The following is a 68,324-nucleotide window of genomic DNA, read 5'->3' as shown; positions in this document are numbered from 1 at the left end:
TATTAAGATGAGAGAGAGAAAGAAAGAGAGTGTGTGTTTGATTCTCTATCTAGATATTCTGCCCAGCTAACATAATTCCGATCATATTATTGTACCTGGTTAAACATAATTCCGATCATATTATTGGTACCTGGTTCAACATAATTCCAATCAGATTACTGTACCTGGCTAAGATAATTCTGATCAGATTACTTATGTGCTTCAGTAATTGTGAGGCTAGGGGCAGAGCGCAAGTTGATACTCAAAGTAGCAATTAATGAAGGCATGATGGTTGTTAAGGAAGATACATTCTGGTCTGAGTTGGATAATTTTGAGTGTTTGCTATCAATATGGCATTCCTTCATTTAAAGATTTAAAATTAGAAAATATATATATTTTAAAAGTGTTCAAATTCCATGTCATTTTAAAAAAACTTTCACTGCCACATTGCATTTGTTATTAGCCTTACCCTCACCAAGAAATCCAAAGAAATGACTGCTGCATTACTCAAAATGGCCATCTGGCCTATCTACATAGATCAAAAGTGAAAGTAAAATTTCAACACATTTGTTAATTACATCTACTTCTCCAACTGGGACTGTAGCATTCATTGATGCAAGCATGTTATTTGGACCCATCTGTAACACAGCTAATGGGCCAATAAAAATTTGAATTGTCACTCAGCTGGGCAAGAGGAAACCAATGAAAATTACTTTGCTGCTTACTAAAAGTCTCAGGGGTCTACATTATTACCTCCCTGTGTTTTTTCTAATAAAGAAAATTTGAATTTCTATGATGTTGATAAAAATCTAAGCACAATGCAATACAGGTTTTGTCACATTTTCAATAGTTTTATTTATCTAGCAATATTAACAAAAATAATAGTAATTGATTAAAGATGAACAGTCACTTGTTATGCTACAGCTCAGGCCTCTAAATAACTTCTATTTAATACACAGAACACTCCTCCAGTATCTAGAATTCCTAGCACCAATTAGCTTTTTTATTTCACCTACGCAGTAAAAGCAAGTTTTAAAGTAGATGTTTTCCACTTACTGAGAGCAGCCATCGACTGCTGTGGAGAGATTAGCAGCCGTTTGTTACTGGATCCTGTTGTCACACGGCTTTTATTATTCTGAAATGGCAAGAAATCTGGGGAGCCTTTGGGTTTTAAGTTAATTTTTTTTGTTTCATAATTTTATCTGCATAATAATAATGTCTCCACCTGCAAAAGAGCTAAAAAAATGCAAGAAAATTAGAAGCAGTGAGCCCTTTATTTGATATGATGTAGAAAATGAAGTGCATGTGAAGTTTTTCCAGAAATAATATTGATGGTGTGCTTCTGCATGATCTAGGAGCACAACACCAAGCTTTGGTGATCATTGTAATTCCAATCACCACAGATGGTGATGAGTATTCGTTCTTTCTTTAGTGATCTCATAATTTTTCAAACTTTATTAGTCAGTCTCCCATGACATTATACACAGCGAATGAAGATGAACTGTAGTCCTCAAGTGAAGTGGACTTAGAGAGAGGGAAGGATGAGGGAGAGGGAAGAGGATGGAAAGGAGGGAAAAGAAAGGAAGGGGAAGAGCGAAGCGAGATATGGAGGGAGAAGAAGTTTGGGGAGAGAAGACGGAGGGACAGAGAGGAAGGAAAGAAGAGAAGGGAAGGGGAGAGAGGGGAGAGGAGCAAGCAAGAGGGGACAGAGAGGCAGGGAGGCAGAGAGAGGGTGTAAGTGAAGGGGAGGTGAGGTAGAGAGGGAGTTAGAAGAGAGGGAGAAAGAGCAAGAGTTTTAAAAAAAGTGGGGGACAAAGGAAAAATGGCCCCAGGAGTACAAAAAAAACAGGGGGGTGGCGACAGAGATGCAGACCAGGGCCACCACCTGAAAAGACAATTAGTGAGGGTGGGAAGTTCAGACAGGCAGGTGTTTTAAGATGCTGGAAGCCTCAAGCAGCCAAAAAAGTTACAGGTGCACACAGAGGCCCAGGCTCCTGTACTGAGGCAGCAGATGGTGGGAGTGGGAATGATTGACTCCAGGCCAGATATGGAGAAGAATGGCTCTGCAGGATCATCACAGAGAAACAATGGAACTTAATTTGAGGGCACAATGTGACTTGTTGAGGAAAAAATAATAAAAGTTAAGTCAATTTATAAAGTAAAATGTAAGATTAAAGCTTAAAAACTAAAGGACTTACCTGCAACAGTAGGAATCCATCATGGTGGTGGTTTAGAGCTGAAAAGCTGACTCTACTACTCCACAAAATTATCCAGTAACTAGAGCAAGCAAATGCAGGCAGACTCAAACCAAGCTTTTTAATGGAGAATAATCAGCTATGCTGTGTCATAACCTTAGCAACACTTTATATCAAACCAATATCACAGCATTGCTTACAGGCGTGACAGGTTGCATGGAATGTTGCAACCCACTCAACAATTTTAATATATAATAGATTATAACTTTTGGTTTGTCTTCATTTTTTGTTACTTTCCCTGTCTATAGGTTCACTTGTACTGTGCACTTTTCTCTACCTGAGCCTGCTGTTAGGAATAGAAAAAAGCCTCCAGATGACTTACTCTTGGATGTTTGGTCCATCCTGTGGATAATTGGCCAAGAATGAGTGCATGCTCAAAGCCGTGCTTTATTATTCGACAAGTTCAGATGTCCCTATTTGAAAAAACATTGACAAAAGACAGTGGGAAAGGAACAGAAGAAACATCAAATAAAAATATAAAGTTTAATAAGTGTTGAATTATGGCAGTAAATGAATGTGTTCATGTAGATTTGAAACATCAACTTTCTGACAGCGGTGGATAACTTTATTTGCATTTCTGTGTTTAGATGTGATTTTGGCTACAGGTTTACAACCAACTTTTTAAACACATCTTCCTACTTCCAAAATTGACAGTGAGACCAGGAAGGCCGGAAAAGACATGCATTTAAAATTTTACAAAAGTAGGGATAAAGGTTAGAGTAGATAGAATAGAGTTCAAAATCGACATATAAAAGAGTAAACTTATAATGTTCTTAAAAATAGACAACTGCAAGCATAAAAATGTTCATGTGAATAGCTCCCTTCATGTTGGAAAGATGTCCCAGTGTGCTTTATAGATAGGATTAATATGAATGGACACCAAGTGGGAAGAACAGTAGCTGGAATGGATTTAAGGAATAGAACCAAAAAAAAGAGTTGAAAAGCCTTCAGAATGGAGGGAGGAGGCAAGGAAAAGGAATGGGGGGAGTATCAGAGGACAGGGACAAAATGGCTAAGAGATCGCCGACTAATGGTGGAGCAAAAAAGATGGGAGAACGAAGAGCACACCAGTGTCAGAGGAACTAAGGATACACGAAATCTCATGGCATCAGGTCAAAGATGGGCGAGGAAACCTCCTGCTGATTATCACCTACTGCCCTCCCTCAGCTGATGAATCAGTCCTCCTTCATGTTGAGCACCACTTGGAGGAAGCACTGAGGGTAGCAAGGGCACCGAATGTACTCTGGGTGAGGGGCTTCAATGTCCATTACCAAGAGTGGCTCGGTAGCACCACTACTGACCGAGCTGGCCGAGTCCTGAAGGACATAGCTGCCAGACGGGGCCTGCAGCAGGTGGTGAGCGAACCAACACGAGGAAAAAACTGACTTGACCTCGTCCTCACCAATCTACCTGTCGCAGATGCGTCTGTCCATGACAGTATTGGTAGGAGTGATCACGGCATAGTCCTTGTGGAGATGAAGTCCCATCTTCACACTGAGGACACCATCCAACGTGTTGTGTGGCACTACCACCGTGCTAAGTGGAATAGATTCAGAACAGATCTAGCAGCTCAAAACTGGGCATTCATGAGGTGCTATGGACCATCAGCAGCAGCAAAATTGTATTCCAGCACAATCTGTAACCTCATGGCCCGGCATATTCCTCACTCTACCATTACCAACAAGCTAGGGGTTCAACCCTGGTTCAATGAGGCGTGTAGAAGAGCTTGCCAGTAGCAGCACCAGGCGTACCTAAAATTGAGGTGCCAATCTGGTGAAGCTACAACACAGGACTACATGCATGCTTAACAGCAGAAACAACATGCTATAGATAGAGCTAAGTGATTCCACAACCAACGGATCAGAGCAAAGCTCTGCAGTCCTGCCACATCCAGTCGTGAATGGCGGTGGACAATTAAACAACTAACGGGAGGAGGAGGCTCTGTGAACATCCCCAGCCTCAATGATGGCAGAGCTCAGCACGTGAGTGCAAAAGACAAGGCTGAAGCATTTGCAACCTTCTTCAGCCAAAAGTGCCGAATGGATGATCCATCTCAGCCTCCTCCTGATATCCCCACCATCACAGAAGCCAGTCTTCAGCCAATTCGATTCATTCCACGTGATATCAAGAAACGTGATATCAAGAAACAGCTGATTGCACGGGATACAGCAAAGGCTATGGGCCCCGACAACATCCCAACTGCAGTGCTGAAGACTTGTGCTCCAGAACTAGCTGCACCCCAGCTAAAAAAAAAGCAGGAACATACGGCTGAAGAAGGACACTGCGATAAGGTGGGCTAAACCATGAAGGTTCAGAATAAGGATCCTGAAATTGATTCTTGGGGCATAAGCAATCAACATGGCCTGGCAAGGACCAGGGTAATAGAAGTGCCCGAAGTTACGTGGGCATTTTCAGCACTGGTATTTTGGAGAAGTTGCAGCCTGTGAAAGGAGAGCGGTTGTAAAGTCGAAATAATAAAGGCATGAATAAGAGTCTCCATGGCAATAAGTTGCAAAGATTGGCAGTGTTATCAAAGAGGAAGAAGGTAGTCCTGGTGCCAGAATGATGTGATGAAGAAAATTCAGCACAGTATCGAGGAGTGCAATGAGGTTCTGCACCACTGGACTTAAGCTAAGATGAAAGTCAAGGAGGATGATGGTATTGGATACAGAGGCATGAGACAATCCAGGCTGACACTCCAGTGCAGTATTGAGGGAGAGCTGCACTGTCGGAGGTGCTGTCTTTCAGATGAGACATTAAAGGAGACCCCTTCTGCCTTCTCAGGTGGAAGTAAAAGATCCCATGCCAATATATTGAAGAAGAGCTGGGGAGTTCTTCCCGGTGTCCTGGCCAATATTTATCTCTCAGCCAACATCCACTAATACTGATTATTGGGTCATTATTACATTGCTGTTTCTGGGACCTTGTGCATAAGTTGGCTGCAGGGTTTCCTACATTATAATAGTGACTACACCTCAAAAGTACTTCATTGGCTGTAAAGCGCTTTGGGATGTCCTGAGATTGTGAAAGATGCTATATAAATGCAAGTCTTTCTTTATAAGGGCCAAAAAGATAGGTTTGATTTTTCAAATGTTAAGCTGGAGGAAACTTTGACTCATCCAAGACTTAAAGTTGGGCAGGTAATTGGAAAACTGAGCAACTGCCTTGAAAACAAAAGAGATGGAAAGATAAATCTGAGTGTCATCAGCATATATGTCAAGCCTGATCCATGAGAGTAGCCTCAATAAGGGGGCTAAGATTGTGTTTAGTAAGGCCTCCATAATGAGATTGTGGATGATAAGAGACTCATTAACCAATAAGCAGTTATTTTAGAGAGCAATGTGAAGGGAAAGTGTCATTTGAGGTTTGTCCAAGGGGCTACAGCATTAAAATGAGGGAAAGAGCAATAGGAAGATTAGATAAATTTGCCCCAGAGGAATGCAGCAGATGAAGGCTATGTCAAGTGAAGAACAGGGTAATTAGGTTAGTTGCCTGGGAAAATCAACAATGTGGCCATCGCAGAAGATGCCTAACTGAAACAAAGGGTGGCTGTGGTCTCAAGGAACAAGAAGAACCTGGAAAGACTGAGAAAAAGAGATCAATGGGTAAGAAAGAGTATATGGGGCTGAGATGAGGTTTAGGGAGAAAGGGAGATGGAGACAAGATAGAGGAAGGTAGGAGCAAAACACAGCAGGATAGAGAAAGGGAAATAAGAGGTAAGGAAGCTTGGGTTTGGGATAGCAGCCATTTTGTGCACACAAGTGGAACAGGAAAAACATATTCGAGATAGAACATGGTACAGCAACGATTAATAAAAATAATGAAGAATAAGGTATAAGGTGAGAATAGAATGAGATAGTTGAATGGAGATTAGAAAAAAAAGTAATTGGGAGGGAAAAAAAATAATGCCAGCCTTTCTGGCAAGACAAAAAGGGTTGTCAAAGATAGAGGGTATCTAGTTGGGTAGGAGTCTAGAAAATCCCAATAGGGTGGAAATCAAGAAGAGTGCCAGTAAAGGATCAAAAACTGGAGATGCCAGGAAAGTCGGAAATATCAAAAGATGGCTGGTGGACGAAGGACAGAAAGCAAGTATAGATTCAGTGTTCACAAGTTAAGTAAATTAGAGGATGAAGGCAGCTTGGTGAATGAAGATCAGGGTGGTTGGAAATGGAAGAGATATTCAGGTTGAGCCTATGGTTACAGTGTCCTTGAGTACTTCAGAATGATCAATTGTAACACTTCCAGCAGTGAACTGATATTCCCACAGTGATTCAGTGCTACTTTGTGATGGACAGTGGAGTGAACCAAGAAAAGTATAAACATTTTACTCCCACATGAATACATTAAAAAAAATAACAACATTTAAAATTATTACCCCTACATCAAGATACAGTCTATAACAAAAATATATAAATATCATCCCCCAAGCAAAAATATATAAATATTACCTCCTACACAAAGATGCAAGGAGTCAATATAAAGAATATTTTGTCTACACAAATATATAAAGAGCCAATTACACCTTAAATATTATCCCAACAAATAAAATTATGTGAAAAGGGTAATTATAGCATTCCATTTTTTTGTAAACGGGAGATTTAGTGGCTGAATGGCCCACAGACCAATGGGATAGAGAATGTCATGTGACAGAGCCAGCCCTAAAGCCCTAAATTAGTGGGTTGTGGGAGCGGCTCAAAATGGTCCCCCGAGAACAGGCTTTAAATCAGGCAAAGGTGGGCAGGAGGTGCTGAGGAGCAGCTAAGAATGGGTCCTGAGAATCGCCTCTAGGAAGAGAAAGCAGACCAGAATGGGTATAGTTTCTTTGGAGTTCCAAGATCACTCACCTTTTTTAATATATTACTGGTCAATCTCCTGTGGCGTTAACGTGGGAGCTCAAGGCCAAGTGCAGTATTTCGATGAAGCATAGTTAGCGGGCAGTGAGGGAAAGGAGAGGAGGAGGAGGGGAGAGAGGTTGATAAAGGGGAGGATGGGAAAAAGACAGGGATGGTGGAAAGTGGGTCATAGGGAGAGGAGAGTGGGAGGGGCAGGGAGAGAGAGGAGGCAGCCAGAAAACATATTTAGCCGGGTGAGAGGTGGATATTGGGGAAGATCTAGTCATGTTGGAAATGATGCTGCTCAGTGTGGTGTAGGGGAAAGACTGGTCTGTTGACTTGTATCCAAATGACCAAAGTGTGCTGAGGAGGAGGGGAGGCGAAGAAAGGTATGGAAAGGCCTGGTCTAGATTTGTAAAATTATGTTCGTGGTGGGGGTTGGGAGGGGCACAGTTAACAAAATTGGTCATTTGGATAGGGAGTGATCATCAGTGGGAGGTTTCCCTAGAACTGCTGCTGAATGGTTCAAATGACCAGAATGATGCCCGTTACCATCCCTACCTCAGCTCAACTGCTGCTGAAACCCTCATCCGTGCCTTTGTTACCTCTAGACTCAACTAGTCCAACACTCTCCTGGCCAGTCTCCCAACTTGCACCCCCCATAAACTTAAGCTGATCCAAAACTCTGCTGCCTGTACCCTAACTCTCAAGTCCAGTTCACCCATCATCCCAGTGCTCACATTGGCTCCTGGTCTGGCAAAGTCTTGATTTTAAAATTCTCATCCTTGTTTTCAAAGAAGTTCTGATGAAGGGTCATCAACCTGAAACTCTGTTTCTTTCTCCACAGATGCTGCCTGACTTGCTGAGTATTTCCTGCATTTTCTGTTTTTATTTCAGATTTCCAGCATCCACAGTATTTTGCTTTTGTTTGTTACATGACGTTCACGTTGCTACCTACAGCACAGCAAAGCACTATTAGAAGTTTTAACATATAATAGATTGATTATACATCTGTCCTTAAACTTCGTACTTAAAGCATCTCTACGAAAATGAAATTAATGGGGATGAATTTCTGTGGAGGTTTCTCCTGCTTCTTGTTTTTGGTTTGATGTGACAGTCCAATGATACTTCTCCCCACTGCTGTGTAGTTCAAAACGCTCTCTTCAAATTGATAGTGTGGTGGTTTGCACAGTTTAAAATTTCACTTGCTCACCATTATGCTTTACTGAGATGCTGGTGACAACACAGTTACTAGAACATTGCACTTGGCTTTAGCCCTGGTAGGACTTGCACTGCACTACACATTACAGAAGGCGCTGCAAGGCAACCCACTAACCTCAGAGGGAGCATGCGCGCGGCCCGGCCCGCCCTCCAATACAAAATGGCGGAATTGCACGATAACTAAAGTCGCGCGAGGGGGATTCACGGAAGGAGCGCGGACCAATAGTCTACAATATTTATTTTAAAAATATAGGAAAATAAAAATTATTATTTTTAAAGACCTTACCCGGGCAAAGCGACCAACTTATCGATAAACACAGAATCACCTATCACAGGTGAGCAAAGCTTTCCTATCTTATTCTGTCCTCGCAGGAAGAATTCCCAGATTCAAATGATAACCGTTGGTTTGCGCCGCTCCAAAACAAAAGCCTGAAATGTGCGGTGATGTTGGTTGAAATATGATGTTTACGGACAGAGCACGTTTATATTTCACAACTGCCTTTTTTGAAATAATACAGATCGCGCCGGGGAGGGGGGGGGGTGATATTTTAAAATAAAACGGTGAAAGGCATTTCATTTAAAAACTCGTAGGCCTTGACTCGGAAGAACTGACCGCGCGTTCTGCCCTCGAACCAAGATCTATCCCCCTCACCCCACTCCGCTTGAGCCTTTTCTTTTCTCTTGACAGCTGCCAGGGATGTAAAACCGAGTGAGATAGTGAACGGTGTAAAAACAGCGCGCTTAATGAAATTAATAACAGGTTTTTTTTAAAAAAACGCATTCATTTTGTGGCAAGAACAAGTCAACCTAACTTGATGGTCCTGGTCCCGCCTCCATTATGGTCGTCACTTGCACCGACTCGGCTTGTGAATGGTTAATTCGCTTGTCAATCAAAGCCAGCTGCCGGCGGTAGGTTAGGTTGCGGTCCTCTTTGCCCACACGCGTGCTGCCCCGGTGGGATAGACGGTTTCTCGGGAGACGTTACTACGATGAAGAAAAGCCACCATTGTTGAAATGCATTGAGCCGAAAATCCTTCTTGGCAGCACAATCTTTTGTTTTAAAAGACGTTGTCTAAGTTTAAATTCCTCCAGCCTGTGAAGGAAGTGATATCCTCCCCGAAGGTATGCTATCGTGAACTAACCAGGTTATCAGTGGTGGAGGAGGGGCAAATATGCTGATCTTGATGATCAATGAAGCAGTTTTTTTTGGTGGGGGGGGTGGTTCTACATGCTCAGGTGTGTATGTCGGTGAGTTTACAGTAGACCCCAAGAGTTTCTAAGGAGTGCTCCATGATGATGTATTCTTTAAAATAAAGATCTTCCTGATGCCCGTGAGTTTATCGATTAGTTGAATCATACAGACCAGGAAGTTTGCAGGTTTGATCTCTGATCTGTGCTGAATTCGTTTATCTCGGCTGGGATGTCATATTACGTACGGGCAATTAGGAACGGCCTCAGCGAATCGGGTTTAGGATTGGCCATGGCTTTCACTCCTTGTCGCTGTCCAGTGACCCCTGTTGGAAGTGTGAGATATTCAGTAAGGAAAAGATGGAGTTAGTGGTTGAGTAGCTTGCTGGTACGTTCTTGCGGCTCATATGTACAATGCTTACATTTATATAGTTTTTATTCAGACTATATTTGGTGCCCTGACAAATTAATGCATGAGCAGGAAAGGCGTGTTTTGCGGCTGATTGTAGTTTGTTTTTTAATTGTCCAACTACTGAGTAACATAAGCAATATCGCTCTAATCGGTTTTCCCCTTTTTAAAATTCGCATTTTAATGTGAACTCACTTATGTGTTTACAGTGCCTCTGCTAGACAATCAGTTGGAGGGATGCTTCTATTGTGCAGAAAAGAGCATTGGGGCCTCGTGACTTGAGTTACTGCCCTATGTTGCAAATATTTAAAGCAAGTCGAGTGCTTTATATTGCATTTTGAAGAATATAATATATAGTATTTGTTCACGCGTTTAAAATTAAATGCTCCGTAAACTTTTCTCTAATAGAAGTTGAAGTTTGTGATGCAACGTAGGGCTAGTATTTAAGATGGAATAAACTTATGCCAGTTGGATTGACATGCATGGTAACTAAACCACGTGTAATAGCCAGGACAAGACAGCTCAGATTGTATTGCAAGACAGTAACTAATTGAAAGTACCAGATAGGGTTAAGCTATGTAAGTAAAGCTTGTGTGGTTCATCAACAATCTCTGATTCTCTGATAAGTTATTGCCTTGGAGCATACTTAGCCAGTACTGTTCTTTACTTAGTGTAGTAACTTATGGTTTCTAAACTAAATGTACAGAGGTGTGTTAAATATAGATGTATTATATCTTTTGAATTATTGTAGGAAAATGTGTGTGGGTATGCAGCGATTAATGGATGTCAAGTGATTATGAGGCAACAATCTCTCAAGTGCATGGGTGATGTCATAAACTACAAGAGCAAAGCTTGAGTGGTTTTATAATTGTTACCTGAACCCAGGTTCAACTGATATTAACCTTTCCTGCTTGGTTACCTTCTGATCACCCTCCAAGCTAGTCCAAAGTACCAACTGCCATATAAATGAGAAGCATTTAGGCAGCTCCGGTAATGCATTCTGTTGGAGAGGCTCTGGGTGTAAAATGAGAACCAAACCAATGGGATTGGGGCCCCATTTGAGAGGAGGTAATCTACCAAAACAAAGATTATCTACTAAGAGATGGGAGTTCTTTTAAACTTGATTTTCAGAAATTAAATTAATACTTGTGTCTGTGCATCAGAAGAAAATAACTTATGTCTGAAGGGCCCATCTTGGATAAGGGGAATTACCAAGGTAAGTAATATTCCTTCTTCCTTTGTCCTTTAGATTGGGTCCTCCACATTCTTAGTTCATTTTCTTACGATGACTTGTGTTAGCTTTAAACCTTCCTGTATGAAATGTAGTGGGCTCTGCTTCAAATAAGGAGTTCATATGCTAAGTAATTTCTCTTTATTGGTTCACATTAGCTTGTGGAATACAGATGGTACTTTATGATTCCCCAGTAAATAACCTTTTATGAGGGAACTGGTTGGCACAATGGTTTAAACACTGCTATTTTCTATTCAGGACAAGAGTTAAAATACAGCAAGATTGAGGGGATGAAAATCTCCATTTGTGCAAGGGACTTGTGTGAAATGTGTTTGGGCAATCTCTTCTGTTTTTTTCTTTGGCCAATTTCCTCCCCTTACTGAAAGTGTTGACTTCCTGTTGGGGGATGGTGTCACAAATGCTTAAATACCTCGTTCAAGTGATCGTCATTATTAATGTGTGAGCAGGAGATTTAACTATGGCAAAGTCTAATTCTGTTTAACTGTTACTTCCTCTATCATACAACTTTGCTCAGTTGATAGCACTCTCAATTCACAGTCCAAAGGCTTTAATTTAAAGCCCCACTATGAATTTGAGTTTAAAATGTAGGCTAGCATTTCACTAATACGGAAGGAGTATTGCTTTGTTGGAAATGCTTTCTTTCAGATGTTCTATCGAACTTGGTCCTATTTGCCTGCTCGGACGAATGTAAAAGATCCCTTGGTACTATTAGAAGAGCAGTGTGTTCTCCCAATATCTTGGTCAACATTCCTCCCTCAACCAACACCATCACAAACAGATTATCTGGTCGTTCTTTTAGTCTTGTGTGAGACCTTACTACTTGCAAATTGGCTGCTGTGTTTGCTTACATAACCATGACTGCAATTCAAAAGTAATTTATAGGTTGTATAACGCTTTAGTGCAGAGATGTGTTGCAGTTTTATTTCCCCCTTCCCCCAACTCAACTACTGAACACCCACCTCTAGCCACCCCTCCTTTGCCCTCCGCAAACTCCAATTTGCCCTCCGCAAACTCCAATTTGCCCTCCGCAAACTCCAATTTGCCCTCCGCAAACTCCAATTTGCCCTTCGCTCCGCTGCTGTTGTCCTGTCCCGCATTTATGCTCATTCTTCCATCACTGCTATCTTCAATGGCTCTCTGTCACACAACTTATCAAATTTTAAATCTTTGTCATTGTCTATAAATCCCTCCATCTCTCCCTAGATCACTTCACCTCTTGCTCTCTTTCCACCTTTATAAAAATCTTGTTAAAACCCGTCTCTTCTGCCTTAGGACGCCCCAAAGCTGTTTACAGCCAATGAGTTCATTTTTGACGTGTTGTCCTGTTATTTTGTAGGCGAACATAGCAGCCAATTTGCATACAGCAAGGTTGCACAAACAGAAAATGAGATGATCTGTCTTGGTGATGTTGCTTGAGGAATAAATATTGGCCAGGACACCAGGAAAACTCCCCTGTTCGAATACTGCCAGCAGATCTTTTACACTCACCTGAGAGGAAAGACGGGGCATCAACTTGACATCTCATCTAAAAGACCCCACCTGTATCAATGCAGCACTTCCTCAGTACTCCACTCAAGGGTTAGTAGATTATATTCTCAAATCCTGGAATGCGATCTAAACCTACAACCTTCTGACATTAAATTGAAGTTAACCTCTAACAACATTACAGTTGATAGGAATTATGTTTTAATTGACAGAGTTTTGGGCTTTTCTCAATTTTTGCCCTTAAAGTACAATGAATAACTTCATGATATTTTGTTTATAGTTTGATTTTAGGCCAGTCATCTAGTTATAGCAAAAGAATAATCTTTCCTATTTTGTTTCAGTAACAACATAATGGCGAAGAGAACTGCGGACAAGGAGCTGACTGACCGAAATTGGGATCAGGAAGAAGAATCTGAAGAGGTGTGCATACTGTTTCTATTAGTGATGAATGTTGTCAACTTGCCGTATTAAAGTGTAAAGTTCTTTTGGGGTGTGGGGGGATAAGCAGCAGTTCTCCGCATACCATAACACGTTAAATGACAAGGGGGTGGGAAGGAGAGGATAAAGTGAATATGAGTATCTGCCAAATTTGATGGTACTGCATTGACAACTGATAAGGAGGTGAAGCAAAGTTCGGAAAAAGTTTAAGATGGTTTTGTATCTACTGATTGCAGATTGTATGTCTATCCAATTTGATTGATTTAGGGAAAACATTAACTGTCAGAATGCTGCTATTTCCACTTGCTATCATAGAAAAATAATCTGTGATGAATGGTAGACATATGTAGAGTTGTAGAAAGAAGTGCACTGGGACTTTTTAATCCTGCGAAGAATACTAAACAATACATTCTTCATACTCTGCACTCCAATGCTGCAACAAATCCATCTTTTGCTCAGGTATGTGTCGTATGAATCTTTTTCTTCCCCAGCTGTTGGGGTAGAGCAGTCAAAGACCTATTTAATTGTGTGCTGCAATAACTCTTGAAATCTGAATAGTAACACAGGACCATATTTGTGAGGGACACAGTCTGGCTTCAAGAAAACTTGTGAAGAGATTTTTAAAATAGTGCTGCAGCAATTTCATTGAGGATGTAGTGCACAGTATAGTGAGAGATTTTAAAAATAATGCACAAGGAATTGAGTGGATTTGGACAAGCATACCACAAATTAAATGAAATGTTGCTGTTTGTTATTTGGTGTGTGTTGTGGAGGGGGCATCACAGAAATGGCACTGCTTGAGCAGCAGATTACGTGTATAATGGAATAAAGTCAATTAAAGTTCTGTGACCTTGAGGAACGTCTACTATTGTTGCTCTTCCCACATTTTTCTACAGTTGTCATGACTTGTTAATCTGAAATATAAATCAGATGTGCCACGACCTGGACTGTATACCTTAATTGGATAGTTAATACTGTGATTTGACTATGAGCAAACATTAAAGCTTAAAAAAGCTGTCCTTGTAGCATAGGTTGTTTGCGTATAGGTAAGCTGAGCACATTGCCGCTTACCTAGGCAATGCTTACCAGTGCAACATAATAAGCTTACAACTGGGTCATGCTACTTCATCTAATTTGGGGATAGGAAGATGAAAATTGGTTTGATTCTAGTAAAGTTTCCTTGATTTTTATGAAGAATGTTGAGGTGGAGGTGAAGATTTCAAGTTCTGAGCAGAGACCAACATCATCCTGAAAGGGCAGGAGACCAATCATGTCATTGCAATGTGCCTCCCAGGACCTGACTTGAGAGCAGCACAAGTTGAGAGCTAGGAGCATGTCAGCTATAAGTAATACATTGATTGGTGAGACCATGACAGTTGAGGGTATTTTACATAAGCTTGCATGTTTTTTTAAAGTTTAAAGTCATACAGCACTTTCACCAAAGAGGGAAGGGTCCATGTTTCAATAATGTTAAAGGGTTTGATCATGTTAGCTGGTAATTATTTTTTTTTAAATTAACTTCTTAGAAGATTGTAATAGATGGTCACATCGATTTGTTTGTTGTAGAGGCATTTCAGAACATGACCTTTTCAACTATGTGTTAACCAGGTATTAATTATAGTAACATAGTAACAAAAGTTGCACTTTAACAGCTGGTTAACTTGGAAAGTCTGTCATACTGACCTCTTGTGGCCCACCACTACCTTTTTTTATTCTCTCTTCTCACTAGCTTTCTCCTCTTGAGATCATTGACTATTTGCCGGTGTGCGGTTCTTCAGGCTGGTTGCTCTCAGGCTAACAATTCTTCATGTGTGAACCTTGAGTGTCAGAGGCTGTTTGATCACGGGGACAGCAACTTTTGATTTTGTCCTTGTCCAACATAAGATTAGATAACAACTTCCATTTATATACCTCCTTTCATGATCTCAGGGTATCCCAAAGCGCTTTACAGCCAATTAAGTCCTTTTTGAAGTGTGGTCACTGTTGTAATGTAGGAAACACGGTAGCTAATTTGTGCACAGCAAAGTTCTACAAACAGCAATGTGAGAATGACCAGATCATCTATTTTCTTTGTGTTGGTTGAGGGATTAACTTTGACCAGTATGCCGGGGAGAACTCCCCAGCTCTTCATCTTCAAAATAATGCCATGGGATCTTTTATGTCCACCTGAGGGTCAGATGGGGCCTCGGTTTAACGTCTCATCCAAAAGACGCACCTCTGACAATGCAGCACTCCCTCAGTACTGCACTGGAGTGTCAACCTAGATGTTGTGCTCAAGTCTCTGGAGTGGGATTTGAACCCACAACCTTCTGACTCAGAATAGCCAGTGCTACGACTGAGCCACACTTGACATCTCCACACATGCATTTCCAGCAAGAGTTGTTGGATAGTGAGCAGGAACTCTAGCCAACTTCCCCTTCGCCAAGAGGGTGCTAAGCCCATTTTCAGCACCCATATCACTTTCTGATCTATGATAAACTTATTCAGTACAGATTGTGAATTAAATGTGGCAAGTTCCTGGTTTGTGGGGTTCAGTTACTGACTGGTTAAACTTGTTGAGCTAGAGGTGAAACTCAGTTATCCTTTTTATTGTAGCTTGACAAGCTATTTCAGCCCTGTAAGTTGGTAACTCACGCTCTACTCAGTGGACCAAAATGTTCAGACTCCAATAAGTTCTTGAGGTTACTGATCTGAAAAAATGGATTAATTTCAAATCCAAGTAATCATCCCTTTTCTCCTCCATTTTTCTCCCCTCTGTCAAAAATTGCAATCCCATCAAGATTGGGTGTTAAATTTAAATTTAATATCTCAAGTTGTATTGTTTTTTTGAAAAAGTTCTGCTGTAACTACATTATGCCACTCACTACCAAAGTAGTAACACCCTCAAATGAATTATAAACATTTGGGGTTTGTTTAATCTGGTTAGAAACTCACTTCTAGATAGCTATAAACTGCAATTTTCCAATGCTGGCAGATCTCTCTTCAGTGTGATATGCTGTTATGTAAAAACTGAAGGAAGAACTTGTATTTATATAGCACCGTATCGTACCCTCCAACCATCTCGAGGAATTGCTTTTGAAGTGCAGTCACTGTTGCGCACAAATGCGGCAGCCAAGTAGGATGGTAAATGAAATGAAATCCCAGCTTTGGCGCTGTTAGTTGAGGAAGGCATGTTGGCAAAGGCACGGGGTGAATTTCCTGTTCTTGTTTGAATAGTCATGGGGCTCTTTTATGTCTACTGGAACCCACAACCTTCTGACTCCCAAGGTGAGAATGCAACTGAGCCACACTTGATACTTTACTATGAAAAACAGGATGTGAATTGTTGGTTGACATATCTTTTACCACTGATGTACTTTTGCTTTCTAGGCAGGAACCTTCTCAGTTGCAAGTGAAGATGTGTTGAAAAACAGAGCTATCAAAAAAGCAAAACGCAGAAACATCCTCACTGAGGCAAGTCATATAATATGACTTTTTAAAATTACATTTGCTAGTGTATTATGTGGAGCTTTGTGCCTCCAGACATTTATTTAACATCCTGTAATTCATTGTTCCAATCCATTCAGGATTTCCTGACCTTAAAGAGAATTAAGTTGTTATCCCAAGATGTAAAGTAATAGGACATTGGGAGTAAAGTACTTGATTCCACCTCTAGCTTCCAAAAGCCAATGTACATTGATGTAGTTTCTGTAATAATGGCTTTCAAAAGCATCAGTACCATGTTTCTTTTAGTTCTCCCCATTTCCCCCCCCCCACCTTAATCTGCTTCATTGATGTCTGTCTATTGCCCTGAAAACGGCTAATATGGCCTGATTTGTCCATCTATATTAAAAATGTTATACCATGTTACCTTCTAATATCATGTTAGTTTGTCTGATCTGTGGAAATGGGACTTGCTCAATTTCTCTCTGAATCCTGGATAGCAGGGAAACCTAGCTGAGAGTGTTTCAATGACAATTACTCAAGTTTACTGTTGGAATATTTTTGAGGGCAGTGTATTTCCATTGGATGACTATCTAAAACATATCTTTAGCAAAAGGAGGAACGGTTACATTTGTAACTAACTTCAGTTTTTACACCTTTTGTTGAACTATTCAAGTAATGAATATTTTGTATTGGTTTAACACCGTCTTTTGAAGTTAACAATTTTTTGACATCCCACTTTATGAATGTAAGTCCACGTGTAAGCCATTATCTGCTCATCTTTAGGCAATATTTGTTTAGTTCAATTCGCCTCTTATCCCCACCCTGTTACTGTATATTTTGACAAAAACATTTCGAACCCTCAATTACCTGTTCTGCCCAGAAATCTGTTACTTCGGTTTATTTAGGCATTGTATAGATTTCAGTACTGTATCATTAGACGCAGGTTAACAAAACATCATCAGATTTGTTGTGAAGGTCGCGGAGGAGGCTGCAAGGATAAGGGGGCACTTATCTTCTCACACCTGTCTTACGTTACTGATCTGAGGGGTGTCCAGGTGGAATGTGCAAGACTGTTTTTTGGAGTGCCCATAATCTGGGCGACCAACTGGCCAAATCACGGGGGGATAAAAGTTGGGAAGACTAAAGGACACCCTCCTGCCTCATATTGCAGGCGTGGGCCATGCCCTGCCAATTGGGGCAAGCCTTGGGAATCTTGGAGCTCCCTGGCATTGTGCCCCCCCCCCTTCAAGACCTTTGCATCCCTTTGCATTTCCTGGTGCTAATTCTGGGAAAATAAGCCCCATTATGGCTTCCCAGTCAGCAAGCATGTTCTGTGCATTTGAGATAGTATAGATGCTGGAAGCTGTTGCTCAGCAATAGGAACATAATTTTCTGCATCCAAGCATCAAATGCCAAGAGAATGGTAACCTAGTTGGAAGACGAGCTATCTGTTAATAAAAAGCAACATTTTAATCTTAGTTAGTCAGAGGATGTATTTGTCAGCCATTGAAAGCTTTTATTCTGCAGTATTTCTTTACGTCAACTGTTTGCAGCACAGAAAATTGATTGTTCAGTGCAGTATGCATTATAACTCTTTTGATGGTGATCATTGAAAAGTTTGTTTTAAAGCCCATGGACAATAAACCCTGGAGAGGTAGTGTTGCTTAATAGTTTTTTGCAGAACCTGTAGGGGTGATTTGAACTTTGAAACATTGTGATGTTCATTTTATTTAACAAATAAACATGAAATTGTGGCAGTTGCCTCAGGGAAGAAATATTACATATCTTGCACAGCAGTACATGCACAATTTAATCCATCCATCATAATTGTCCTCGAAGGTTTGCACAAATAACAACATCAAAATGTACCTTGCCATGCTGTGAAGCTTGGGATGTTTTATGATATTCATGGGGAACTAGTTTCCAATTTGTTCTGAACCTACTTCATGTTGGCACTTGCCCTTAAAAATAATGATCTTGCATGCTGGGCTGAAGCTTGACATTAGTATTGTTATGGTTTGAGCAGTACAGCCTGTTCTTGCTGGAAAACAATTGCATTCTATCTTGGGTAATATTTTCCTCTGCCCTGAATCTATTGTGTAGGGACAGAATAACTATTTTTAAATGGTAATTTTTAAGACTTATGGGACATTTATATGCAACGGTAGTAATTTGTTGGAGATATTGAAATGTGGATTGATTAAATGCTGAAAGCATTCTCTAACTATGCCCACCTACATTTTGAGCTGCATCTAGCACTGAGTACTGAACAACCATTCAAAGTATACAAACTGAGTTATAATGTAATATTTTGACAACTGCTCTTGCATGGAATACCTCTCTGCTTGGCCTGCAACTGTCTAACTTTTGTAGGTCACAGATGTAGCAATTTTACCCAGATATTTTTAGATGCCTCTAATATTTATGCAAGTCAGCTCTCATTCTTTGCACAACCAATGCCATCGAGCATTAACTCTGTCTCTGACACATTGTGGCAACTTTCCCTCTGCCTTATTCTTGTAACTTTTTTGTTTCGGCAGACTTGATGCTTCTGATTTCCACATTCATTTCCTTATTGATGTGATATGTTAACATGCCCATGCCTTTTTTTGACCACCGTTACCTCCATTTTATTCTAACTTTTTTTTGAATATCCAACATTTCTTTTTTTTCCCCCTCTTCTACATCTCCTAACTTTACAGTTTGGAGAAAAGTTTTATGCATAGAGTGCACTTCCTATGCTTAGAAGCAGGTTATGTGCTATTTCTTTCGCATGTAGTTATTAGGTTTAAGCTGGTGAAGCTTAAATTTTCCATATAATTACATTATATTTATCTTTCAGCCCACCCAGTTTCTCTGAGATTTGTATCTCCAAGGCAGTCGGTGGTGTGCTCGTAGCACCAAATTGCCCACAGCCAACTTCATTTTGATCTCTTAGACCAAATTTCTTGTGTGCTTTTTAAAATATTAATAACTTGAAACTTCAAAAGTGCTTCAAAAAACTTGTCTGTTCCATCTCACAGCAGGAACCTGATATTTATATCTGTGAGGTGTAGGATTCCCTGTAGAAGTTCCCCATGCAATTGAAAATGCAGCTGCCTCATCCCAACCTGCCACTGGGTGTTGACCTATTCCAGACACACAGGATCCCTGCTACTCATGCCCCCCATCCCTCAGTTCAAGCCCCCTCCTCCAATCCAATACTTTACTGACCTGCAAACCACTCTGTCCCTGCACTGCTAAAAGTTGGTTCCTGCTATTCGGCCATCGCTCAATGGTACTATTCTCGCTTCTAAGTCAGAAGGTCGTGGGGCCCCCGAAGACTCGACCACATAATCTAGGCTGATGCTTCAGTGCAATATGGAGGGAAAGTTACACCATCGGAGGTGCTATCTTTTGGGTGAGACTTTAAGCTGAGGTCCATCTGCCCCATCAGGTGGACATAAAAGATCCCATCATGCTATTCGCAGAACAGCAGAGGAATTCTAGTAGTATCCTGGTACCATTTGTCTCTCAACCAACATAATTAAAAACATTATCTGGTCATTTATCTCACTGCTGTTTGTGGGACATTGCTGTGTGCAAATTGGTTGCTGTGTTTGCCTACATTACAGTAGTGACTGCACTTCAAAAATACTTCATTGGCTGTAAAGCACTTTGTGATGTCATAAGCTTATGAAAGACACTGTATAAATACAAATTCTTTCTTCAGTGCATTGATGGTACAGTTTCTCTCATCAAATTAATATGGCACCTTAAAATGGGATTATTGCTTCTAGGAAATGTGAACGCAAAGTTCCGCACAGTGGCCACAATATGTAGAGAATATTTTGTGTATGAAAATTCCAACATGTACCCAATTTATACATATCAGAAAATGAGATTTATTGTTTACCAGTTTCATATATACCCAAAACTCTTTGGACACTTCACTACATAACCCAGCCTGAAAGATATTGATTATTGATCTGTCAACAGCAGACCCACAATACAACATTGAATGAAGTACAATTTAATTTATTTACTCGAGGCATTAAAGCCTAAGTCAGACACAAATGCATTATTAACATTACTTCATTTGACTAGATCTATGATAATATGAATAGCACCATCACAAGGTTTGGTGATGGTGATCACCATAAAAGTAAACTAATGCTAACTTTCAATCAACCGCATCTAAACACAATTTTAATGTTCTGTACCCCGTTGTCTCAGTATTGGTTAGGTTCCATTTAAGTTTATAGTACAGATTTAGCAAGGTTGGGCTAAATCTATTTTCAAAGTATCATTGTTAGGCTACCTGTGTTATGGCTGTTCTTAAAAGCTTACAGCCGCTTTTCCTGAGTAGCATGCTGACTGTGGTATCTAGCAATTCTACCTTCCTCTTATGATGCCCTAGTTTCACCTCCGGTGTACATCATTTTACATTCTCTGCTTCTATTCTGCTCTAAACTAGCTTCATGTTTCTTTAGCTATTCTGTCCCTCTCCACCTCTCTGTGGCAACCCCCTCCCCCTCTCTGGCCCTCGACCCTCCCTCCCATGGGCTTCAGTTTTGCTGACAAGCCTATTATATGGCAATTTATCAAACGTCTTTTGAAAGTCCATATACACGTCAACCGTATTGCCCTCATCAACCCTCTCTGTTACCGCATCAAAAAAACTCAATCAAGGAGGAGAGAGGCAGATAGGTTTAGGGAGAGAATTTCAGAGCTTATGGCCTAGATGACTGAAGGCACTGTCGCCAGTGGTAGGGCAAAGGCAGTGGGGGGGCGCACAAGAGGCCAGAGTTGGAGGAGGGTTGTAGGACTGGAGGAGCTTAGAATTCGGGAAAGGCGAGGCTACGGAGGCTTTGAGCACAAGGATGAGAATTTTAACATTGAGGTGTTGGTGGACCGGGAGCCAATGTAGGTCAGTGAGCATAGGGGTGATGGGTGAATGGGATTTTGTTTTGGATGAACTCAAGTTTATGGAGGTAACAAAAGCATGAATTTCAGCAGCAGGTGACGGGCTGAGGCAAGGGCGGAGACAGTCAATATCACAGAGGTGGAATTGGGTGGTCTTTGTGATGGAGAGGATATGGGGTCATAAGCTCATTTCAAGGTCAAATAGGACACAGGTTGTGAACAGTCTGGTTTAGCTTGAGACAGTGGCCAGGGAGGGGGATGGAATCAGTGGCTAGGGAATGGAGTTTGTGGCAGTGACCGAAGGCGATAGCTTTAGTCTTCCCAATGTTTATTTGGAGCAAGTTTTGGCTCATCTGGGACTGGATGTCAGACAAGCAGTTTGACAATACAGAGGCAGTGGAGGGGTTGAGTGAGGTGGTGGTGAGGTACAACTGGGTGTCGTCAGCGTACGTGGAGAACCTGATGTGTTTTCAGATGATGTCGCCAAGCCTTCCATCCACTCGCCCCACTTACTGTATCCCTGCCCCACTCTCTATCCCTACCCCCCAAGATGTGCTGAGAGACCAGAGGCCCTCTTGCCCTCACATAGTTTCCTTCCTTCCTAATTGTTTCCTTAAAAGAGGCTTTGTTTGCTTTTAAAATTCAACTTGTGTATTCTAGCCAAAAAAAAGAGAAATCAAATTAAATATCACATCCAAGCCCAGGCTTTTGGAAAAGGCAGAGACCGTCGAGTAAAAACTTTAATGACGGTATTAGAAGACACAAAGGAGAATTAATCGATAAATTTCAATCATGTTAATGTGACATAATGTATCTTAAAATTTTGTTTAAATCCTTATTTTGAACATTACCCCAGATATACGGGTAAAAATTGACTGTTTTAAAAAAAACCAAAGCATTTTGATTGATTTGTGAAAACCCGATGGCCAGATTGCACAGTGATGAGCGAAACCTATTATAAATGTGGACATAGGAATTTATAATTGGTTGGAGAGGGAAGCTGACTCAAACATGACAACAGAAAAGTTACGTAAATCGGAAGTGTGCACAGATATAAATTTTTAAATAAAATATTGATTATTATAGATATTATAGGTAACTGATTTAATAATGTAATATCAATTTCTTGTAAGGCAGGTTTTCAGAAAAACATAATAGGTTAAATAAGATTTCTGTAGTTCAGAAGTATCTTCTAAGTTCGGATACAGTAGTGATAATGGGGGCTTCAACTATACTAAATTAGACGAGGATAGTAATAGTGTAAAGGGCAAAGAGGGGGAGGAACTTCTGAAGTGCGTTCAGGAGAACTTTCTTGATCAGTATGTTTCCAGCCTAACAAGGAAGGAGGCATTGCTGGATCTGGTTCTGGGGAATGAGGTAGGTCAAGCGGAGCAAGTGTCAGTGGGGGATCACTTAGGGAACAATGATCATAATATCATACGGTTTAGATTAGTTATGGAAAAGGACAAGGAGCAATCTAGAGTAAAAATACTTGATTGGAGGAGAGCCAATTTCAGTGGGTTGAGAGCGGATCTGGCCCGGATAAATTGGAATCAAAGATTGGCAGGCAAAACTAATCGAACAATGGGCAGCCTTTAAAGAGGAGATGGCTTGGGTACAGTTTAGGTAAATTCCCACAAGGGGGAAAGGGATGGCAATCAAAGCCAGAGCTCCCTGGATGACGAAAGAGATAGAGAGTAAGATGAAGCAGAAAAAGGGGGCGTATGACAGATATCAGGTTGATAATATAAGTGAGAACCAGGTTGAATATGGAAAGTTCAGAGGAGAGGTGTAAAAGGAAATAAGAGGGGCAAAGAGAGTGTATGAGACTAGGCTGGCGGCTAACCTAAAAGGAATGCAAAAGTCTTCTATAGGCATATAAACAGTAAACGGGTAGTAAGAGGAGGGGTGGGACCGATTAGAGACTAAAAGGGGGACCTGCACATGGAGGCAGAGGGCATGGCTGAGGTACTAAATGAGTACTTTGCACCTGTCTTTACCAAGGAAGAAGATGCTGCCAAAATCACAGTAAATGAGGAAGCATTTGAGATAATGGATGGGCTAAAAATTGATGGAGGAGGTACTAGAAAGGCTGGCTGTACTTAAAATAGATATGATGTGGAGATGGCGGTGATGGACTGGGATGGACAAATGTAAGGAGTCGCACAACACCAGGTTATAGTCCAACAGCTTTATTTGAAATCACAAGCTTTCGGAGCTTTGCTCCTTCGTCAGGTGACTTCATTTGATGAAGGAGCAAAGCTCCGAAAGCTTGTGATTTCAAATAAAGCTGTTGGACTATAACCTGGTGTTGTGCGACTCCTTACATTTAAAATAGATAAATTGCCTGTTCCGGATGGGATGCATTCTAGGTTGCTGAAAGAAGTAAGGGTGGAAATTGCAGAGGTACTGGTCATAATCTTCCAATCCTCCTTTAGATATGGAGGTGGTGCCAGAGGACTGGAGAATTGCAAATGTTACACCCTTGTTTAAAAAAGGGTGTAAGAATAAACCCGGCAACTACAGGCCAGTCAGTTTAACCTCGGTGGGGATGCTTTTAGAAAAGATAATCGGGTCAAAATTAATAGTCACTTGGACAAGGGTGGATTAACAAAGGAAAGCCAACACAGATTTATTAAAGGCAAATAGTTTTCAACTAACTTGGTTGAGTTTTTTGATGAAGTAACCGAGATGGCGGTTGAAGGCAATATGGTTGATGGACCTTCAAAAGGCATTTGATAAAGAGCCACATAATAGGCTTGTCAGCAAAATTGAAGCCCGTGGAATAAAAGGGGCAGTGGCAGCACGGATGCAAAATTGGCTGTGACAGGAAACAGAGTGTAGTGGTGTTTTTCGGACTGGAGGAATGTATACAGTGGTGTTCACCAGGGGTCGGTACTGCTCATTTTTAATGTATTGTAATGACTTGGACTTGTGTGTACATGGCACAATTTCAAAATTTGTAGATGATGCAAAACCTGGAAACGTAGTGAACAGCAAGGAGTATAGTAATAGACTTCAAATATAGACTTCAAGAAGGTATATACAGGCTGGTGGAATGGGCACACGGACATATGGCAGATGAAATTTAACAGAGGTATGAAGTGATACATTTTGGCAGGAAGAACGAGGAGAGGCAATATAAAATAAATGGTACAATTTTAAGTGGAGTGCTGGAACAGAGAGACCTGGGGGTGTATGTGCACAAATCTTTGAAGGTGGCAGGACCGGTTGGGAAACTGTTTTAAAAAAGCATACGGGATCCTGGGCTTTATAAATAGAGGCATAGAGTACAAAAGCAAGGAGCTTATATTGAACCATTATAAAATACTGGTTCGGTCACAACTGAAGTATTGTGTCCAATTCTGGGCACTGCACTTTAGGAACTTTACGAACGATGTGACGGCCTTAGAGGGGGTGCAGAAAAGATGAATTAGAATGGTTCCAGCGACGAGGGACTTCAGTTACGTGGATAGACTGGAGAAGCAGGGGTTGTTCTCCCTTAGTATTGGAGACACTAACAGCAAAGATATTCATTTGAATGGTATTGCACCTATTACAAATTTTTTCTTGCACTGCTATGCAAATGTGATACTTGTAATTTGTGTTTCTATTTAATTATATGTAAAATATTTTGGACTTCAAACCTGATTTTAAATTGAATATCAAATATTCTAAATTGAGTATCGTTGCGTAGCATAAGACTACATGTAATTCAGTAAACCGATTGTAGCAGGTGGGGTAATTAATTTTCAGATCAGTCTACCTTGCCAGGGCTGATTACTATAAAAATGTAGCTTCCACATCATCAATCAGTTGGTCCCTTTATAGGAACTGCTATGGAACCCTTGATAGTGAAAACTGTTGCTTAAAACCCCAAACTTGTTTAAAATTAAATTTGAAAGCAATAGTGACTGTAAATGTAAAAGGTAAGGAGAGAAGTTAGATTTTGTATGTGCAGATATTGTACATGAAACTTAGGAGTTCATTATCATATGACAGTCTAGCGAGATCGAGGACTTTGAAGTGCACAAAGGTTTTCAGCTTTTGCTGGCAAAACGATTAGTGAGAGGCCACTATAAGATAATACTCTTGAACCCCTTAACTCCTTTCTTCTCTCCCCATCCTCTGATATTTTGAGCCTCATCAATTTTGTTTGCTAGGTACGGGATGAACTTGTGTCTCATTCTGAAATATGAGGTATATTCCTCCACAGCTTAGCAATGTGAACGCTGCAGGCAATCAGGATCTGAGATTGTGGATCAAAAGATCCAGAAGAAATCATGTTTGGACAATGAAGCCTGGAAGGAATCTGAAATCCCAAATCACACTGCGCACATATTACACAAACTTGACCATTATTGGAAGTCGTTTATTGGGTTACTTCTTCGTATTCATATTGAACATTTTTGTCTTTTTTTAAAAAATGGCAACAGCAAAGAATCTTTGACTTCGAGCAAATTTCTGCTGTTACGATTCAAAGAAATGTTTCCCAGTTTTCTCTATTAGCCTTTACTGTCTTGATTTATCTTCTGTACCTTAATATTATTGCCATTAACTTTTCATGTGTGACTGTTTAATAATGCAACAGAAATTTGAATGATATTTTCATTCAGTATCTGGGCTCTTAACAAAGATAACAGAACCCAATGGTTCAACAAGTTTATCCAGTGAGTAGCCAAACCATACAGATGCAGAAAGTTCCAGTTTTGATCCTGGGCCTGTGTTGAGTTAGCTGATACTGCCTGGAGCAATAGTAGGAGAGCTACAACTATCTTTAATATGCTGCATTTGGGGGTGGGGGATGGATGGAATCGGCCAATTTTCCCCAGTGATGATTGTTATCCAGTGTCCCTAGAGATGTGACTGTTGCCCATGGAATCAAAACCTAGCAAGGTATCAACACATCAAGCAGATGAATGGAGAAAATTGGCAAAATGGCAAAAAAGAGCCACTTGCACAAAATTGCTGGTGTGATTATGATAAGAATTGGTGTGATTGTTTTTCCACAAGTCTATGTTTTTTGGTAGACATAAAAATTGGCTTGTGATTTTTTTTTTTAAAATTACGGTTTTCTGATCAGTTTTAGGAATTTTCCCAGTTCTTCATATTACCCTCCAGAATGTTTACTTCCTTGCAAATGAGGCTCTTGACATCCATGACCTCATCTTGGATGAGTTCATTGACATCCTAGGCCTGAAAGAACTTAGTTTGTTGGTGGTGACTTTTTCTGACCCCTGTCTTTCCCCACTCCCTGCCCCACCCCCCACACGTTCATTCAAAGGACCGTACAGAGCAATACATTCCACCACGTCCCCTGCACAAACTGCTGTGGCAGTAACGTAGTTCTTGTGGGTCTCAATTTTGCCTTTCCCCATGTTTTTATGGCAGTTTTCCTCATTCGAGCACCTTGCCCTCTTCATCTGTCCTACCTTCCCTTTAATGTCCCCTTTATCTATAACTCTTCAAAGGCCTGTCAAGATTTCCTCACTGAGACCACCTCCCTTCGCCTTTGCACGAAGAAACTACTCATCCTCAGTGGTTTTAACCTTTGCCCTCGTCCTCCCTCAGCCTCACCTCTACACGTCAACTCCCATAATCACTCCCTTGACGGCCATCTTGCCATTTTCAAAGATAGATTATTGATGACACTATCACTGATCACTTTTCTACTCTCCCTCACCATTCATTTCTTCCTGTCCACCACTTGTCCTTGCCTACCTTAAACTCAATGCCCTTGCTTTCTGCCCATGGGGGAAAAAACTCAACTCCAATTTCCTTTCCTGTTGGCACTCTACCCACCACGACACTGCCGCTGCTGTTGACCTGGTCAGTAGCTTCTTGATTCTGTCTTTGATGCTTTCAACCCACAGTTGCTCAAGATCTAGTTTCTTGCCATTCGCACAGTACAGTTCCTACAACCACCTTCAGCTTTGCAACCTAGCTCGTGCCCTTTGGTCCTCCAACTGACCTCCTTTGTGTGGCTCCACTGCACTAATTGTGGCAGAACCTCCAGTCATAATTATTCTCTGGAAAACTCTCTCCAAACTACCCCACTTCTCCTCCTGCCTTTAAAAGTCTCCCGAAAATCTTACTTTTTGAGCATGCTTTGGTTACCTTCTAACTTTTCCACTGCTGCTTGGCATCTGCTTCTCCTCTGAGCACCTTGAGACACTTTCTACATCAAAGTACTATACACATGAAAGTTTTGTTGGTTGACATTAGAGCATCTGTTTTACAATAACTTGAATGCAGGTGTGTGATGCCAAAAAACTGGCTTGCTAAAATTTTGTACAATTTTATTACATGAATAAAATTGAATTTTTTTTGCAACTGTAATTAGCTCAAGGAAACTAATTTTGAACCTGGGATGGGAACTCACCATAATTAACATAAGCAAATTAACAGTAATGATGCAGTGGCACTAAAGAGTGACAAATCCCCAGGACCAGATGGTTTCATCCCAGGGTTTTAAAGGAAGTAGATGCGAACATTGCAGACGCCCTAACTATAATCTTCCAAAGTTCTCTTGGTTCAGAAACCGTTCCTTTAGATTGGAAAATTGCACATGTCACTCTGCTATTTAAGAAAGGTGAAAGAGGGCTACCAGGGAATTATAGACCAGTTAGCCTAACATCTGTTGCTGGGAAATTACTAGAGTCTATAATTAAGGATAGAGTGACTGAACTCCTTGAAAATTTTCAGCTGACCAGAGAGAGCCAGTATGGATTTGTGAAGGGTAGGTCATACCTGATGAACCTGATTGAATTTTTTGAAAAGGTGACTAAAGTAATGGACAGGGGACTGTATATGGATGTAGTTTATGTGGACTTCCAGAAAGCATTCGATGAAGTCCCTCATAAGTGACTGTTAGCTAAAGTTGAAGCTCATGGATTTGAGGGCAAATTATTGACCTGGTTAGGAAATTGGTTGAGTGGCAGGTGACAGAGTAGGGATAGTGGGCAAGTACACAAATTAGCAGGATGTGACTAGTGGTGCCCTACAGGGATCTGTGTTGGGGCCTCAACTATTCACTATTATTAATGACTTGGATGACTAGATAGACAGCCACTTATCCAAATTTACCGATGACTCAAAGATCAGCAGCATTGTGAGCAGTGTCGATGGAAGCATAAATTACAGAGATGTTAATAGATTAAGTGAACAGGCAAAATGTGGTAAATGGATTTCAGTGTAGGCAAATGTGAGGTCATCCACTTTGGACCTAAACAGGATAGATCAGAGTACTTTCTAAATGGTGAAAAGCTCAAAACAGTGGAGGTCCAAAGAGACTTAGGGACATCGATCATTAAAATGTCATGGACAAGTACAGAAAATAATCAAAAGGGCTAATGGAATGCTGGCCTTTATATCTAGAGGACTACAATACAAGGGGGTAGAAGTTATGCCACAAATATTCAAAGCCCTGGTTTGACTGCATCTGGAGTACTGTGTTCAGTTCTGGGCACCACATCTTAGGAAGGATATTGGCCTTGGAGGGAATCCAGCATAGATTTACTAGAATGATATCTGGACTCTGAGTTAAATTACGAGGAGAGATTACACAAACCAGGGTTGTATTCCCTGAAATTTAGAAGATAAAGGGGTGATTTAATGTAAGTTTTCAAGATATTAAGAGGAACTGATAGTTTCTCTCCATCTAACCCATTTCCGCTGCTTGGGGAATCTAGGACGAGGGGACATAGCCTAAAAATTAGCGCCATGACTTTCAGGAGAGAAGTTAGAAAACACTTCTACGTGCAGAGGATGGTAGAAGTTTGGAATTCTCTTCCGCAAACGGCAGTTGATGCTAGTTAATTTTGAATCTGAGATTGATAATACCTTTTGTTAACAAAAATCTAAGGGATGTGGGGCTAAGGCGGATATATGGAGTTAGGTCACAGATCAGCCATGATCTCATTGAATGGCGGAACAGACTTGAGGGGCTAAATGGCCTACTCCTGTTCCTATGTTCCTAAAAGTGGTATCATGGTTCATTACCGTATTTTTGATGTTGACTTTAATAGCAGTCGGTAGCTTTTTAAGCCATTTTTTGCACATAAAATATGGAATATTTGGGACTTCAGTAAAAGCTATTGGTGAATCTTGTTTCCTTTTTTTTAAAAGCATGCTAACCATTTTGCTTTTAAAATGCGCTAGTCTGATGGTGGCGGAATTTTCAAAGGATTCTCTGGCCTTACTTCATCAACTGGAAATACCGGGTTTGGAGGATTTGGAAACGGTTCTGGATTCAAGCCTTTGCAGGGATTATCCAATGGAAGTAATGCATCATCCTCTTCTTCGACGCCTGCGCTTAGTTGCACTACTGATGTAAATAATACAGTGGGTAAGTAGAGTCAAATACCTTGACTGCTGAGTCCTGAATTTTTATGAAAATATATTCCAGATGTGCAGTGTTTCCCTTCCTCCCCCCTCCCTCCATGTAGAGATCTTTAGTTAGACTCTTCACTTAAGACTGGGCAATGTTGAAACATTGAGCAATATATGGTGTTTAAGTCTTGCATTGGTGAATTTTTATACTTTGAAATCTTAGCCATTGCATTTTGAGCAACTTGCTTCTTGACTATAATTTCTATGATAAATATATACATAGAAGTTACAATATGGAAACAGGCCATTTGGCCGAATCAATCTGTGTTGCTGCGTACCCTCCATGCGAGCAAAATTGTTCAAATCGCACTCACCCACCGTGTTGCCGTATCCATTCAACCCCTTTTCCTTCATCCACCTATCCAATCTAATCTTGAATGTTGACCTAGTTTCTGCCATCCTCACAACCCTCTGTGTAAAGAAGTTTCTCTGTTCTAAATCTCTTAAATGTAATGTATCTATGTCCCCTCATTCTAGACCCTTTAGCTACTGGAAACAGTCTGCTTCCATCTACTGTGTCTCATCCTTTCATAATTTTAAACACTTCTATCATATCACCCTGTAATCTGTGTTCTAGCAGAAGACCCGATTTTTAAGGTTTTCTTCACATTTGTATTTCCTCATAACAGACATCCTAGTGAATCTGTGTTGTACCTTTTCCAAAGCCTCAATCTCCTTCCTGTAGCCTGGAGCTCAATACTGCACACAGTACTCTGAGGTCTTATTCAGGTTTTATTTGGCTCATCATTACCTCTTGGCTTTTATGTTCTATACCTCTTGAGATAAAACCTAGAATTCTGTTAGTTTTTTTTACAGTCGTACCAACCTGAGGTGCAACCTTTAATGTTATGTGAACTTCCAAGTCCCTCTGCTCTTCGACAGCACTGAACCTACTTCCATTCAGAATATATTTACTGCTTTTTTTACTGAAATGCATCACCTCACTTACTGACATTGAATTCCATCTGCCACTTTTTAGCCCATTTCCCCCATTTTATCAATATCTCTTTTCTGTTTCTTTTGTTTTTTTTTTAATTAACTCCACCTCCTATTTTGGTATCATATGCAAACTTTGACACCACTCCCTCTTGGCCTATATCCAAATCATTGATATATATGCAGTGAACAGAAGTAGCCTCAGAACCAAAAAGTACTCCCTTTGGGCTTGGCTTCCCTTTAAATGATTAAATTCTTTGTATATCAGCATTAGAGGCATTTCTTTGCTTGTGTGCAGTGAGACAATGAATGTTGATTTACGCTGAAATTGGCTTCTTAAAATAGCTTAACAGCTGCTAGAATTTTTCATTGTTGAATATCATATATTTTGAAGGGTGGGGAATCCAAAAATATTGAATAGATCTGGTATTTGTAAGGAATGTTGCACTAGTTTATACTTATGTATTGTGCTACTGTATATTTTACACATAAAAGGCTCTGCATTTTAAAATAGATGCAATGTGCCGTCTATATTTTGAGATGGGCTCCTACTTTCAGAGGAAGCCCTGATCTCTGAAGACTGTCGAGAGCTCAGAACAATTTAATAGGTTTTCTTCTTTTATTGAATCTAATTAAATATTTAACTTGTTCCATTTCATAGGTTCTTTTCTGTCTAATGGTCCTCCATCAAATCCATTGGCGAAAGGTGAAATAGGTACAAAAACAAATGGTCTTAATCAAATTAACTCTCGGAGTAAAGTGGGCTGCAATGAGTACAACAAACAGCTAGCAGCACTGAATTGTTCGGTCCGAGACTGGATCACCAAACATGTCAATGAGAACCCGCTCTGTGATTTGACCCCAATCTTCAGGGACTACGAGAAGCATTTGACAAGCATTGAGCAGAAGTATGGTGGCAGCTCTGACAGTGGCTCAGAGAGTGACACAAGCAGCAAGAGGCCAGAAATGCAATCTGCTAGCACATTTGGTGTTTCCAAAACACCACAGGGGACAGCCCCATCATCTTTATTCTCATCTGTCAAAAGCAAGGATATTATTCCACTCACTTCAGAAAAAAAGCCTGAGACTACATTAGGAAATAGTGGGAACATCAGCTTCCTCTTTGGGAAAAAAGTGGAAACCTCTCCTTTAGCTGGCTTTTCTTTCAGTGGTGGTACTTCAGGCTCATTATTTGGAAAAGATCTGAACCAAGAGAAGACTGCTGCTCCAACTTTTTCCTTCACAGCATCTGTAGGAAAACCAGAAGAAATAAAAGGCAGTGAGCATAAAGGTATGGATGCTGTATAACTACTTTAAATAAACATGGTTTATTAAGTACAAATTCAAAGGTCTTAAAGCTGAGGTATTACGGTACATTGGAACCACTGCTGTCAGCCATAATGGAGGGGACTCTCTCCTCCCCTGTTCTCCCATGGATAATGGAAATTGATAGATTTAGAATTTCCAAAATTTGATCTTACCTGTATGTTACATGAATACAGTGAGCATAGGAATGAAAACAAGTACAGTATTGAATTTAATCTTCCTGGGCTATGAGAGTTATTTGTGTCGGACAGGAGATTAGTGTTAACAGGCTGTGCATTGGGTGAACATATTGTGTATAAGAATTTGCAGGAATGGGTGCCCTCAAAAATAGGAGGGGGTCATCTTATACTAAGTCGCTCTTTATGTGCAACTTTATACATTATTTAATACTGCTGCTCAAAATCAGTTTAGTCTTGACCCAGCTTTATATACAAGTTTTTATGATTACAATCTGAGCTGGTTGGCAAATGAATTCAAATAGCAGGCCATCATCAACTATAGCTATAGTATCAAAGTGAGAGCAGCAGAAGTGGAACTTTCAGAAAATAACATTTTGGGATACAGTATATGAGTAATTTGAGGCATGACTTGTGGTAAGTGTAACATGCTTGGAAGGAAAAGGGTGACTTTGGACCTATGGTTCCCAAAACCCTCCACCACTGAAGTTTTCCTCATGTAATTTCTGAGTCTATTGTAGACTAATTGATAGAGATTGATTGCTATGATTAGTCAACAACTTCATTATCATTGTATCACGTGACTACCAGGATGGTAGAAGGCGAACTGGGTGGACTTTGGATCTTTTTTTGTCTGGCAATTCCTACGGAAGACATGTTGGCTTCTACTTCTGAGCTGTCTATAGACCATTTTGAGTTCTGTTGCAGATATTTCCTTGTATTAAAGCTTACAATTTTCAGGATTGCAGCATCATTTGTGTAATTGGTAATTATTTGATGTTTCAAAAGCTGATTTTTGTTCTTTTGTTTGTATTGTCTAAAATTGCTGACTTTTGGGCATCAACTGCACATGTTGGTTTTGTCCTCCTGCAGGAAAAACAAACTAGACAGGATCCCCGTGAATTGCTGGTTTTGAGCCTGACCCGAATCAATGTTTTCGGTAAACACATAGTGGACATTGCCACTAGGTGACTATTATGACTATCACATTCTGATGCCATGTGGTGCACACGATGACCCTGTGCGTGTGCTGAAGTAGCAGTCTGTTTCACCCCATGAGGGAACTTTATTCCGTTGCTCCTTAGTACATCCCACTGTCATCGTTTCATGAAAATGTTTTATTTTTCCCTGAGTTTACCTTTAAAACTAACGTTTAAATTGTTTTTTTCGTTATTTGAATAGTTGACTGGCTTTTTAAGTGTAATTTTTTTTAAAGATTTACTGTGTTATCAGCCAATATCGCCTGTTGATTGCATTGGTCATAAGAGTGAAGCCTATCATGTTTTCATGCATAAGTTCTTACCATTTATTTAAACTAAATGTGTTATCTTGTTTTCATACTTGGTATAATTTTGTACAAGATAGGCTTTGCTTTTTGTGTTGACCACAGCTGATGGGGAGGTTTTTTACTGGCATGTTATTTACACCAGGTGTCACTGGCACAATCCCCATTCAAGGAAAATTTAAAATTCAAAATTAAATTGGTAAAATAAAAAGAGGTATACTGGTTTGAAATGACCCATACTACCGGTACTAGGCTGTTCCAACAATGGCTACTTTCAGCTAGATTAGGGGCTTCAGACACTCCATAGTTGCAGTTATGACTTTTACAGCCTCTGACAAACAAAGATGCTTAAACTGCCTCTTGACTAAAAATGACCTGGCACATCTGTCTATCACATGTCTCAAATTTTGCAGGAGGATATTTGACTGCAAGACGATGAACAAGGACATACTGTTTCAGCCCTATACCAGGATGCCACCAATTTATTGATATTGGGCTTCTAACCCTCTCAAAAAGAAAAGGGAATTATTAGCAACTCTTGCTACTCTGGCAGAGGCAGTTTAGCACCACTGACTTTCTAGTACAATAGTGTGGAATTGGGCTCAGGATATGCTTCAGTCAGTACCCTGATGGCACAAATAAGAACAGACTAACAAAGTATTGGCAGCCAGTCTCTTTTCTTGCCTTCAGGAGTAACCCCAGTACCGATGATATAGAAAGAATCCTTGTCATAGCTGGTTAGCTCCAAGGTAGGCACCTCAAACCGATGCTGCAGCATTTTCTACGTCTGGGTTTGTTTGTTTTCCTCCACATTATCCCCCATGGTCCCCTGAGAGATGTGGACTGTTTGTTTGCCTGAAGGCTAAACACTGACAAAAACTTTGGGCCAAATGACCTGTTTCCATCTGGTAACCTCTATCTGTTTCTATGTATAAGTGCTGCTCACGGAGTCTTCACACAATTCTGGCATTAGCACATTGGCGTTAGGCTTTGTATTGGGGACCTTCCCATTCATTCTACAGGTTCATGCAGAAGCAACATCAACTCTTTTGTGGCTTCATTCGGGAAAGCATGTTTGTCATTCCAGGTCTGTGCAGTTTTTGCAATAGAATGCCTACAGGCACATTTCCATGAGTAACCCTGCCTATGTAGCATCAACTAATTTATCTTGTGTTAGGATGTTGGCCTTGGTTCAGTGGTAACACTCTCACCTCTTGAGTCAGAAGGGTTGCGGATTCAAGTCCCACTCCAGAGACTTGAGCACATAATGTAGGCTGATACTTCAGTGTAGTTCTGAGTGATTGCTGTACTGTCAGAGATGCTGTGTTTTGGATGTAACATTAAACCAACATTTGCCTCCTCAAGTGGGCGTAAATGATCTCATTGCACTATGTTTGTAAAAGGAGGGGAGATCTTTCAGTGTCCTGGTCTATACTTATCCCTCAACCAACATCACTAAAACAGATTATTGCTGCTCGTGGGGCAAATTGACTGCCACATTTCCCTACATTACAACAGTGACTACACTTCAGAAGTACTTCATAGGTTGTGAAACGTTTGGGATGTTCCGAGGCTGTGAAAGGCACTATATAAATGCAAGTTCTATTTTCTTGTACCCATCGGGGGCCTGAATGGGAAGCTGACTTCACAGCTGGTGCTTGGGTCCAGGAAATTATCAGCCAAGGGTACCTGTTATATTTTGGGCTGAATCCCTGCACTTCCAAGCTAGTGTTTGTTTTAATCATCTGAGGCCCCTCAAGTGGTGGATATGATGGTGACAAGGATGATAGTAAAGTTTTTAGTTGAGCAGATTTCCTTGTATCAGGTACAGTTTCTAATGGTTTTTCATGGTTCTCAGTGAGGTGCGTACAGTCCCATCTTGAACCTTAGTAAGCTGAATTTATTCCTCAAAAAGGGAAAGTTCATCATCCAACTCGGCCCCGTTACTCCGTGGCTGCTTACAATAGATGTCAAGGATGCCTGCTTTAACATTACTGTTTGACCTTATCACTGAGATCTTGAATTCAACTTTTGGAATTGTACCGACCAGCACAGCTTTTCTTCACCCTCCAGGGTGTTCATGAAATAAACCTTGTTATCATAGCCCAAGTTAGGTTGTAGTGCTTGCACCACTGACAACAAGAGCTTCTCTCAAAAAATTGCTTGGGTAACCATCCATCGAATAATCACCACATTCTAGGAGCTCACCTTCATTATTAACCAGGAGAAGTATCCTCTAGAGCAAAAACATGTCATTTTGTAGATGTTCTGTTCTGAACAGAACAACTGAAAAGTTGTCTTGCCTAACCGATTCTTAGTTGTTCAGAGATTGGTATTTGTTCAAGAGCAGTCAAAGATTGTGAAATAACACTACCTGAATATTCTATGATGGCAGTAGCCATTTTTGTTATCCCAAAGGGCCTGACGTTTCAGGCGCTCTCTATAGTTGAACCTGCTCTGCCAGTGTTCTCCCCATATATCATTGTTATGCTAGCCTGTGAACATAGACTGCGTTTCTTTTCTGGGACTGAGGCTGTGGTGCCAGGAATTCAATATACTCCAGGGGTTCTGCTACAGCTTTACTTTCTCAATACAGGTGGGGACTCCATTTAGGGAAGCAAAGGTTCAGGAACTGATTAACTGCAGTAGGGTTCACCTTGTACATCAAGTGATTCAAGCTTGGAGCTCTACAATTAGCCTTCAGACATGTTGAAATTCTCTTGTGCAGGGCAAGTCATTGTGCTTTTGGACAGACAGCACAACTGTTGTCCAGTACATCAATATTTTGGGTCATTCTCTGTCCCCCTAGACTTAATGCTGCTTACCTATTGGTACAACAAACTTGGCACAACATCTGGCTGGGATTGACAATTTGTGATTGGTTCTCAGTCACTTGGCAAGTCACAGGTGCAAAAATCCACACTGATGTCCAAAATATTTTGCATATATGGTTATCTAACTGAGTCATTTTTGCCACTGGACAATCGTCTGCTCCCTTGTTTCTGCTAAACTACTGTGCAGAGGTCAGGATGGAGGCTGGACAGTTTCTCATTCTCTTGGAAAGATGTTTCTTTGATTCCCATGATCTCTAAAGTTAAGAAAATCAGGATGGAAGGATCGAAGCTGATTCTGATAAACTCATGCTAACTTCCCAAACTAGTTCTTGGACATCCAGAGAGTGAGCATGCCTGCCCAATTTCACTACTCCAAAGGAGATCCCTTCTCTCGTTCATTATTTTGGACCCTACAACTGGATTGGTTACCCAGTTGGCAACTTAGTTGAGAGGGGATGATTTGACTAATGTTCATCATTGTGCCTAATGGTTGATCTGCTAGCATTGTGTAAATCATTCAGTGATATAATGCGAAGTGGAAGAAATTGATCCAGTGGCATTCCTCCAAAAACGTTAGTCTGTTTTCCTTTGGTATGTATTCTGCTTTTGAAAAAATTTGACATCACCTTACCCTGCAACATAAATCCGGCTCCCTCTTTGCTCATCAAGCAGCAAGATACGTTTTTTTTTATGCTTTTGCATCAGGTTTGTTGGAATATATTTGTCTCTCTTCATGAAGGTAATCTGGAATTTACATTCTAGTTAACCAATTTTTGTCTCAAATTAGGACTTAAACCAGCTGTTATATTCGTCTTTGTAACCCCATAACAACTGTGATTTTAAAACTCCTGTTCTGACTTTATGGAAGTCTGCACTCTTGGTTTCAGCTCACCAGGTTGAAGTCGAGGTACTGGTTATCAATCATCCCTATTTGATAGCCATGGATAATTCTACCGTTGGTAGATTGACCTGGCAACTGCGGCCTCTGCTCTTCTGCAAAGACTCCCTCCTTGTCATACAAAGACCACTGCATTAATCTCTAGTGTGTTTGGTGGATGCAAATGAAGAAAGATTGCCTAATCTGTACAGTGCCATTTTTTAAATCTGCATCCTCCAAACATTGCCCTCTTACCTAGCTGCCTTGAAAACCTCATTAAGTCTATCCACCTTTCATTGGCTCTTTTGGTGAAAATCAGCTGCTGCTCTATTGTATATTTAGCCCTTTTATGTTGCATAGAAGAGGCACCATCGTATAGGGTGGTACCATCCGATGTTGGACCATGATAAATTTGGTGTTGCCAACTGTTTCCCCAGAATGTTGATCAGATTCTGCTTTAACTCCGGTGGTGGGTGGAGGAAGTACGCTTCACAAATGAAGACCACCCTACAAGGTAGATAATTTTCCTTTTATACTTCAGGTCATCGTCATCAACAGAAGTCTGTGCCAAGCCAAAAAGAAAAGTCTTGACTGCTTCCTACTCTCCTCAAACCCCTACCAGATCAAAGTAGTTTTTTGAGGTACTTGTTGGCCAACAACCTGATTTTTTTTTCCCCCTGTTTTCCCTGCTTAACTTTTTCCCTCCCTCTTGCGTTCCCCACCCCATCTCTAGAAATTGCTGATTCTTGCTGAAAACCCTGCAGTCCTTCACTTAACTGGCACTTCTCACTTTCAAGTTTAGTTACTGAGTGTTCGCAGGTTATTTGATGACAGCTGAGCCCAACCAAGCATGCACGCTCCTACAGTGATCATTGAAAGTAATCAAGAGCAATAGCCCTCGCCACTTTATTTCCCCCTTCCTAACCCCAGTTGCTGAGTCCGCACCCTTGGGATCTACCTGCCTTCCACCACATTTCTGGGCTTCCCTCTTCTTCTGCTGTAACCATTTAAACCTCCCCGGACCCATCTTTTGTTTCTGTACTTGTCTCATTATCATCGCATTTTGCCTTGCACCATCGTCACTTTTGTCATTTAATCTGTCCCCCACTCTTGTTCTTTTTCTGCCCCCCCCCCTTTCCTGGCTTTGCACTTGCTTAAAAGCTGATCATCTGTAACATCTTCCAGTTCTAATGAAAGGTTGACTTTAAACGTGAATTCTCTCCACAGATGCTGCCTGACCTGCTTAGTGTTTCCAGCATTTATTGCTGAGACCAATTGTGCTGCAGTTGTGCTAGTTAAAATCTGATAGTTCACCACAGATCAGAAATTGAATCTGGGTCTTTCTGGCTCATATAGCTAAGTATCATACCATGCTGTACCCACTAAGCCATTGAGGGTATTTTTGGTTGCTCTGAATGATTAAACTAAACAAATAAGTTTTTTTTAAATGCACATACACATTTAGCTGTTTTGTGCACATGTCATAATATTTCTACATTTGACCTGTTGCAGAGAACACCAAAGATGTCAGTAAGTTTTGCCCCTCTTCCCCCTGCCCCCCACCACCATTTTTTTTTAAAAAGGCCCTGTTTTCCTTGTGGTAGGGATAGTAAAGGTATATAGGATGGGTCAATGATGGGTCATATTGGACTTCTTGTAGTCGTAACTTAAGTAATGGTCCATTATTAGGTGCCCAATGAAAACATAATTTTAAGCCTGGTTTTGTGGAGTGTGATTTATAGTGTAGTGAAGAGTTGCAAAAAATATTGATTTTTGGCTACTGGTTGCCGCTATAAAAAGGCATTTTCTATTTCCTCATGTCCCCGGAAACTATCCTGAGACTGGCCAACTTGTTTCTTTGGCGACACTCCAAGTGGTAGCTAAAACAACAATAAATTAAAGGATCACTTACCATTCACTTTTTTTATGTCCAGCTAAATGTGTTGAATATTCCATTTGGATTATTGAGGTTTTGAAAGCTTGATTCTTGCCATTATGTCATGGACAAAGTTCTTGTAAGCATTTGCTTTTTTATTTTATTTCTCTTGAGAATTGTATTCACATATATGTGATAGATAATGGCCAAGTTTCAAAATGCTAGTAATAAATTCTCTTAATTTCATCGGTTTCACAAAATTTTAGTGCAGAACAAAAAGCTTCACTATCAAAAGACAGAACCAATGATTTTGAAAATGTTGTATCAATAGGTCAGTCTACTTTTGTAATGGAAGATATGTAAGGTCTTTTACATGCCATTTGGGAAAAGAACTGACAAACCAATATGTGGGTTAATCATGTGCAAAGAAGATAGGCCAATGTACACTGAAGAATGTGTGATACAACCATAAATTGAAATAAAGGTGGCTGTATTTTGTTAAATGTATTGAACATTCTGGTTTTAATCTCACCCACAGCTTAATAAACACCAATGGATTTCACAATCTTTACACTAAGAACAATGGAATTTGCTTTATACTAATTCAATTTCAACCAAATGTACTACTGTAATTAAGCACAGCAAGATATTAAATTAGTTCTGGAGTGTTGAGAGTACTTACATTGGAAGCACTAGGCTTTGCTGAGCATTTGCTGATTTTCATTTCTTTGCAACAAAAAAAATGCTTTTTATACACTTCACAATGGAAAACTAGCACTTAAATTTCAACAGTTTGAACTTTAATTTATAATGAGGCTGCTGCACTGAATTCAGCACTCTAATTTTGGCATTTTTTGCTATGAACAGGGGTTTACTGCTGAGCATAGTTCATACAATATCCAGAAAAAAGATCTTTATTCGGTGGTAAATGTTTGAAATAATCTGCTAATCAAGTGTGAATGTGAAGTACTTTAGGACATCTTGAGGACACGAAAGAAGCTATATAAATACAAGTTCTTTCTTTTCATCTTTGTTAAAAGTGATCTTCCTGATTGATTTTCAAGTTGGTGCCCAGTTGCATTTTCCCCCCAACAGTTGTGTGAAAGCAACTGTTACAGTTCTGCTGAAATTCAGTGTGAAGTAGAATTTCCTCATGAATGAGGGGTTGGTTCTCTTCCCTCTTTTGGTCTTTCTGCAGTACAGAGCCACTTGCGCTGCTTTTGCTTAAGAATAAAACCGCTTAAAGGAGGGCAGATATGGCTTTGAGTGGTACTTCCTGTGAAAAAGAATCTGATCCTTACTTAGCTTCCCATCCAGTCCTGGATGAGCTGCAATTTCCCCCAGTTAATCATTGGGAAGACTGAAGCCATCATCTTCGACTCCTGCCAAAAATCCATACCCAAGCTCCCGCTCCTTCCCTGGCATCAGTCTCAAGTTGTACCAGATTGTTCGCCAAAACTGCTCACCCATCACCCTTGTGCTAGCTGACCTGCATTGGCTCTTAGTTGCCCAACGCCTCAAACTTAAAATTATCAATCTTGAGTTTGTCACTCCAGGGCCTCGCCCCTCTCTATCTCTGTAACCTTCTTCAGCCCTACAATTCCCCGAGAACTCGGAGTTCCTCCAACTCTGGCCTTGTGCATTCTCCACTCCCTTCGCACCACCTTTGGTGGTTGTGCGTTCAACTGACTAGACCCTAAGCTGACTAAACCGCTCTCCCTCTCTACCTTCCTCTCCTTTAAGACCCTCCTTAGAACTCACCCCTTTTTTGGTTTGTCGTCAATTTTTCTCTGAATTTCTGTGAAGCACCTTGGGATGTTTTTCTACTTTAAAGGTGCTATATAAATGCATTTTTTTTTGTTACTGTTCTCATGATGGGATGGCTGACATTGAGTTTGTAACCCATGTTCTACCTGTTTGTGATGAAGTACATGGGCCTCTGTGTTGCCATGTTTTTGGTAATTATGCCAAAAAATATATTTTACAACCAAAATTTTTCACTAAATGTAGATTTTTTTTTTAATGAGCTATGAAGTAGACCAGGTGTGTACAGAAAATGATATGGGAATTATGGATTAAAATTTGTGTTTTTTTGTTAAGGAATTTGGGAGGTTTGTAGAAAAGTATAGTACTTTTGATTAATTTTTAAAAATAAAATGTAAGTTGCAAGTCAAAGCTCTTACGGTTAATCTTATGAAAATAACTATGCACTCCACTTGTGGTTGATGTAACAATGGCTGGGTTATTAAATCTAAACATGTGGTTTCCCTGCTGTAGCATGTACTGTTTGCCTTTAAGTATCTGATACTGCAGTGAGTTTTGGCCACATATTCTTAATGGATTATAATTGGGGATGTAATTTATCTCTTAATCAGGCATTGCATCTGCTGTATTTCCTTTTAATTGTATCATTTTTAAAAAATAGGGTTGCTTAAGTGTTACTTAACATCAAATTTGAATTCAGTTCGTTTATTTTTAGTGGAGTGAAGATTGTGGTATGCAGCTTTTATTGATTTAGAAAACCTGTTGATCAGCTCTTATTCTCAGTCTAATTAACCGGGTCTAGTAAAATCAAACTTGTGTTGGGACTGATTTATATGTGAAAATGTGCATTGGAGGAAATTACACTAAAGCAGTGAAATGCTGCAGTAAGCATTGCACTTTCATGGAAGTTTACACTATATTAATTTCTGTCCCATTATAGTAAGTGACGATTGCATTACCTGTGAAATTGTCCTGATAGAGTGCAGAATATATCATTTTAATCAATTTCATCCAATACAAAACATGGACTTAGTGAATTCAGTACTTCCGATTTCTATGATCTCCTTTCATTGCTATAGATTTACACAAAATGGCCTAATAAAATAACTCTCCTTGGGCCACTGTATATCTTTGCAATTTAATGTCCACTATGGCTTGAAATGTAATTATTCACATGACAAACACACATTGTATTGCTGTTTGTCTGTTTGGACCGATCTCTTGCTTCTGCACGTGAAAGATAACTTAAGTCTGATAATCATTGTAACGATGCAGTGTAAGGGCTTTCATTCTACTGTAGTTGATTTAAAGCATTCTTATATTATTGTGCAATTATGGATTCAATAATTGTTTAGTTTTGTAACCTGATCTGTATTTCTGAAGTGGAAGAAGCAGCTTTCTTTATACCTAATGTGCTTGTATCACTTTATGAGCAACTGTCTTCAATAAAGTGGCAAATGTGCTCTTTAGAAATATAGGTTACAGTTGCATTATTGAGTGAGATAGGACACTGTAACTGGCCTACTGTATCTCCATCTTGATTTGAACATTAAATGTAGAAAGTGACCGGAATCTTAGTTTTGTTTTAAACCCATCCATTTTATAGTTAAATTTATAACCTTACATTATACTGCTTTCCGTTGTATATGTAAACCTAATGCTTCCCAAATCCTGCCCGTTTTTCCTGCAACTTCACTGAACATCCCTAAGGAGGTTTTCATTCCTGCCACAGCATTGAAACTGCGTTAACCAAAGTCACAAATGACATCCTCTGTGACTGTAGCCATGGTACATTATCCCTTTTCGACCTCTCTGCGGCCTTTTACACACGCCTTTATTCCATTGTTCAGTGCAGTGCGATTGCCCTTGCTTAGTTCCACTCTTAACTATCCGATTGTAGGCAGAGCATCTCCAGCAATGGCATCTATTCCTTCCCCACATCATTACCACTGGAGTACCCAAGGATCTATTCTTGGCCCCCTCTTCTATCATCTACGTGCAGCTCCTTGGCAGACATGGGGTTCGCTTTCATATGAAGACAACATCCAGCTCTACCTCTCAATCACACCTCTACTGCTTCTGTACAATCAGGCTGCTTGTCTAATTACCTGTCCTGGATGAGCCACAGTTTCCTCTAAACATTGGAAAGGCTGAAATTATCGACTTCGGCTCCCCACCATAAACTCTGTGCCTTCCTCACCGATTGCATCCCCCTCCCTGGCTGCTGTCTCGGACCGAACAAGACTGTTTACAATCTCTTAATTGACCCTCAATGAGCCTTGGACTCCGTATCTTCTCCACCACAAAGACCACTTCCATATCATCGCCCACATCTGCTTCATTTCATCTGCTGAAACCCTCGTCCATGCCTTTGTTACTTCAAGACTCACCTATTTAATTACTCCCATGGCTGATCTCCCATCCTTCAGCTCATTCAAAAATCTGGTGCCCATATCCTATCAAGCATTATGTCCCATTCACCCACCAACCCTCTTTCCTGCTGACCTACATTGGCTCCCGGTTCCCTAACACCTCATTTAAAATTCTCATCCTCCGTGTTTAAATCCCATCACAGTCTTGTTCTCAACCCCCTTCCAAAATATCTGTGCCTTTGACTCTCGCCTCGTGCCTCCTCCACTCTCTAGCTCACTATTAGCGGCCAGGATTTTAGCCATCCAGGCCCCACGCTCTGGCATCCCATCCCTCAACCCCTCCGTCTCTCCAGCTACCTCTCCTTTAAAGCCCTCTGTATTTCTGAAGTGGAAGAAGCAGCTGTCGTTACACCTAATGTGCTTGTATCACTTTATGAACACCTGTCTTTGACAAAGCTTTTGGTCACCTCTCCTAATATCTCCTGGTTTGTCTCGGCATCCATATTTTTCTGATTATGCATCTGTGAAGTGCTTTTGAGGCTTTTTCTACATTAAAGAGGATAAATAAATGTAAGGTGTTGATGTGGCAATCTTTCAGATTGTTATTAAGAATAATGGGGTTTGACAGCTAAATGTTATTAGATCACTAAGATTCATATGAATCTTGTCATCGCCGTATAATAATACCCATAATTTGCAGAGAAAGCCACACGTGTGGAACACATCGTTCCTGAAGTTGGTGCTACAGTCCATCTTGTACATCTATTTTTAAATTGTGATTCTTAATACCAAAAAGTAGGGAGAATGCATTTGGACTTTTATCTATGCCAATAATGTATCATGCAACAAAACTGAGTTCTAAAACCATTAATAGTGTGGCAAAACAGGCACTGATTGCACATCTATCATAGAATCTTACAGCACAGAAGGAGGTCATTTGGCCCATCATGCCTGTGCCGATCTACTTTGTAATTTTTCCTAGTTTTCGCATCCACTGTGTTCCTAATCTTCACATTCTAAACTCTTGCTTCTTTTTCTAATTGTAGATGAAAAAGATGAAGAGAATGAGGAGCCTCCCAAACCAGTTGTGAATGAAATCAAAGAGGATGATGCAATCTTTTCCAAGAAGTATGTAATCTTGTTCAGAAGCAAATATTTTTAAAACTGATGTATTAAATGTATATATTTTTGATGGTTTTTGTCACTGATGCCTACTTGATTTAGTTCTTTCATACTAAGTCATGAAGTAATATGTCTAGATTTTAATTATCCTCTGGAACTTCAATTCTTTTTAATTTCTTCAGGCTCTAAATACACAAGTCAATATTGCCTTCATTCCACAGAGGAAAAAATAAAGGACATTGCCCTTCAGATTAATGTAGACCCCTACACAGTCAAGCAATCTCTCTCACTCTGCTCTATACTATCTTGCTGCTTTAATTTTCTTCCTATAAATAGAAATGCATAGAAGTTACAGCATGGAAACAGGCCATTTGGTCTAATTGGTCCCATGTAACCGAATAGTTTTAATTATATTTACCTACGATGTTACCAACCCCTTTTCCTTCATCCACCTATCTAATCTTGAATGTTGACACAGTTTCTGCCTTACTGACCCAGGAAGTGAATTCCATTTCCTCACAACCCTCTGTGTAAAGAAGTGTGTCCAACCTTCTGTTCTAAATCTATGGCCCCTCATTCTAGGCCCTTCAACTACTGGAAACAGTCTGTTTCCATCTTACCCTGTCTCATCCCTTCATAATTTTAAACAGTTCTGTCATATCACCTCATAATCTGCATCGTTCTAATGAAAAGACCCAATTTTCCAAGTCTTCCTTTGTATTTGCATTTCCTCATACCAGACAGCATCCTGGTGAATCTGTGTTGTATCCTTTCTCTAAAGCCTCAATATCCTTCCTATAGTGTGGATCCAAATACTGCATACAGTACTCTGAGGTTTTGTACAGGTTCATATATATATTAGCTTTTATATCCTATACCTCTTGATGTAAAACCGAGAATTCTGTTGGCTTTTATTACAGTCTTGTCAACCTGAGGTGCTGCCATTAATGTCTTGTGAACCTGTACCTCCAAATCTCTCTGCTCTTCTATACCACCAAGCTTACTTCCATCCAAAGTATAACTGCTGTTAATTTTTTTAACCAAAACGTATCACCTCCCGCTTACTGACTTTGAATGCCATCTACCACATTTTAGCCCATTCTCCCATCTTAACATCTCTTTGCACTTTCCTTTGGTCTTCTAAAAAGAAAATGTAACTATCATCTGAAAATTGTGCCACCACTCCCTCTAGGCCTATAACAAAATCATTAATATACACAGTGATTAGAAGTGGTCCCACAGCTGAACCCTGTTGGACCCTTTCCATCCACTCTGAGAAACTGTCCTTAACTCCTACTCTGTTTTCTCCCTCCTAACCAATTTTTAATACAGTTTGCTACCTTCCCCTAATTTTCCCTTAATCTTCTACAGTAGTCTCCTGTGTGGTACCTTGTCAGGTTTTCTGAAAGTCCATGTACACTGCATTCACTGTATTTTCCCTATCTATCATTTCTGTTACCACCTCAAAGAATTTTGAGGTTTGTGAAGGAACAATCGTCCCGTTGAAATCTGTGTGGGCTACTTCTAACTATTTTCTCTTTATTTAAATACATGGTAATTTCATCCTTAATTGAAGACTCCAACATTTTCCCGACCTTGGATGATAAGTTTACTGGCCTATAATTGCCCTTTTAAGAATGCCCACTCTCCAGTCCTCTGACACACATCAACAATGAAGCCCCGAAATAGTTCTAGGGCCTCTGCAATACACTCCCTTGACTCTTAGGATGTATCTCATTAATGCCCTGGCATTTAAATCTTCCTTTCACTCAACTAATATCTAAAATTTTGCTTTTGTTCATATCACTCAACTCACTCTCAGCCACCTCAGAATTTATCTTCCTTTCTGATATCCTTTTCTTTAGTAAAAGACTGATACACAGTACTTGATCATCATCTACAAATTGACAATCCTCTCCACCTCAGCGTTCCAGCTCACTTCTAACAATTTTCTTTTTATTGGTTTACTTGTAAAATACTTTACTGTTCCTTTTGATGTTTTTGAAAACTTTTCCTCATACTGTCTCTTAAAAGAAAAAATTGCATTTATATAATGCCTTTCACAACCTTAGAATATTCCAAAGCACTTCACAGCCAATTAAGTACTTTTGAATTGTAGTCACTGTTGTAATGTAGTAAATGTGGTGGCCAATTTCCATACAGCAAGGTCCCACTAATAGCAGAGATAAATGATCTGATCATCTGTTTTAGGGGTGTTGGTTGAGGGATAAATGTTAACCAGGATACCGGGAGGACTCCCCTGCTCTTCAAATAGTGCCATGGGATCTTTTACATCCAGCTGAGGGGGCAGACGGGGCCTCAGTTTAATGTCTTATCCAAAAGACAGCATCACCTACAGTGCAGCATTCCCTTCGTACTGTACTGAAGTGTCAGCCTAGATTATGTGCTCAAGTCTCTGGAGTGGGGCTTGAACCCACAACCTTCTGACTTGAGGTGAGAGTGCTACCTCTGTTCCAAGGTTGACACCTTTTGTTATCCTGCTCTTAACCCCTTTTATTTTCTCTTTTTTTTTCATTATTATTTTTCTGATAGTCCTCATAGGACCTCTTCAATTTTCATTGATTTCTAACCTCTTCATTTATCCATGGCATCCTAAAACCATTAGTGGTTTCCTTTTTAATGGAATATACTTATCTGTAAGATTGCAATCTCTCATTCCACTGTTGCTCTACAGTCCTGTGTGCCAATTTCTCCTTCCACCTCACTTCATCTAGCCTGGTACTCGTATTTCTAAAATCTGCCCTAATCGATTCTACTGTTCTAATTTTTGTATTGACTTTTTCTCTTTCTAGTTGAACCTTAAACCCGTATCATATTGTGGTCACTACTTCCAAGATGCTCGCCACATTTAGCTTATTTTCCTGATTTACTTCATTACTCTTAACCACATCTAGCAATGCCTGCATCCTTGTAGGCATTGTACTATACTGCTTGAGGAAGAGTCCTGTACACATTTTAGCAATTCCATTTGCTCATTTACTCTGTCCCAGTGGATAAATGGATGATCATCACAATCTCCCAGAAGAATAATTTTGTTCTTATTCATCTCTTTCTAATCTGATTGCAGATTTCCTCTTCCGTTTCCTTCCCAGAGTCAGCAGCAGATCCTTTCTGTTTTTCTCGGGAGAATGTTTATTTGCCATTTTTCTGTGTTCTGATTGGTAGTAAAAAGTTTGGATCCTTGCCTGCACTTTTGATTTGTAGGATTTTTTTTTTGTTCATACTTTTTTAGTCTGCTTTAGAGTTGTCGGCTATACGCAAGAATTATGCTATCGAGATTTATTTTTTACTACAGCGAAAGATTTAATTACAATCCTTGAAGTGGGGTGTAGGACTTTATTTGTGTTAATCTGCCCCTGTGTATAGAGGAAAGGGGTGAAATATGATGCATGTCTTTGAGTAAGTTTGGCTATTAAATTGAAACTTAACTGAATGGGATTTAGAAATACTACTGAAGGAAGTCAGCCTGTAATATTGGACTTGATACATTCCAGGGCAGATTCTCAAACACAAATGAACTGCTCTTGTGGCATATAGATTGGACTTTAATTCATTAATAAAATTGACCATATGATCAAACATGTTTCAAGTGATTATCTGGAACTCAGCACCCGTAAGGGAAAGGTCAAAAATATCTATATAATTAAGTGTATGGTAAATAAGTGCGCTATGAAGACAAAAACCCAGAACATAACTAGGCTAAAGAGTAACAAGACTGGCCACAAGTGAAAGGGAATGAGCTCTGTTGAAAGGTGATAGAAGCTTAAGATAATGAAAGCTTAATCTTAAACTAAGAAAAAAGTTAAAATAGTATTATGGGTAGTTAAAATGTTAAATACAAAGTAAACCAAGATTATTAGTTAAAGATGTATCAAATAAGCCATAAAAATGCAAACAAAACACTGAGGTTCATTTCTAAAGGAATAGAATTCAAAAGCAGTGAAGTTATGTTAAACTTATATAGAACGTTGGTTGGACCACACTTAAGAGTACTGTGCTCAATTCTGGTGTTCTTATTACAAAAAGAATATAAGAGGCACTGGTGAAGGTTCAAAAAAGAACTGAGAGGTTATAACTGAGGAAAGAGTGAACAGGCTGAGGCTCTTTTCTCTAGAAAAGAGAAGGCTGAAACCTAATCTGATAGAGGTCTTTAAAAATTATGAACGGATTTGATAGGGTAGAAGTGGAGAAGATGTTTCCACTTGTGGGGGAGTCCAAAACTAGGGGCTATAATTATAAGATAGTCACTAATAAATCCAATAAGGAATTCAGGAGAAACTTCTTTACTCAGAGTGGTTAGAATGTGGAACTTGCTACCACATAGAGTAGTTGAGGTCAATAATATAGATGCATTTAAGGGGAATCTAGATATGTACATGAGGGAAAAAGGAATAGAAGGATATGTTGATGGGGTGAGATGAAGTAAGGTGGGAAGAGGCTTACGTTGGGCTGCAGGTCTGGTTCCAGTGCGGTAAATACTAAGTAATAGTATAAGTAGGAGGACATTATTGGAAAATAGTAATAGAACCGGTTTCAGGGTAACCTTTACTCAGAGAAAAAACATTATTGTGCAGACTCTTGTTAGCTGAAGGCAGATTCCACAGTCTGATGTGCAGTATACACAATTTCATGGGATGCACCAGTAGCATTTAAGCTAGCCAAATATTAGAATGCTTTACTGTCAGTAGCAAAATGTATTTGGTTGCTTTTTTCAAAATTATTTCAAGAAAAACTAGAAATTTCAAATGCTTTTATTCAAACAAAATTTATATTTTTTGTGTAAAACAAAAAGTGGCACTAATTGCATCTGTTGTAGCTTTGGTTGGCGTTCTAATTGTACTTTATAAACTTCAAATAGTGTATTAAGCAGAAAGAGAGAGATGATGATAATCAATTTTGTTTGCTTTCAACATTCAACTCCCCTTTTCTCTATTTTTAATAGGGCAGGGGGTGGTGTTTCCAGGAACATCAGAATAGGTCTTGGGATCATTGGGAGAAGGACCCTAGGATCTGGGGGCTTTGGGAAGGGGTGGGTATCAAAGTCTGGAAAGTGAGGGTCCTCAAGTCCAACGGAACTGAGGAGGGGTTTGGAGCATGGCGGGGGGGGGAATGGGAGTGCTGGGGACAGCAGGGTTTTACAGCCTTGTGTGGAGAGATGGGGGGGGATATGCGCAGGAGAATTAGCCCCAATAGAAACGTAAGGCCCCAACCACCCTTTACCGCATCATAAGTTTTTGTATTTATGTTCCTGTCTTAAATGTATTTGAATGTTTTCTGCTTCTTAAAATTAGTAGACATAAAATTATGGGCTTTGATGTGCACCAGGAATGCAGAAGCAGAAAATTGTGCTCTTTTAATGATTATGCAGTCTTTATTGAACTTATTCTCATAAAACAAAAGTTACTACAAAATGCTTAGTTCATAGTTTACAGTTTGCAAGTTTCTAAGCCTGAAAAATGTTTAAACTGAGCAGCACTCCATTCTCTATATGCAATCTGCTTTCTTTTCTAACCATTAACAAAGAAACCACACTTGCACGTACTGTTCACAGGTGTTGTCAGTTGTCAAATTTAAATAAATGCCATACTTGACTTTTAAAGGCTTTTGGAAAAAGCAAACTCTCAAATCCTCAATTAGGCAGCGCTCCCTTCTGCCAGTCAATTCATGTTGATGCACGTGTTGCCAACTGGGAAATTTTTACAAAATGCACATGCTCAGAAAACGTGGTTGAAAGCTCAAACTGCAGTGGGGTAAAGATAGCCCATCGAAGCCCAGACTTTTGACACAGACTTAAGTCTTGAAGTAGAAAATTTAAGGGTATCAAAAGAAGAGAGTTGGGTGGGCAAATTTAATCATTGCTATTGGGAAATATCTAACTTTTTAAAAATTCTATTTTGTTTAAATTTCAATTCATGAGTGAGAAAAAAATGACAATTTTTGAAAAAGCATTTTGAGCAATTTAATTTGAGGCCTGGACTAATAATCCATAGAAGTAGAGTTCAAATCCCAATATGGCAGTTTGAGAATTTGAATTTAGTTTTTAAAAAAAAATTTAAAAGCTGTTAGAAGTAAAAGTAACCATGAAGTTGCCAGATTGCTGTAAAAACCCAATGGTTCACTCATGTCCTTGAGGGAAGGAAATCTGCTGTCTTTTTCCAGTTCCATACCAAAGTGGTTGACTCTTAACTGCCCACTGAAGTGACCTAGCAAACCAATCAGTTGTATCAAACCGCTACCAGCAGTTCAAGAAGATGGCCTACCACCACCTACTCAGGACAGCTAGGAATGGGCAATAAGTGCCGGCCTTGCCAGCGATGCATATATCCGGAAAATGATTTTTGAAAAAAAAACCATTTACATAGGGAAATTCTAGTGCAAGTCAATAAGTAGGGAATTTTAATGTTAAATGACACAGTATGACGAAAAATCATGACGAGTGAAGTTTGTGGAACTGTGCACGAGCATGATTTTTTAATAGAAACTTATTAGTTGCAATTTTTGTTTTTCTTAATGTAGATGTAAAATGTTCTACAAGAAAGATGGGGATTTCAAAGATAAGGGAATTGGTACAATCCATTTGAAACCTGTGGCAGATCAAAAGATCCAGCTGTTGGTGCGAGCAGACACTAATCTAGGTGAGTTAATTAACGTTTGTATTTCACATCACCTGTAAGTCAACAAATTGGTTATGTAGCAGTTGATACTTTATGCCAAATATAACCAGTAACTCTAGCAGTTGAAGGTTTAAACCCTTAATTTTGCACTGACTGAATCTATTCCTTGATCCTTTTTCTCCCTGGCCCTCTTCTTGACCATCCATAAATTTGGTTTAGCTCTAAAGCCAGTAAATTCCACAGTACATTTTTTTTGGAATACAAGGATACAAGGTCCTTTAGGTGCATGCTTGTTATTCCATTACATGGCTTCATTGTATTTTAGGCAGAGCTACATCTTAATTTCTCTGTTTTGTGGGGATGTGCTATGTTTGAATAGTCTGCTGAAATTTACTGTGTATAATTTGTACAATTTTCAGCTAGCTATAGACTTGTTAACTGGAAATTGACAATAGAAAGTGTGTTGTCCAGTAGAAAATGGGAACTATTTAATGGTATGAGACTTTAGGGAAAATTATGGGCAATGGACTATGTCAGATTTATGAACCTGATGATATGTGGTCGGTTTTGGCTGGAATTTAATCTTGGGTCAGTTTTGTTGAGCCCAGGTAAGAGTTGATATTTTTAGATTAGGAGATCTAAAAGAGGTGCTCAATATTGAGGGGTTTTGAGAACATGAATAGGGAAAAACTATTTCTATTAGTCGGTAAGTCATTAATCAGAGGGCATAAATTTTAAGATTCAGATGTGCAAAGTAAGAGGATGTTATGCCATCAAATGGCCTATCAGAATCAGTTGAAGCATAATCTATAATTGCTTTTCAAAGAGAAGTGGACACATATTTGAAAAAGAAAATTTCAATGTGCAGGGGAATGGGATTATAGGAAAGCCAATGATGGGCCAAATGGTTAGTAAGATTCTGCGATTTAAAGGCTTCAACTTTTTTTTTTCTGTTGACCAGGAAATATTTTACTGAACATTATGCTTCATCCATCATTGCCTTGTACAAGGACGGGAAAGAACAACATCCTCATTATCTGCGTTCCCAACCCTCCCATTGATGAGAAGAATCCTGACACTGCTATTCCAATTTTGATTCGTGTGAAAACCACTCAAGATGCAGATGAGCTCCACAAAATTATAACCGATAAAAAAGTTGCACATCAAGTGTAATTCCTGCTCAATTTAGTATTGTAAAGAGTTTCAGCCAAGTTGCTGCTCGGGTCTTTAATTCTCAATTTTAAAAACAAATGTTAATGATTGAGGGAAAATATGGTGGTTAGGCAGGTTGCATGCACTTCAGTGCATTCATCCTGATTTAGACATCCCTAGGTATTGTCCTTTTAATGTGTACTGAAGTTATTTTCTGTATACAATTGTGACCTGACCTGATTTTTAGTAGCATTGATAACTCATTTTATACCTTAAGTTTGATAAACGGGGCCAGCATATTCAATAACCCGACAACTCTTGACATGGAAGAATCTGAGTGCAAACCTAGAGGATTTTAAATTCTTTCCTCTGCGAACATTCAGACTTGTTAAACCAGTTTCTTCTGGTTCCTAGTTTAACTCAAAACAGCAGCAATATTTGAAGCACTCTAATAATTGGACTATGGTAGAAAAAAGCCGATTGAGTAGCTCTGTTCACTTAAAGTGGAAAAGCATATGAGATTCACACCTGATGTGGTAAAATAAGATAAAGTAATGAGACTAGCTGAGAACTTGGAAACTAAAACGAGCAAGAAGGAAAAAAAAAATCAAACTAAATCAGAATCATAAAAGTGATGATTGAATTGAAAAGACTCTACAAGTGCAATGAAGGAAATGGGAAAAGTAGGAAATGACAAGTGAACAGAATTGAACGCAACCAGGTGGTAAATAAAGAATTATTGTTGACTTTTGTCATTTCCCCTAAAATCTCTTGTAGCTGTCCATTTTAACTGCTTGTAAGTCACATGATTTTCATTTCATGTCACAAAATTGTAATAAAAAAATTACATTGTATCTGTTGATTTGTTGACTTGATTCTTGCACATAATACCTCATTTGGTTTTAATTTATTGTACAAAAAAACTGCCAGATCATGTGCAAATCTATCTTAAATCAATGTGGTAACCTAAATTTGCTCTTTTCTGCTAAAGCCCTGGTTTCAGGCCATGATTTTCTGCCACAGAAACTCTCTTGAAAACAACCTCCCAGTTGCATAAACAAAGCTCCTCTATTCAACATTGCTTACTGTAGCTACATACATTATACTTATTCACACAAAAAAGTCAAGTTTTCTTTGTCAAATTTCTCTCCAGGTTTTTAGAATTGGCTGACTTTATGCAATTTTACATTTTATTTTTGTTTATACATGTTGTCCTCATTATAAATGCCCTATAATAATGTTCTGGAGGTTACCTTAAAATTGCCATGTTTGAAGATCTATTCGAGTGCACATTTTTTTATGTGAATTTTAAAATGTGAATATGGCCTGTACACATCAGGATTTGTGGTTGTTAAAAGCCAAAGATAGGCAAATGTAGGAGGGATATAATCAATAGGACCAATTTGGAAGTAATATGGCTTTTCACTGTTTTTAGCCTTGAACAATATTTAAATATACAGTATATAATAGTTAAGAACAGAGCTGTGTATCTCGAATCCGAAGTATCAAAGCTTTGAGCTGCACTTTGTGGGCTACAGTACTGATCATGGAAGCCTTTTTTCAGCACTGGAAATAAGCAGCTGCCTTAGATTTAAACGTTCCTAGGATTAATCAAGTTTGGGAGCTTTGTCATAGTCTTAAGTAATATTTTTTGAATGATGTGTTGTCATTTTTTTTTTTAAAAAGCTTACTTTTACTAGTCCTGATTCTGGCAAAGATTAATCATGCATGCTTCTTATAGTCTTGTTTTCTGTGGAAAAACTGAACTATTCTGTTGACATGTAAAAATGTAATCTCACTAATTGGCAATGGATCTGGTCACAAATGTATTCAAGAAATGTGCCTAGATAATGTCTTCACTTGCTTTAGTAGGATGTGAGCATTTTGTTCAAACCAAACACAAATCCATTATTGATTAGAAACTTAGCCATGTAAAAATTGCATATTTGAATTGCACATATTAGTGCTCATCAAAGACTTAAATTGCCATTTTGTACAGCTTTTATTTATGTTCAAAATCCAATTAACTATTTGGCAGTAGGAATAGAGGTCTTCCACTGAAATTGCCATGTAAAAATGGCTGTAATCATTTTAGGAAAAAAAATGCAGTAGTTTTTATTTTTCATGGATGAAGTTCATGCCAATATCAGTTAGGCCCAATCAAAAAACAGAAATCCAGAATGTATGATCACTAATTTTTTAATTTAAAAAAAAATTGACTCTAAGTGTGAGTTGGTGCATTTTGGTAGGAAGAATAAGGAGGCCACATATTGCTTGGATAATAAGAGTCTAAATGGGAGTAGAGGCGCAGAGGGATCTAGGGTACAGATACATAAATCACTAAAAGTAGTCACGCAGGTTAATAAGGCCATTTTTTAATTTTTTTTAAAAAAAGCAAACCAAGCACTGGGCTTCATTTCTAGAGGGCTATAATTGAAAAGCAGAGAAGTTATGTTAAACTTGTATAGAACCTAGATTAGACCACACTTGGAGTACTGTGCACAGTTCTAGTCTCCATATAAAAAGGATATAGAGGCACTGGAGAAGGTGCAAAAAAGATTCATGAGGATATACTTGTATCAAGAAAGGCTGGGGCTGTTTTCTCAAGAAAAGAGAAGGCTGAGGGGTGACCTGGTAGAGGTCTTCAAGAGTATGAAAGGGTTTGATGGGGTCGACGTAGAGAAGATGTTTCCACTTGTGGGGAAGTCCAAAACTAGTCATAAATATAAGATAGTCACTAATAAATCCAATAGGGAATTTAGGAGAAGCTTCTTTACCCAAAGAGTGGTAAGAATGTGGAACGCCGTACCACATGGAGTAGTCGAGGTGAATAGCATAGATGCATTTAAGGGGAAGCTAGATAAGCACATGAGAAAGGAGTAGAAGGATATGCTGATAGGATTTGAAGAGGGATGGGAGGAGGCTCGTGTGGAGCATAAACACCAGCATAGACCAGTTGGGCCAATTGGCTTGTATCTGTGCTGTAGACTCTAAGTAATTCTACGTAACCCAATCCATTGATGACATGATTAATATGGGTCTGAAATATGGTTATTGTTGCAGCTACTTATTTTGGTAAATACTGTTGGCTGAAATAAATGTTGCCATGAAATTTTATTTTAAAAAGAATTCCCGTAAATGCAATTTACCAATGAAAGTGTTAAGCCTTGTCCTTTTGTATTGCTTTAAAAAGATTGCAACATTTTTTTACAATGTACTCAACTCATTTGCAGAATCTCGCTGGGCCTTCTGATTTGTTTTATTTTAATGATGGCAGTTTCTACAATTTTTTTTTCGTAGACTTGCAGTAGTTTTTAAAATATTTGTTTTGTGACTGGTTGCTTAGTGCACCAGACAGTCACAGGAAGTCCGCAACTAAGTAATGTCCAGGCCAATTCTCTCGAAGTTGCCTAATGTCCTGTGATCCAGTTTTATAAAATATGGCTCCCAGATCTCAGGAAAAATGCAACACCATTGCGCCTTCCATTGAACCATGCCATCTGTAGCTTTTTCTCAAATCTTATTTTAAAAACTTGAAATAAAACTGGTTATAACCTGTAATGTGCATCCTCTGAATTTTCTTTAGAGTCTGCAAGACAACTTTGTGGCTGATTGTGTGTGAAACGTTGTGCAGGTTGTTGTGACTTGCCCTCCAACACAAGCCATTTGAAGTTAAGCTGTTGAGAATTTTTGCGTTCTCTATTGGAAATCATTTATTTTGAGATTGGATATTTGTGAAGGTTTCCAAATTAAATTTTTACAGGAATATTCAGTTCGAATCCATTTGTGCAGCCGTCAAACATCACGTGCATTTGTGGATGTAGTTAGGGCGATGGTTGCCAGTAGCGTGGCTTTTGAAAATATTTGCATCTTAATGAACTTAAAGTCAAGAATCCCATGAAACCGAATGTAATTAGTGTGTTTTGTAAAGTATTTGATATACAACTAGTCCTCTTTAATCAGAAAACCAATGATTCTGTAAGTTATTATTTTGAATTTTTTAAAGCTAATTTAAGTTGCTACCGGTTTTGTGCAGTATTTTACGATTTGTAGTTTCCTTGAATTTAGTGATTTTCAGGCTATGGTACTGGATTTTTTTCCCCCCAGGCATATTTTTCCATCTATAACAAAATGGAAAAAACAGCTAAATTTGACACAGACTTTGAGTAGCTGGTTGTACAGGTCAAAAGCTTATCGCACTGCACATATCAAGTAAAATCAATTGCAGGACACCCAGACAAATAGAAAGCATGTAGATAGGCCAGTACCATGCAGAAAAGGGGGCAAATTAAAGAGGCCTCTTCAATCACAGTGTCCTGATGAGTCTGGGGATGTGGCTATGAAATGGTTTAAAATGTGTCTGAGTTGTAAACCGAGAAGCTACATCCCTCCACAAATCAAAAATATATTTGATGGTATTAACTATATTAATCTTGCTCAGTAATTCCACACCAAAACCTCTAAACGTGCTAAAGCAACTGCAAAGAATGCGTTTCGGTTTCTATTTTCATATGTGAAGTGGTTGCTTTTGAAACAGGATAAAAGATATTTTTTAAGTTAATTTATTATAGTGAGCATTGGTGAGTTTTTATACATATTCATTAAAATCCTAGATTTGTGTGGGAATGCACCTTTTAAATTGTTCTTGCACTTTTAGGCGATTGTAATTTGGTTTACTTCTGTATACATTTCTGTTTCCAGTGTACACGAGGAAGATTTGTCAATCGTTGATTAGGAATGAATCAAAAGTATCAATAATTCAAATTGTAAATGAGAAATAAGATAATCTATTAAAGAACTTGCATCCAAAGTGTGTTGCAAAGCAACATCCAGGTGCATATTCACCACTAGTTTTTTGTTTTTTTTGTGCTGTAAAGTGTACATCACTTCTGGGATTTTCATTTCAAGTAAACATTCCCATCTGTGTTGAATGGCAGAATTTTTCTGCTAAAATTTGGATTTTGTAGTGCATGGGGGAGAGTGGCAGATATAAAAATAATTGTTTATTTAATGATGTAGGGAAAATATGCGATTAGATGTTTTAAGTGAACCATATGGCTGGGATATTGAGAAAAAAAGGGTTTATTCAAAGTAAGCATTCTAGATACTGTTTACCTGAGTTGTGACATTTATGGCAGGTACCAGAATCCAAGACTCCAGATAATGTAATGCGACTTCATACTCAGGATTTTTTTATCATTTTAAATATTTAAAATGTAAAGGCCTTTAATAATATTTCTCAGTAAATGTCTAAATTATCTAGAAAGACACCAGTCCTGTTTGGTTTCCGGCATAGGTCTTTACATCAATCTAAGCCATTTCATTGAGTATCTATTTTAAATTATTACATTTCCGGACTCCAAAACAAATGACTAATTGAAATAGAATGGGCTGAAACTTACTGTTGGTATTCAACCCTACCTTCTAAAGATTTTGGATTTTTCTGTATATTCCATCCTGTATTGCCTAATAAGAGATTCTGTTGTCTTAAGAGTTGGAAGACATTGATATATTTTAGCCATTTTGCATTTTATAGAATCTTGTTGCTCCATGTCTAAATGCCTTTGTTGTAAAACTTATTGTTAAATGAGTATTTAGCTTTTCAAAGTTCTCTTTTTCTCTCTATATATGTCAGAGTACTTAATGTGAGGAAATGCACATTTCAGTGAGGGCCAGTTTTCATTGTTGCTTAGAATTCATTTAAGGACTTGTTAAGGGCTTTGTCTTAATTTAATCCTATTGACAAACAATCTGATCATTGTATCTGAAAATCTTTTTTTATTTGGTAAATATACTTTTGTTTTATATTCAGCTGATGCTTTTTAAACAAGCCTCCTCCCCCACCCCCGCCACCAGTTTTAGAAAAAAGGTTTGACTGAGAATGAAACCTTATTTGAATTTATTGAACAAGGAACTTCTTAATTTCTGCCCAAAAACATGAGGGACTTCCCATCAGGATATGTAATGCATTAATATCCCCACCATCTCTGAGAAACCTGATGGCTCTCACTAAGTGTGCTTTCCATTAACGGCTAATAATCCACATTTTTGAAGTGCATTATCCTGTTGCAGGATATCAAATAAAACCTGGCTAAAACACTTGAAAATAGAAATGAAAATATGTATATCATTAAGTATTTGCATGAATGAAATGTGGTTTTCCAGAGATATTACTATTTCCTCTTTTAAAAGAAGAGTGAATTGTTTTACTGTCATGAGTATATTTGTATTGCAAGATGGTTTTATTCAAATATAGTGAAATATAGATGTTAACTGTGAAATAGATGTTATCACTAAAATTTCATCTTCTCACTTGACTATCAAATGTTTACCAGATACTTTAATCATTTTCTGTTCTGACAGATTACTGAATGAGTGAGTAATGTAATTACTTCCCTCATGTTTCAACTCCCATCCCCAAAAGCATGCTATTTGACAACATTGAAATTTTAGGTCGTTGACTGCTTTTTCTTGATAGCTATTGCTTTGCATATCACTGAAATCTGGCAGCTATAATTGAAGTGAGGGCCAGCTAGGCGATAAAATTAAGGGAAAAAAAGATATTTTTTGTTGCACCATTCTGCTGCTTCTGAGGTAGCCAGATAGCTATGTTCTTTGGAATGTTTGGCTTTTAAATACTAGTTTGAATCTGACATTTTTAGTACTTGTGTTTCCCGCAGACAGTGTTTCAACACAGGAACCAAAGGTAAAAAGTTAGCTAAAGACTTTTGTTTTGGAGTGCACTTTCTAGCAGGATAGCAAAGATATAACATCTATGGAGATTTTGAGTTAGACTGATCTGCTTTTCACTGTTAGAGATTGTAAATGAGTATTAGAAGGGGCACAAGGAAGAAGAAAATGGAAAAGTGGAACAGTGTAACCAAAAATAGAGTATTATGTTTCCTTTATTTTTATTCTTAGTGCAAAAGTCTTAAGGAAGACATAGGTTAGTGGAATGGGTATACAGGCAGCAGATGCAATTTAATGCAAAGATGTGTGAAGTAACACGTACTTGGGAGGAAAAACAAGAAATGGGAGTATGAAAGTGAGAGTGCAGGTAGATAAAGCCATAAAAATGCCAATAGAATTTTGGGGTTTATAAATATGGTCTTAAGAGTACAAGAGCTGAGGTAATGGTAAATTTGGTAGTGATTAAGCCACAGTAAAGAGTTTCACACAAAGATCCAAGGTTCAAATGGTGCAAGTACTCCAATTTCCAGTAAAAAGAAATACATCTTTTAGAAGGCATAGCAGTAATGGCACTTTCTCCTATGCTATCTTAGGCCCCCCCTTAGCTGCTCTTCCTTGGTTCTAGGTCTATATACATCATTGCATTCAGGAATTGTGCCTCCTTCTCAGCTCCAACCTCTGCTTTCAGCTTTTACAATCCCAGTCTATGCCTTCAGGCCTAGAAGACAATTTAGTCTGTTTTCTGTAACCCATGATGTCTGTCGGTACTCTCTTTTTTTTTCAAAACAACCTGCCCAGGTAGACAGGAGGGAGGGACCCCTGCTTAGATCTGTCTTCTGCCTTGCACAGGACATGCTGAATTTAAGCCTAACCCACTCTTAACAGTCCTTACTATTCTGTCTTCATAGTTTTTTGTAACATTCTGCCTTTGGCCGTGCTGATGGCTTTACTCTTTTTTTTCATCCTTGCTGAGACTGTAGTTCCTATCCAGAGCTCCTTTTCAGAAAGTAAGTCTTGATACATAAAGTTTACAATTGATACATAAAGTGTGCATCAGGTCAGAGTGGTGGTCTTTCAGCTTCCATAATGCAGCTGTACAGTTGGAGTTCATTAATCACTAGTTGAAGCATAAAACAGGCTGAAAAAGTAATATGTGTGACCTGCTGTGGTACATGTTTGAGGAACCCTCCAATGATGAGGGGGGAATTTCCATTCCCTGCCCCAACTGGAAGTCTTATAGTAGTTTCATAGTATGATACACCACAGAGGGAGGCCATTCAGCCCATTGTGCCTGTGCTGGCTCTTTGACAGAGCTATCTAATTAGCTCCAATTCACTGCTCTTTCTCCATAGCCCTGTAAATGTTTTCCCTTCAAGTATTTATCCATTTCTCTTTTAGAAGTTACTATCGAATCTGCTATCGAATGCAATCAAACCAATCCATCCAACCCTGGATTTATGGAACTTTGGGCCTATGTAGTGAAAAGGCCATTTGTGATGGCATCTTTCTCACTGAGGAGGGGGAAACTGCACCTCCAAACTTCTAGAATGATCAAAAATGAAAGATAGGAGAGCAAAAGAAAAATAGTATTTACTGAACAAATACTGAAAAGCTGGAACCTTTTACAATAATCACAAACTGAAATAGTCCCCCTCTCATTATAGCTGAGAGGTTCAGATCATGTAGCTAACCTCATCAAGAGGTGCAGAAATCCCCCCTGTCCACCTCTCTTGAAGGTGCTGATTTTTGCTGAGGGTTCTATCAACCATATGGGTACCATCAACCTTGCAGTGTCTGGTTAGATAGCCATTCTTTGTGTGAGCCTAGACAGCAAGTTATTCAACCACAGGGGGAAATCACAGCTAAGTGCTGTGCTGTCCTCACTTGATGTCCACATCTGCACACTTGCAGCAAGGGTTCATTGGATAGTCATCTGGAGTAGGAACCATGGCTGAATTTTTTTTCTTCCCTAACCCAAGGGCACTGAAGCCTGTTGTAGTATCCCATGTACAATTCTGGCAGGTAACTCGGCTCAGACTCGATTGAACCTGGGACCTTCCTGGTCTTAATGGCTCATCTAGTTGCTGTCAAAGCTAACTGAGCAATATGGGTAATCAATGTTCATTCTTTAGAGAATGGTATCCGTGCCTGGTTTTGTTCGTGTAATATTTGTTTGTAGCATTGACCTATAAGATGTGTGATAAAAGATATGAATAAGACCTTATGTGTTTGTCTGATATAAATGACATTTTATTTGCTGACACACAGCAGCTATGGCATTATCTACTCTGGAGAACCAGAAAAGTTTATTTTATTTTACGAATAAATTTTGTTATTTTTACATAAACTTCTTTTTGTATTTCGCACAGTTTCATAGCAATACTGTAATACTAAATGCTGCTGTTAGAATAGACATTTACATAAAAGTAAAATACTTAGACTTTGCCTTTTTTAAAGAACAAAATTCTGTACAGTTTCTAAGTATTGTATTGGTGCTGCTTTGATAGTTAGAGTCATAGAGCTATACAGCACGGATAGAGGCCCTTCGGCCCATCGTGTCCGCGCCGGCCATCAAGCCCAGTCTAATCTAATCCCATATTCCAGCATTTGGTCCGTAGCCTTGTATGCTATGGCATTTCAAGTGCTCATCCAAATGCTTCTTGAATGTTGTGAGGGTTCCTGCCTCCACAACCCTCTCAGGCAGTGAGTTCCAGACTCCAACCACCCTCTGGGTGAAAAAGTTCTTTCTCAAATCCCCTCTAAACCTCCCGCCTTTTACCTTGAATCTATGCCCCCTTGTTATAGAACTCTCAACGAAGGGAAAAAGCTCCTTAGTATCCATCCTATCTATGCCCCTCATAATTTTGTACACCTCAATCATGTCCCCCCTCAGCCTCCTCTGCTCCAAGGAAAACAAACCCAATCTTCCCAGTCTCTCTTCATAGCTGAAGTGCTCCAGCCCTGGTAACATCCTGGTGAATCTCCTCTGCACCCTCTCCAAAGCGATCACATCCTTCCTATAGTGCGGCGACCAGAACTGCGCACAGTACTCCAGCTGTGGCCTAACCAGTGTTTTATACAGCTCCATCATAACCTCCTTGCTCTTATATTCTATGCCTCGGCTAATAAAGGCAAGTATCCCATATGCCTTCTGTACCACCTTATCTACCTGTTCCGCCGCCTTCAGGGATCTGTGAACTTGCACACCAAGATCCCTCTGACCCTCTGTCTTGCCTAGGGTCTTCCCATTCATTGTGTATTCCCTTGCCTTGTTAGTCCCTCCAAAGTGCATCACCTCGCACTTTTCCGGGTTAAATTCCATTTGCCACTGTTCCGCCCATCTGACCAACCCATCTATATCGTCCTGCAGACTGAGGCTATCCTCCTCGCTATTTACCACCATACCAATTTTTGTATCATCAGCGAACTTACTGATCATACCTTTTACATTCATATCCAAGTCATTAATGTAGACCACAAACAGCAAGGGCCCCAGCACCGATCCCTGTGGTACCCCACTGGCCACAGGCTTCCAGTCACAAAAACAACCTTCGACCATCACCCTCTGCCTTCTGCCACTAAGCCAGTTTTGTATCCAAAGTGCCAAGGCACCCTGGACTCCATGGGCTCGTACCTTCTTGACCAGTCTCCTGTGCGGGACTTTATCAAAGGCCTTACTGAAATCCATGTATACCACATCCACTGCGTTACCCTCATCCACTGCGTTACCCTCATCCACTGCGTTACCCTCATCCACACGCCTAGTCACCCCCTCAAAAAATTCAATCAAATTAGTCAGACATGATCTTCCCTTGACAAAGCCATGTTGACTATCCCTGATTAATCCTTGCTTCTCCAAGTGGAGACTATTTTGTCCTTCAGAATTTTTTCCAATAATTTTCCTACCACTGATGTTAGGCTCACTGGCCTGTAGTTCCCCAGTTTTTCCCTACTCCCCTTCTTGAATAATGGTACTACATTAGCGGTTCTCCAGTCCTCTGGCACATCCCCTGTAGCAGGATGCTCCGCTGACTAGGAGTTGCTGATTTAGCTGACCTCAACTGGAAGCCTCAGCTTCCTTGGATTAGGGAGCTGGCCAGCCCTACCGCTGGCTGGCATTTCCCCCAATTTATCACATCCAGTAGGAAGATTTATAGTGTATATGCGAGCAAATGAGCAGACAAACAAAATTTACCTTCTACTGCAATAAATTTTCTCAAAGCTCATACTGTGCGAAACTACAGAACATTGTAAAGATGAATAACCACTTAATGCAACAGCATAGCCAGTTGTATGTATTTCTTATCCCCTCTTAATGTAAAAATGTAACATTTCCATGGGAGTAAGTCCCATACCTTCTAGAAATGCTACTGCTTGTTCCTGTTGCCACCTTTGGAAAGGCTGTAATGGAACTCGTGTCTTCCTAACTTAACAATTACTTCTTTCTCTCAATATCCAGTGCACTCCAACTGCTGATTTGCGGTCTCAAGAGATCTGGGCAGAAATCCTACACTTCATTCACTGATTTTTTTTCCCCTGCTAGTTCTGGCTGCAGCTTGTACTAGGACTGGATTCTGGTGCAAGTGGGATTCCTGGCCTGTGATAAATCGGGTATGTAGCTGATCTGGAATGAAGCAGTGGGACTGTCAGTAATGATGTGGAGATGCCGGTGATGGACTGGGGTTGACAGTTGTAAACAATTTTACAACACCAAGTTATAGTCCAGCAATTTTATTTGAAATTCACAAGCTTTCGGAGGCTTCCTCCTTCCTCAGGTGAATGTGGATATGAAATCCCATATCCACATTCACCTGAGGAAGGAGGAAGCCTCCGAAAGCTTGTGAATTTCAAATAAAATTGCTGGACTATAACTTGGTGTTGTAAAATTGTTTACAACTGTCAGTAAGGAACAGCCTGTACCTGTGAATTAGGAGAGTGGGTTAGAGGGGGAAATTGCACGTTGAGGTACTTTTTGGGGGAAATTATGGTCTGTAGAATATGGATAGATCCAAATCTCATTTATCTTTCCAATTTTTTTAATGATTGAAAATCTATGAATTGTAAAGTTTAAAAAAAAATTAATCAAGATACATAATTTTTAATGTAAAAATGCAACATTTTCAATGGGTCCCATTAAAAATGCTATTGCTTGTCACCTGAACCACCTTGGAAAGGATGCAAGGGGGCTGGTGTCTTCTGAGCTTTAGCAATTACTTCTTTCTTTCAATATCCATGATATATCATAGAAAGAAAACCTATGCATGATTCAGAGCAAGTCAATCCCTCACTACCCCTGAATCTTTTAGAAAAACTATCAATGAGATTGGTATAGAATCAATAACCAAAAAAAGCTGCCTCTAATTAAAACCTGGGATTTCTTTTAACTGTCTTGAACCTTCTAAGATAGACCAACAGGGAGCTGGTGTCTTCCTGGAATAGTAATTACACTCGTTCTCAAAACATCAATCTCATTTCACAGAAACAACATTTATACAAGACCTAAAGCAACAAACTCCTTTTCTGTCCCTGGGATTTTGAACTATTATCTTCATGGCTTAGCAAAGTAGCAGTTCTGTATCAGAGCTGTTGCAAAACCTTTTGCAAAAGATCTTCAGGAAATTTGCTTTTTCTTGTTTTAATGCACAAACCATTCCTAGTGAAGATTTAGTTCACAGGCAGATAAATGAGACAGTGTATAGGGGCTACAACAGGCCAGTGCATTTTTTTGCCACAGAATGCTCTACACATCATAACTAAGTGTGAAATAAAGCTAAGCCACTAATCAACACTTTATTAAATCCAACTACTTGTAAAGTTAAAAGCAGTGAATTTCATCATAACTAGCAGCTTTTCAAAGTTATACTATACCTTAGTTTAAGCGCCTTGGGATTTTTTACGTTAAAGGCGCTATATAAATGCAAGTTGTTAGTTAATACTTTAGGTGCTATTTAAAGCAAAGTATTTTTGTTGGTAGGTTGGGGAGATGGGGTAGACATTGTAGTTCACCAGCAATTACTACATCTTATCTTTAGTTCTGCATTTACATCCTTGATGTATGATCTCTAATGGAACTCCTGTCTCCTTCATTGCTGAAATTGGCTCCAAGAAGCTTAGTTTTCTATTTTGAGCTAAATAGTTCTTTTCCCTCAACTTCTTATTCAATATAAGTGTTATAATTTTATTACATAGTACAGTATTTACAAATGAAGGTACCACAATTTGTTCCTGATTTGTCTGTTAGTATTTTTCCATTAATCCTATAATCCCTCTGCTTGTTTCATGTCTCTAATTGCATGATTTTACACTTAACTACATTAAACTGCATATGCCAGTAACCACCCACCTCCCTAAACAGCCCAAGTGCCCTGTAGCTTGCCCCCGCCTTCCACCATATTAACCACCCCTGCAATTTTGGTGTCATCTGCAAACTTTGAGATGAAGCAACCATAACCTTTTCTGGATTGTTTCTGAAAATGTTGAAGAATACTGGTCCCCACACTGAGCCCTGCAGGAATCCACTAATCACACCCCTCCAAACAAAATACTTCCATTTTCGCAGACTCTGTTTCCAGTCCACAATCTATCTCAGCACACTGCTGCTAATACTATTCATATTTTCTCAACTATTTTTTTCTTGAGACACCTTATCAAAACTACTAAAATCCAAGTAAAGCACATCTACATTGCAGCCCCTATCTACATTTGTAATTATTTTATCCAAAAAAAACTACTTAATTGGCCTGGCATGACTTTTTTTGTAAATTCATACTGACTCTTGGCAATTATTTTATATCTCACTAAGTATTCCACCAAATCGTTCTTGACAATTGATGCTAGAATTTGCCCTCAATACTCTAATTATGTTTCCCGCATATAAATTCTACCACCCTCTTCTGGAATCTTGTTCCAGTTCAAGGAAACAAACTGTGTGTAATATGGTATGTCTGTTCATGTAAGCTGCTTTTAAAGAAGGGAAAAAATAAGTGTAGCAGTGGAAGAAAAACTTACGGAAAAGAAAATCCTGAGTTTTAAAACAATGAAGCATTGTAAATGATTTTTGTTTAAATCGTTTACTTTTTACAAGACTGTTTGTGATTCAGAATGTTAAACTAGATGATTAATAGTAAAAAGATAAAAATCTAAATCCCAAATGGCTCAGTGGGTAAAAGTCCTCACCCCAGATCTACTTCCAGCAGGGGTAATTAGATAGTGATCAAGAGGTAAGAACCATGGCTGATTGTTCCCCTTCTCAGACTACTGACTGCTTCCCTGGCTGAGATCGTGTAACCCAGCACAGACCAGGGATTGAATCTGGGACGTTCCTCATCCGTTTGGCTCAGTGCCACATCACATGGTGCATTTACCTGTGAGCCAATAGGACTCCAGTATGATGTGTTCTGATGTAATTTTCATGAAGACGTATATGCTTCAGCTTAATATTCAATTGCTTTACTTATTTTTATTTTAAAAATGTATTTCAGGCACAATCCTTTTCAAGAGACATATTTTTATTTCTTGAAGAAAAATCCAGATTTTAAGCATATACAGTTCACAAATTTTCCCAGCTTCCACTTCAGGAACTAGTTTAGTAAGTTAGAAAAGCTCTAATCCATTTACTGGTTATGAATTGCACTGCAGAGGTCAGGTGTTCCACAACAAAGGAAGGGAGGCAGGAGATCAAAGAAAGCAGAAGAGTTAACTTGGGTTCCCATCGAGCGCTTCATTGTGGTATTGGCGATTTATGTATTGTGCACTGGGTGGTGTGAGGCAGTGGGCTAAAGAAAACACAAAACAATTTTTTTTTTAAAAAGGAAGGGATTATAATGCAAATTAGCAGATGTATTTGTGGGTATTTCTGCTTTAAGGAACCAAAATTTAATCGGTTAAGAAAAATTAACAGCAACTCTACTATTCAACATACAGTTCTGGAGCATCTTTCATCCAATTGATTATTTGATCTCAGCTACATAATATATCACAAACAATAAAATGTACTTATCTTTTACTGTACCTTAATGAAATATCAAAAATTGCACCTGACACGTATATACTTAATACACGAGACTACTGTTAAACAATTTATTTTCCTTGACGGCCTTTTGGATCAAGTTTACAAATTTCATTTCATTACATGCATAATTTATTGATATATGCAAATGAAATGGAACTGTAACATGCTACAGGCTATTTTATTTTCTTAAAGATACATTATTAATTCTGTCTCATTATGTCATAGTTACTACATAAGTCTACCTAAATGTGCCTTAAAGTTAGAATTTTCTGCAAAAAATGTAACAAATCTCACATCGATACAACAGAACTCTTACATTAAAATACACTTTAACACAAATTTTGTGAGAGATACATGCTGAGCTTGTAAAGTTTTATATAAGAAATGGAAGTAGTCTGAAGAGACAAAATTTTCTCAGACATGGTTAAACAGATGGTTTGAGATCTGATTGCATCTGAATACCAAATTACCAGTAACTGCACTGCAAGATTTATCTCCCAGTAATTCAATCATAACAGAACTTCCTATCCCAGGTTTTAATTATGGCTCAGAACAAGCAGCTGGAAAGCATATAGCTGCAACTCTGTTTTGTAATAATTATATTAATTCTAATTAGAGCAGACACTCTCAGGGCAGGAAGTAATCACTGCGCAATCAGAAAAAAGCAGATTACAGAATATTTATGTTGTTGGAAATGTAGTAACTTGGTGGGATGTTTGTACAGTGCTTGCAGGATGTAGAGGCACAGCTGGCCGCTATCCCTCTCAGCTTCTGGAGGCCTGTATTTCACTCTGAGCCAGGGCTGAGGATGAGGTCGTACCATGTGTTATTGACAGTACAAATTGCTAGTTATTAGAGAAATTGGATTGTTGGGGTAGAAAAATAAAAGTGGAAATAATTTTAAACCAAGCTGAGGTGCCACTGAGTAGTAGGACATAGGGCCAGAAATTGCTTTTAAAATAAGTGTGTTTAACAGCGCTCACCATTATTAATGGCAATATCAAAGAGCAAGTTCTGGCGACCGTACATGCGCAGTCAAACACAGAAATCCGGAACTTGCTCTTCCTGGTTCGCCGGTGATCTGAAAACTTCGTGTTAAAGGGACCTCGCTGGCTGCAATCAATGGACCAGCGCCAACTTACTCTCCTGCCCAGCTGGAAACGAACTAATCTCAGCACAAAACAGGTACACTGAGGTTTTTAGGTCTAAACTAAATTTTAACAGCATGGTAAATATTAATGACTGCCAAACAACCTCTCTGGCACTAAAAAATTAACTTTTAAAAATGTGGAGTCTTATTACTCCTGATTTTAATAGTTTTTGGACATTTAAAAAAAATGTTTTAATTAGAAATTTTCTTTTTAAATTTTGTTTTACTTTTTCTTTGTCTCTTTTATCTCAGTCTTTTAATCTTATCCTCTATGCTTTCTCTATCTAATGTTATAGTACATTTACTTGGTTTGCACAATTTGTGAATGAACTGCACT

The 68,324-nt window shown here is 39.3% G+C and overlaps 1 protein-coding gene across 5 annotated transcripts; it reads left to right on the top strand.

Moving 5' to 3' along the window:
* Window positions 1-8,427: 8,427 nt before the first annotated feature.
* Window positions 8,428-52,990, top strand: nup50 (nucleoporin 50). Of its 5 annotated transcripts, none has more exons than XM_067999764.1 (9): window positions 8,428-8,622; window positions 12,473-12,714; window positions 12,963-13,041; window positions 16,429-16,512; window positions 29,551-29,737; window positions 31,379-32,008; window positions 44,274-44,355; window positions 50,887-51,005; window positions 51,946-52,990. In XM_067999764.1, the coding sequence occupies exons 3-9, from the start codon at window positions 12,973-12,975 to the stop codon at window positions 52,155-52,157; spliced, it is 1,383 nt and encodes a 460-aa protein (XP_067855865.1). In that variant the 5' UTR covers window positions 8,428-8,622; window positions 12,473-12,714; window positions 12,963-12,972; the 3' UTR covers window positions 52,158-52,990. The 5 variants fall into 5 exon arrangements, with proteins under 5 accessions (XP_067855865.1, XP_067855867.1, XP_067855866.1 ...); XM_067999765.1 differs by lacking the exon at window positions 8,428-8,622 and adding an exon at window positions 9,214-9,409; XM_067999766.1 differs by lacking the exon at window positions 12,473-12,714.
* Window positions 52,991-68,324: the final 15,334 nt, after the last annotated feature.

Source organism: Heptranchias perlo, chromosome 18 (genome assembly GCF_035084215.1).
Source record: "Heptranchias perlo isolate sHepPer1 chromosome 18, sHepPer1.hap1, whole genome shotgun sequence".
Classification (NCBI taxonomy): Eukaryota; Metazoa; Chordata; class Chondrichthyes; order Hexanchiformes; family Hexanchidae; genus Heptranchias; species Heptranchias perlo.
This window is presented reverse-complemented; position numbering and strand designations above follow the sequence as displayed.

Coding starts and splice junctions, on each gene's coding strand:
- nup50 (XM_067999766.1), top strand. CDS start 12,973: ATGGCGAAGAGAACTGCGGACAAGGAGCTGACTGACCGAAATTGGGAT. Junction 13,042..16,428: donor AGGAAGAAGAATCTGAAGAG/GTGTGCATACTG, acceptor TTTGCTTTCTAG/GCAGGAACCTTCTCAGTTGC. Junction 51,006..51,945: donor GCGAGCAGACACTAATCTAG/GTGAGTTAATTA, acceptor TCTGTTGACCAG/GAAATATTTTACTGAACATT.